The 72089-nt window shown below is 47.5% G+C and overlaps 1 long non-coding RNA gene across 1 annotated transcript; it reads right to left on the bottom strand.

Annotated features, from left to right (window-relative positions):
• Positions 1-45280: 45280 nt before the first annotated feature.
• Positions 45281-61404, bottom strand: LOC135503791 (uncharacterized). Its single transcript, XR_010450006.1, has 3 exons — positions 61318-61404; positions 47100-47180; positions 45281-45366 (listed from the first exon to the last, which is right to left on the bottom strand). It is a non-coding gene; the product is annotated as an uncharacterized LOC135503791 (long non-coding RNA).
• Between the last annotated feature and the right edge of the window lie 10685 nt (positions 61405-72089).

Raw genomic sequence — 72089 nt, 5'->3', positions numbered from 1 at the left:
TTCCTCTGATCTCCTCTCCTCTGCTCCCTCTACCTCTCCTCATCTCTCCTGTCCTCTCCTCTCTCTCCTCCTCTCCTCTCCTTTCCTCTCCTCAACCCTTATTTTCCTCTGATCTTCTCTCCTCTGCTCCCTCTACCTCTCCTCATCTCTCCTGCCCTCTCCTCTCCTTTCCTCTCCTCTCTCCTTAACCCTTATTTCCCTCTGATCTCCTCTCCTCTGCTCCCTCTACCTCTCCTAATCTCTCCTGCCTTCTACTCTCCTTTCCTCTCCTCTCTCCTCAACCCTTATTTTCCTCTGATCTCCTCTCCTCATCTCTCCTGCCCTCTCCTCTCCTTTCCTCTCCTCTCTCCTCAACCCTTATTTTCCTCTGATCTCCTATCCTCTGTGTCAGGATTTGGCCAGGGTTGTTCCGGGTTTTGGTCACTAGATGCCCCCATTGTGCTTTTTGACCTTGTGTTTTTTCCCTTGATTCCCATTATTATTTGCACCTGTGCCTCGTTTCCCCTGATTGTATTTAAACCCTTAGTTTCCCTCAGTTCTGTGCTCTGTGTTTGTATGTTAGCACCCAGCCCTAGTGTTCTGTGTATTCTTGTCGATTCCGGTGGACGCTCTTGTGGAATTCTGTTTTTGGTTTTTGAGTATCTCTTGAGGCTTTTTTGTGCTATACCTACCACCTTTTGGATTTGCCATTTTGTATTGAAGGACTTCTCCTTTTTACTTTATTAAATACACCGTCTTAAGTACTGCTGTGTCTGCCTCATCTTCTGGGTTCTGCTGACTATTCGTGGCTCAGTTGGTTAAGTGACTGTTTCTCACTCCGGAGACCCAGGTTCGTAACCGGGTCCTGACAGAAACACAGAGCCAAAAATGAACCCAGAGGCAGCCAGTTCCCAGGACCTTTTTGCCATGCTGTCCCACCACCAGGAGACTGTCCAACGCCACGAAGCCGCCCTGGTTCAGCAAGAGGCCTTAATGGCTAGACATTCTCATCTTCTGTCGGAGATGCTGACTTCCATTAAGCAAATATCTGATCGTCTTACCCCGGCAACAGTTCCCGTCCCAGTACCTCAGATTCACGTACCCATGGCAGTTAACCCCCTGGCTGAACCTCGTCTTCCACCTCCCCAACGGTTCTCAGGTGATCCAAGTGCTTGTAAAGGGTTTCTCACCCAATGTTCTCTCTCCTTTGAGCTACAACCCTCGTCGTTTCCCACCGACCGGTCTAAGATCGCTTATATCATCACCCTGCTGTCGGAAAAAGCCCTGGCCTGGGCTACTGCTGTGTGGGATGCCCATAGTTCCTGCTGTGCCAGCTACTCTGCCTTTGCTGAGGAATTCAAATGAGTGTTTCAAGGCCCAAGCAGTGGTTCTGACTCAGCCAAACAGCTCCTGACTCTCCACCAAGGTTGGCGCAGCGTGACGGACTATGCCATCCAGTTCCGCACGGTGGCAGCAGCGAGTGGTTGGAACAACGAGGCGCTCACGGTGTGCTTTCTGAAAGGCCTTTCCGACACTATCCAAGATGAACTGGCCACTCGGGAACCACCGGACAATCTCGAGTCCCTGATCAAGTTGGCCTCACGCATTGACCAGCGTCTGAGAGAGAGAGAACTCAACCGTAGACCTCTAGCCCCTATCAGTCCCAGCTCCGAGTCCCCACCTTTATCCTCGCTGGCTCCACCGGAACCCATGCAGATTGGACGCATCTCCCAGGCTGAGAGAGACCGCCGGATGAGGGAGCGACGCTGTCTATATTGCGGCAAACCGGGCCATTTCCGTTCCACGTGTCCCGGGCTCCAGGGAAACGCTCTGTCCCGTACAGACCGGGGGAACTGTAACGGGAAACATAACCTCCTCCCATCCGTCCAACTCCCGTCTGCTCATTCCAGTCACCCTCTCCTGGGACAACCACAAGCTTCACCTTCAAGCCTTGGTAGACTCTGGAGCCGCAGGTAACTTCATGGATGGTGTCTGGGCGAAGGAGAATGGCGTTCCCTCTGAACCTCTAAGTGACCCCATGAGGGTTACTACATTGGATGGAAGCCCTTTGGGATCTGGACTTGTCACTCATGTCACTACCTCCTTGCGACTTTCAGTTTCACAACACCAGGAATTGATGAACTTTCATTTGATCTCCTGTTCCGAGTTCCCTCTCGTCCTTGGATACCCCTGGCTTCACAGCCATAACCCTCACATCGACTGGTCTATGGGCACTATCAAGCAGTGGGGTCCTACGTGCCAAGCTACTTGTATTTTCCAGAATTCTCCGAGTTCTACTCCCGAGTCTTTAGAATCCATCGACCTGACCCGAGTTCCCGAGTGTTACCATGACCTCAAACTGGTGTTTAGCAACAGAGGGCCACCATGCTACCACCCCATAGACCTTACGATTGCCCCATCGACCTGTTTCCGGGCACTTGCCCCCCCAGGGGTCGGATCTTTTCCCTATCTCCATCCAAACGAGCTGCTATGGATACCTACATCAAGGACGCTCTGGAAGCAGGCCTCATGCGTCCATCCACCTCCCCGGCGGGAGCAGGGTTTTTCTTTGTGGCCAAGAAAGACGGTGGATTACGTCCTTGCATCGACTACCGGGGACTCAATGCCATAACCGTCCGTAACCGTTACCCGCTACCCCTTATGGCCACAGCCTTCGAGCTGCTCCAGGAAGCAGTTGTTTTCACTAAGCTTGACCTGCGGAACGCATACCATCTTGTGCGGATCAGACCTGGTGACGAGTGGAAGACCGCTTTCAACACGCCTACTGGTCACTATGAATACTTGGTGATGCCCTTCGCCCTGACCAACGCCCCAGCGGTGTTCCAAGCGCTCATAAACGATGTGCTTAGGGATATGCTTAACATATTTGTGTTCGTTTACCTGGATGACATCCTCATCTTTTCGAGCTCCCTTCAAGAACACACTAAGCATGTCAGACAAGTACTCAAACGCCTCCTAGACAGCCATCTGTACGTTAAGCCGGAAAAATGTGAATTCCATTCATCCCGAGTACAATTCCTGGGATTTGTAGTGGAACCCGGTCGAGTCCAAATGGACCCCAGGAAGGTAGGGGCGGTAGCGGATTGGCCCACCCCCAAATCCGTTAAGGAAGTTCAGCGTTTCCTGGGCTTCACAATTTTTACCGCAAGTTCATCAAGAACTTCAGCTTGGTGGCAGCCCCTCTCTCAGCTTTAACCAAGGGTGGCAATGCAAGGTTTTTGTGGGGAAGAGAAGCTGAGACGGCCTTCCAAGGACTCAAGCAGCGCGTTCTCTCTGCTCCCATCCTGATACTACCGACTACGGATGAACCATTTGTGGTGGAGGTAGACGCATCAGAGGTTGGTGTTGGAGCTGTCCTGTCTCAGAGGGGTGAAGACAAGAAGCTTCATCCGTGCGCTTTCTTCTCACACCGGCTTACCCCGACTGAGAGGAACTACGATGTGGGGGATCGTGAACTCCTAGCGGTTAAGATGGCATTGAAGGAATGGAGACACTGGCTCGAGGGGCTTCTCACCCGTTTCAAGTGCTTACGGACCACACAAATCTGGAGTATATCCAGCAGGCGAAGCGGTTGAACTCTAGACAAGCTAGATGGTCTCTTTTCTTCAATCGATTCCAGTTTATCCTCACCTATCGGCCCGGGTCGAAGAATCTCAAACCGGATGCCCTGTCCCGAGTCTACGCTCCTGCCATTCGAGATGACACGGACATGCCTGTCCTTCCTGCTGCTAAGATTGTGGCTCCGATCTCGTGGCAAGTTGAGGATACCGTGAGACGTGCTCAAGCTAGCGAACCGGACCCGAAAGGAGGTCCTGCCAATCGGTTGTTTGTCCCCAAGGCAGTGAGGACTCAGGTCCTTCTGTGGGGGCACTCCTCTCGCCTCACCTGTCATCCGGGCGTAGGTCGCACCTTGGAGTTCATCCAGCGTAAGTTCTGGTGGCCTACCATAAGAGAAGACGTTGCCACTTTCGTCAATGCCTGCCCCGTGTGCTGCCAGGGCAAATCTTCTCACCTCCGCCCTCAAGGACTCCTTCACCCTTTACCTGTTCCCCACAGACCCTGGTCCCATATCTCATTGGACTTTATTACTGGACTTCCTCCATCCCATGGCAATACTACTATCCTAGTCATAATCGACAGGTTTTCAAAGGCGGCCAGGTTTGTCCCTCTGACTAAGTTACCTTCTGCCAAGGAAACGGCTGAGTTGGTAATTAATCATGTGTTCCGAGTCTTCGGCATTCCTCAAGATATGGTTTCTGACAGAGGTCCCCAGTTCGCCTCAAGGTTTTGGAAGGCCTTCTGCCAACTCATGGGGGCTTCTGCCAGTCTATCTTCAGGGTACCATCCGGAGTCCAACGGCCAAACAGAGAGGATGAATCAAGAGATGGAAACCACCCTCCGATGTATGACTCGTGACAACCCGTCCACATGGTCATCCTTTATTGTTTGGGCCGAATACGCGCACAACACCTTGCGCTCCTCCTCCACTGGTATGTCCCCGCACGAGTGTCAGTTTGGCTATGCTCCTCCATTGTTCCCGGACCAGGAGGCAGAAGTCAGAGTGCCTTCAGCCTTGAAGTTCGTCAGACGCTGTCGGCTTATGTGGAGGAAGACCCGTCTTAATCTTATGCGTTCCTCACAGAGGTACCAACAACAAGCCAACAGACGTCGCCGTCCCGGGCCTACCCTGCGCCCCGGCCAGAGAGTCTTGCTCTCCACAAGAGACTTACCACTACGGGTGGAGTCTCGCAAGCTGTCCCAGAAATACATCGGTCCCTTCAAGGTTGCCAGGAGAGTTAACCCAGTTTCTTATCGCCAACACTTACCAAGATCCCTTAAGATTAATCCCACATTTCACATTTCATTGTTAAAACCTGTTGTTTTTCTCCCCTTGTCCCGGCAGACAGACCTCCCCTCCGCCTCGTGTCATTGGAGGCCAGCCGGCTTATACCGTCCATCGGATACTGGATTCCCGCCGGGTGCAGCGGTCCTGGCAGTATCTGGTGGACTGGGAAGGCTACGGTCCCGAGGAGCGCTCCTGTGTTCCTGCCAAAGACATCCTGGACCCTGACCTCATTCGTCAGTTCAGGGCCCTCCACCCTGAGAGAGCTGGTAGGAACGTCAGGAGCCGTTCCTAGGGGGATTCTGTCAGGATTTGGCCAGGGTTGTTCCGGGTTTTGGTCACTAGATGCCCCCATTGTGCTTTTTGACCTTATGTTTTTTCCCTTGATTCCCATTATTATTTGCACCTGTGCCTCGTTTCCCCTGATTGTATTTAAACCCTTAGTTTCCCTCAGTTCTGTGCTCTGTGTTTGTATGTTAGCACCCAGCCCTAGTGTTCTGTGTATTCTTGTCGATTCCGGTGGACGCTCTTGTGGAATTCTGTTTTTGTTTTTTGAGTATCTCTTGAGGCTTTTTTGTGCAATACCTACCACCTTTTGGATTTGCCATTTTGTATTGAAGGACTTCTCCTTTTTACTTTATTAAATACACCGTCTTAAGTACTGCTGTGTCTGCCTCATCTTCTGGGTTCTGCTGACTATTCGTGGCTCAGTTGGTTAAGTGACTGTTTCTCACTCCGGAGACCCAGGTTCGTAACCGGGTCCTGACAGAAACACAGAGCACAGAACTGAGGGAAACTAAGGGTTTAAATACAATCAGGGGAAACGAGGCACAGGTGCAAATAATAATGGGAATCAAGGGAAAAAACATAAGGTCAAAAAGCACAATGGGGGCATCTAGTGACCAAAACCCGGAACAACCCTGGCCAAATCCTGACACTCTGCTCCCTCTACCTCTCCTGCCCTCTCCTTTCCTCTCCTCTGCTTCCTCTACCTCTCCTCATCTCTCCTTTCCTCTCCTCTGCTCCCTCTCCTCTCTCAACCCTTCTTTTCCTCTGATCTCCGCTCCTCATCTCTCCCACCCTCTCCTTTCCTCTCCTCTGCTTCCTCTACCCCTCCTCATCTCTCCTGCCCTCTCCTCTCCTTTCCTCTCCTCCCTCCTTCTTTTCCTTTCCTCTCCTCTGCTCCCACTCCTCTCTTCTCAACCATTATTTTCCTCTGATCTCCTCTCCTCATCTCTCCTGCCCTCTCCTTTCCTCTCCTCTGCTCCCTCTACCTCTTGCCATGGCCATGGATTTTGGAGAGAGGACAACAGAGGGCTCATTTACAAGCCAGAGAATACTGAGAGGCGATGATGACAACCCCCATCACAAGAAACTATGGCGACAGCGACAGTAGCCATTTGCAATATCTCTTCTGTATCTTGTTGTGTGTCATATGAGAACTGTTCATACTGTATTGGTATTGGATAAGGTATGTGTTTAGGATACATGCCATGTCAACTATCATACTGTAGTACGCACGCACACACACACACACACACACATACGCACGCACACATACACACACACACTTTCCCTCCAGTGTTCCGATGTCCTTATTTAAGAGGGTGGGCATTCTATGTTCATTTTCTATGTTTTGTTTTTCTTTGCTGTTTGGCCGGGTGTGGTTCTCAATCAGAGGCAGCTGCCTATCGTTGTCTCTGATTGAGAACCATACTTAGGTAGCCTGTTCCCTGGTGGTTGTGGGTAGTTATTTTCTGTTTAGTGTTTTGCACCTGACGGAGCTGTTTCGGTTGTTCTTTTTGTTGCTTGTTTGATAGTGTTCAGCTTTACCATTAAAATGATGAACGCTTACCACGCTGCACCTTGGTCCTCACCTTCTTCCACAAAACGGCCGTTACAGAACTACCCACCACCAAAGGACCAAGCAGCGTGGTAAGGAGGAGCAGCGCTATCTGGAGAAATGGACATGGGAGGAGATACTGGAAGGCAAGGGACCCTGGGCACAGGCTGGGGAGTATCATCGTCCACAGGAGGAACTGGAGGCAGGGGAGTATCACCGTCCACAGGAGGAACTGGAGGCTGCGGAGTATCGCCGTCCACAGGAGGAACTGGAGGCTGGGGAGTATCATCGTCCACAGGAGGAACTGGAGGCAGGGGAGTATCACCGTCCACAGGAGGAACTGGAGGCTGGGGAGTATCTCCGTCCACAGGAGGAACTGGAGGCTGGGGAGTATCACCGTCCACGGGAGGAACTGGAGGCTGGGGAGTATCACCGTCCACGGGAGGAACTGGAGGCTGGGGAGTATAACCGTCCACGGGAGGAACTGGAGGCTGGGGAGTATCTCCGTCCACAGGAGGAACTGGAGGCTGGGGAGTATCTCCGTCCACAGGAGGAACTGGAGGCTGGGGAGTATCACCGTCCACAGGAGGAACTGGAGGCTGGGGAGTATCACCGTCCACGGGAGGAACTGGAGGCTGGGGAGTATCACCGTCCACGGGAGGAACTGGAGGCTGGGGAGTATCACCGTCCACGGGAGGAACTGGAGGCTGGGGAGTATCACCGTCCACAGGAGGAACTGGAGGCTGGGGAGTATCACCGTCCACAGGAGGAACTGGAGGCTGGGGAGTATCACCGTCCACAGGAGGAACTGGAGGCTGGGGAGTATCGCCGTCCACGGGAGGAACTGGAGGCTGGGGAGTATCACCGTCCACAGGAGGAACTGGAGGCTGGGGAGTATCACCGTCCACAGGAGGAACTGGAGGCTGGGGAGTATCACCGTCCACGGGAGGAACTGGAGGCTGGGGAGTATCACCGTCCACGGGAGGAACTGGAGGCTGGGGAGTATCACCGTCCACGGGAGGAACTGGAGGCTGGGGAGTATCACCGTCCACAGGAGGAACTGGAGGCTGGGGAGTATCACCGTCCACGGGAGGAACTGGAGGCTGGGGAGTATCACCGTCCACAGGAGGAACTGGAGGCTGGGGAGTATCACCGTCCACAGGAGGAACTGGAGGCTGGGGCGTATCACCGTCCACAGGGGGGAACTGGAGGCTGGGGAGTATCACCGTCCACAGGAGGAACTGGAGGCTGGGGAGTATCACCGTCCACAGGGGGAACTGGAGGCTGGGGAGTATCACCGTCCACAGGGGGAACTGGAGGCTGGGGAGTATCGCCGTCCACAGGAGGAACTGGAGGCTGGGGAGTATCACCGTCCACAGGAGGAACTGGAGGCTGGGGAGTATCACCGTCCACAGGGGGAACTGGAGGCTGGGGAGTATCACCGTCCACAGGGGGAACTGGAGGCTGGGGAGTATCGCCGTCCACAGGAGGAACTGGAGGCTGGGGAGTATCACCGTCCACAGGGGGAACTGGAGGCTGGGGAGTATCACCGTCCACAGGAGGAACTGGAGGCTGGGGAGTATCGCCGTCCACAGGGGGAACTGGAGGCTGGGGAGTATCACCGTCCACAGGGGGAACTGGAGGCTGGGGAGTTTCACCGTCCACAGGAGGAACTGGAGGCTGGGGAGTATCACCGTCCACAGGGGGAACTGGAGGCTGGGGAGTATCACCGTCCACAGGGGGAACTGGAGGCTGGGGAGTATCGCCGTCCACAGGAGGAACTGGAGGCTGGGGAGTATCACCGTCCACAGGGGGGAACTGGAGGCTGGGGAGTATCACCGTCCACAGGAGGAACTGGAGGCTGGGGAGTATCGCCGTCCACAGGGGGGAACTGGAGGCTGGGGAGTATCACCGTCCACAGGGGGGAACTGGAGGCTGGGGAGTATCACCGTCCACAGGGGGGAACTGGAGGCTGGGGAGTATCGCCGTCCACAGGAGGAACTGGAGGCTGGGGAGTATCACCGTCCACAGGAGGAACTGGAGGCTGGGGAGTATCACCGTCCACGGGAGGAACTGGAGGCTGGGGAGTATCTCCGTCCACAGGAGGAACTGGAGGCTGGGGAGTATCACCGTCCACGGGAGGAACTGGAGGCTGGGGAGTATCTCCGTCCACAGGAGGAACTGGAGGCTGGGGAGTATCACCGTCCACAGGAGGAACTGGAGGCTGGGGAGTATCTCCGTCCACAGGAGGAACTGGAGGCTGGGGAGTATCTCCGTCCACAGGAGGAACTGGAGGCTGGGGAGTATCACCGTCCACAGGAGGAACTGGAGGCTGGGGAGTATCACCGTCCACGGGAGGAACTGGAGGCTGGGGAGTATCACCGTCCATGGGAGGAACTGGAGGCTGGGGAGTATCACCGTCCACAGGAGGAACTGGAGGCTGGGGAGTATCACCATCCACAGGAGGAACTGGAGGCTGGGGAGTATCACCGTCCACAGGGGGGAACTGGAGGCTGGGGAGTATCACCGTCCACAGGGGGAACTGGAGGCTGGGGAGTATCGCCGTCCACAGGAGGAACTGGAGGCTGGGGAGTATCACCGTCCACAGGAGGAACTGGAGGCTGGGGAGTATCACCGTCCACAGGGGGGAACTGGAGGCTGGGGAGTATCACCGTCCACAGGGGGGAACTGGAGGCTGGGGAGTATCGCCGTCCACAGGAGGAACTGGAGGCTGGGGAGTATCACCGTCCACAGGGGGGAACTGGAGGCTGGGGAGTATCACCGTCCACAGGAGGAACTGGAGGCTGGGGAGTATCGCCGTCCACAGGGGGAACTGGAGGCTGGGGAGTATCACCGTCCACAGGGGGGAACTGGAGGCTGGGGAGTATCGCCGTCCACAGGAGGAACTGGAGGCTGGGGAGTATCACCGTCCACAGGGGGGAACTGGAGGCTGGGGAGTATCACCGTCCACAGGAGGAACTGGAGGCTGGGGAGTATCGCCGTCCACAGGGGGAACTGGAGGCTGGGGAGTATCACCGTCCACAGGGGGAACTGGAGGCTGGGGAGTATCACCGTCCACAGGGGGAACTGGAGGCTGGGGAGTATCGCCGTCCACAGGAGGAACTGGAGGCTGGGGAGTATCACCGTCCACAGGAGGAACTGGAGGCTGGGGAGTATCGCCGTCCACAGGAGGAACTGGAGGCTGGGGAGTATCACCGTCCACAGGAGGAACTGGAGGCTGGGGAGTATCACCGTCCACAGGGGGGAACTGGAGGCTGGGGAGTATCGCCGTCCACAGGAGGAACTGGAGGCTGGGGAGTATCACCGTCCACAGGAGGAACTGGAGGCTGGGGAGTATCGCCGTCCACAGGAGGAACTGGAGGCTGGGGAGTATCACCGTCCACAGGAGGAACTGGAGGCTGGGGAGTATAACCGTCCACAGGAGGAACTGGAGGCTGGGGAGTATAACCGTCCACAGGAGGAACTGGAGGCTGGGGAGTATCACCGTCCACAGGAGGAACTGGAGGCTGGGGAGTATCACCGTCCACAGGAGGAACTGGAGGCTGGGGAGTATCGCCGTCCACAGGAGGAACTGGAGGCTGGGGAGTATCGCCGTCCACGGGAGGAACTGGAGGCTGGGGAGTATAACCGTCCACAGGAGGAACTGGAGGCTGGGGAGTATCACCGTCCACAGGAGGAACTGGAGGCTGCGGAGTATCACCGTCCACAGGAGGAACTGGAGGCTGGGGAGTATCACCGTCCACAGGAGGAACTGGAGGCTGGGGAGTATCACCGTCCACAGGAGGAACTGGAGGCTGGGGAGTATCGCCGTCCACAGGAGGAACTGGAGGCTGGGGAGTATCGCCGTCCACGGGAGGAACTGGAGGCTGGGGAGTATAACCGTCCACAGGAGGAACTGGAGGCTGGGGAGTATCACCGTCCACAGGAGGAACTGGAGGCTGCGGAGTATCGCCGTCCACAGGAGGAACTGGAGGCTGGGGAGTATCGCCGTCCACGGGAGGAACTGGAGGCTGGGGAGTATAACCGTCCACAGGAGGAACTGGAGGCTGGGGAGTATCACCGTCCACAGGAGGAACTGGAGGCTGGGGAGTATCGCCGTCCACAGGAGGAACTGGAAGCTGGGGAGTATCGCCGTCCACAGGAGGAACTGGAGGCAGCTAAGGCTAAGCGGAGACACTACGAGGAGTTGGCACGGCTGGCAAGGAAGCCCGAGAGGCAGCCCCAAAACTTTTTGTTGGGGGGAGGCACACGGGAAGTGTGGCAGAGTCAGGATTCAGCCCTGAGCCAACTCCCTGTGCTTATGGAAGCAGAGCCAGTCGGGGTGGAAGTGGAGGTGAGAGAAGGGAGCGAAGCTGAGACAGTGAAGGGGTTAATGGGGAGATTGGAGGAGAGAGACGGAAGTAAGGCAGGGACAGTGAAGGGGTTAATGGGGAGATTGGAGGAGAGAGACGGAAGCAAGGCTGAGACAGTGAAGGGGTTAATGGGGAGATTGGCGGAGGGAGTTGCTGTGTTGGTGCATGAGGCACGACATCCGCCTGACGGAGCGTGTCCGGGATTTGACGTCACCTGAGTCAGCTCTCCATACTCGTCCTGAGGTGCGTGCTAGCTGTCTGGTGAAGACTGTGCCAGCCCCACGCACCAGGCCTCCTGTGTGCCTCCCTAGCCCTGCACGTCCTGTGCCAGCTCGGCGCTACAGCTCTCCAAGACATGCTTACCATGGCGGGCATCATACTGGTCAGGCACCGTGTTATGCGGTGGAGCGCACGGTGTCCCCAGTACGCGTTCTTAGCCCGGTGCGCTACATCTCAGCTCCCCTCATCTGCCGGGCTAGGGTGAGGATCCAGCCAGGGCGGATGGTGCCAGCCCTGCTCTCCAGACAGCCAGTACGTCTCTACGGCCCAGGATATCCTCCGTCGTCGCTGCGCACTGTGTTTGTCTGCACAGCCCAGTGCGTCCTGTATCTGGGGCTGTATCACAGCCCCGTACGTGCCGGGCTAAAATCACCATCCAGCCAGGATGGGTTGTGCAGGCTCCTTAGTTCGAGACCTCCAGTGAGCCTCCACAGCCCGGTCTATCCTGTGCCTCCTCCAAGGACCAGGCTGCCCCTCCGTCTCCTCCCTCCAGAGCCTCCCTCCTGTCCGGCGCTGCCAGAGTCTCCCTCCTGTCCGGCGCTGCCAGAGTCTCCCTCCTGTCCGGCGCTGCCAGAGTCTCCCGCCTGTCCGGCGCTGCCAGAGTCTCCCTCCTGTCCGCCGCTGCCAGAGTCTCCCTCCTGTCCGGCGCTGCCAGAGTCTCCCGCCTGTCCGGCGCTGCCAGAGTCTCCCGCCTGTCCGGCGCTGCCAGAGTCTCCCTCCTGTCCGGCGCTGCCAGAGCCGTCCGCCTGTCCGGCGCTGCCAGAGCCGCCCGCCTGTCCGAGGCCGGCGGCGAGGGTTTAAGTTGGTCTGGGCGTGAGTTGGGGTGGGCATTCTATGTTTGTATTTCTATGTGTTTGGCCTGGTGCGGTTCCCAATCAGAGGCAGCTGTCAAACGTTGTCTCTGATTGAGAACCATACTTAGGCAGCCTGGTTTCGCCCTTGAGTTGTGGGTAGATGTTTTCTGTCTCTGTCTCTGTACCAGACAAGACTATTTCGTTTGTTCTGTTTTTGTTATTTTTGTTCTAGTGTTCAGTGTAATTAAAAGATCATGAACACGTATCACGCTGCACCTTGGTCCTCTCCTTCTTCTACCTACGACGATCGTTACAAACTGACAATATAGTTTGAGTTTACTAACTGACAATATAGTTTGAGTTTACTAACTGACAATATAGTTTGAGTTTACTAACTGACAATATAGTTTGAGTTTACTAACTGACAATATAGTTTGAGTTTACTAACTGACAATATAGTTTGATATATGGTTTGACATTTTTAATAATACAGTCACAACACTGTAATATCAGAATTATAATTTAAGTGTAATTTTTTGCTATTACATGGCTATAACTCGCTTATTACAGGGTTCCGGCAGACATTCTATAATCACTCCATATATTATATTCTGTGAGGCCTGTGGACCTGGGTCTGTCTGAACAGTGATGACATTGCATTGGTATTAGATTCATTATGGTGGGAGGGGCTAGTTGGTAGTAGATGTTTGTTATGGTGGGAGGGGCTAGTTGGTAGTAGATGGCGTTTGTTATGGTGGAAGGGGCTGGTTGGTAGTAGATGTTTGTTATGATGGGAGGGGCGAGTTGGTAGTAGATGGTGTTTGTTATGGTGGGAGGGGCTGGTTGGTAGTAGATGTTTGTTATGATGGGAGGGGCGAGTTGGTAGTAGATGGTTTATTATGGTAGGAGGGGCTAGTTTGTAGTAGATGGTGTTTGTTATGGTGGGAGGGGCTAGAGCTGAAGACTAAGGCCCAATCCCAAATGGACCCCTACGCCCTAAACCCTGCACCCTATGCACTTGTGTAAGATGATTCGTATAGGTTTAAGCAATTTGGTAATAGCTCCACCTTGCCCTCTGATAGGCTAGGGGAACGGTTCACCATATTGCTTATACCAATAAAATCCTCTCAGATCTCTACAAGTTCATGCATAGGGCATAGGGTTTAGGGGATGGTTTAGGATTGGGCCAGAGAGTGTTCCCAGATGCCTCTGCTGTGTGGGGGAAGGAAGAACCTGGTTTCCCTCGGTTCCCCTTCCTATCCTCCGTTCTCCTAGCCAAACACCCTGTTCATTTGGCAACAAACAGAAGAAAAAGGACAGGGAGAGACTACTTGTTTTCGTTTTCTATTGCAAAATGTTTTGCTACGGTCTGCCATTGTGAAGTGTAAACAACTCCACAGGAGCTGTAGAGACAGCCTAGAGGGCAGATGGGTAGAGGCCAGCCTAGAGGGCAGCCTAGAGGCCAGCCTAGAGGGCAGCCTAGAGGCCAGCCTAGAGGGCAGCCTAGAGGGCAGATGGGTAGAGGCCAGCCTAGAGGGCAGATGGGTAGAGGCCAGCCTAGAGGCCAGCCTAGAGGGCAGATGGGTAGAGGCCAGCCTAGAGGGCAGATGGGTAGAGGCCAGCCTAGAGGGCAGATGGGTAGAGGCCAGCCTAGAGGGCAGATGGGTAGAGGCCAGCCTAGAGGGCAGATGGGTAGAGGCCAGCCTAGAGGGCAGCCTAGAGGCCAGCCTAGAGGGCAGATGGGTAGAGGCCAGCCTAGAGGGCAGCCTAGAGGCCAGCCTAGAGGGCAGATGGGTAGAGGCCAGCCTAGAGGCCAGCCTAGAGGGCAGATGGGTAGAGGCCAGCCTAGAGGGCAGCCTAGAGGCCAGCCTAGAGGGCAGCCTAGAGGCCAGCCTAGAGGGCAGATGGGTAGAGGCCAGCCTAGAGGGCAGATGGGTAGAGACCAGCCTAGAGGCCAGCCTAGAGGCCAGCCTAGAGGGCAGATGGGTAGAGACCAGCCTAGAGGGCAGATGGGTAGAGGCCAGCCTAGAGGGCAGATGGGTAGAGACCAGCCTAGAGGGCAGATGGGTAGAGGCCAGCCTAGAGGGCAGATGGGTAGAGGCCAGCCTAGAGGGCAGATGGGTAGAGGCCAGCCTAGAGGGCAGCCTAGAGGCCAGCCTAGAGGGCAGATGGGTAGAGGCCAGCCTAGAGGGCAGATGGGTAGAGGCCAGCCTAGAGGGCAGCCTAGAGGCCAGCCTAGAGGGCAGATGGGTAGAGGCCAGCCTAGAGGGCAGATGGGTAGAGGCCAGCCTTGAGGGCAGATGGGTAGAGGCCAGCCTTGAGGGCAGATGGGTAGAGGCCAGCCTAGAGGCCAGCCTAGAGGGCAGATGGGTAGAGGCCAGCCTAGAGGGCAGATGGGTAGAGGCCAGCCTAGAGGGCAGATGGGTAGAGGCCAGCCTAGAGGGCAGATGGGTAGAGGCCAGCCTAGAGGGCAGATGGGTAGAGGCCAGCCTAGAGGGCAGCCTAGAGGCCAGCCTAGAGGGCAGATGGGTAGAGGCCAGCCTAGAGAGCAGCCTAGAGGCCAGCCTAGAGGGCAGATGGGTAGAGGCCAGCCTAGAGGCCAGCCTAGAGGGCAGATGGGTAGAGGCCAGCCTAGAGGGCAGATGGGTAGAGTCCAGCCTAGAGAGCAGCCTAGAGGCCAGCCTAGAGGGCAGATGGGTAGAGGCCAGCCTAGAGGGCAGATGGGTAGAGACCAGCCTAGAGGCCAGCCTAGAGGCCAGCCTAGAGGGCAGATGGGTAGAGACCAGCCTAGAGGGCAGATGGGTAGAGACCAGCCTAGAGGGCAGATGGGTAGAGACCAGCCTAGAGGGCAGATGGGTAGAGACCAGCCTAGAGGGCAGATGGGTAGAGGCCAGCCTAGAGGGCAGATGGGTAGAGGCCAGCCTAGAGGGCAGCCTAGAGGCCAGCCTAGAGGGCAGATGGGTAGAGGCCAGCCTAGAGGGCAGATGGGTAGAGGCCAGCCTAGAGGGCAGCCTAGAGGCCAGCCTAGAGGGCAGATGGGTAGAGGCCAGCCTAGAGGGCAGATGGGTAGAGGCCAGCCTTGAGGGCAGATGGGTAGAGGCCAGCCTTGAGGGCAGATGGGTAGAGGCCAGCCTAGAGGGCAGCCTAGAGGGCAGATGGGTAGAGACCAGCCTAGAGGGCAGATGGGTAGAGACCAGCCTTGAGGGCAGATGGGTGGAGGAGAGTGGAGCATGTTCCTGCCAACCCAGTCAGTCCAGTTCAACTAATGAAAATAAATTAACGTTTTTTTGGGGTTATTAAGTTTCCCAAAGGTGATGGATATGAATAGACACCTGGCACTCAGCAAAGTTTCATTCAAGAGAAAGGGGGCAGAGAGAGAGAGTCTTGTTGCCACAAGAAAAGAGCAACCAGTGAAGCACAAACAACATTGTAAATACAAACTATATTTATCTGTTAATTTATTTTTCCTTTCATACCATTTGTACATTGTTACAACACTGTACATAGCCCATAATATAACATTTGAAATATCTCTATTCTTTAACAATGTTTGTGAGTGTAATGTTTACTGTTCATTTCTGATTGTTTATTTCACTTTTGTTTATTATATATTCCACTTGCTTTGGCAATGTTAACATGTTTCCAAAGCCAATAAACATCCCCACAGCATGATGCTGCCACCACCATGCTTCACTCTAGGGATGGTGCCAGGTTTCCGACAGACGTGACGCTTGGCATTCAGGCCAAAGAGTTTAATCTTGATTTCATTAGACCAGAGAATCTTGTTTCTCATGGTCTGAGAGTCTTTAGGTGACTTTTGACAAACTCCAAGTGGGCTGTTATGTGCCTTTTACTGAGGAGTGGCATTCCGTCTGGCTCTCTACCATAAAGGCCTGATTGGTGGAGTGCTGCAGAGATGGTTGTCCTTCTGGAAGATTCTCCCATCTCCGCAGAGGAACTCTGGAGCTCTGTCAGAGTGACCATTGGGTTCTTGGTCCCCTCCCTGACCAAGGCCCTTCTCCCCCGATTGCTCAGTTTGGCTGGGTGGCCAGCTCTAGGAAGAGTCTTGGTGGTTCCACACTTCTTCCATTTAAAAATTATGGTGGCTACTGTGTTCTTTGGGACCTTCAATGCTGCAGAAATATTTTGGTACTCTTCCCCAGATCTGTGCCTGGACACAATCCTGTCTCGGAGCTCTACGGAAAATTAATTCGACCTGATGACTTGGTTTTTGCTCTGACATGCACTGTCAACTGCGGGACCTTATATAGACTGCTGTGTGCCTTTCCAAATCATGTCCAATCAATTGAATTTACCACAGGTGGACTCCAATCACAGTTGTCGAAACATCTCAAGGACGATCAATGAAAACACGATGCACCTGACCTCAATTTTCAGTCTCATAGCAAATGGTCAGAATACTTATGTAAATAAGGTATTTCTGTTTTGTATTTTGTACAAATTTGCAAAAATTCTAAAAACCTGTTTTCTTCTTGTCATTATGGGGTATTGTGTGTAGATCGCTGAAGGCACTGTATTTCCAATTCCACGAAAGCACATTTGTCAAAGGGCGAGTTAGCACAGTTTTGCTGGTGGTTGTTTTCATTTTCAGACAGGCCTAAATCAGCTGAATTTTCAGACAGGCATGGTCAGCTGAGTTCTTTGCGAATTAGGCTAATAGAATCCAACTCTCAGCATCGTTGGCGCACGGATGACATCTAGAAATATCATAGTAGGGACTCCATACATTGAGGAGATCTGGAGAACAGCGAAACAACACTGTAAAGTCAACTGAGTTTTCACTCCCCCTCTCCACTCTTCTGTGTTGACACCAAAACACTAAGCACTGGAGCCTGCCGGGTGAGGCAGATCCTACACTGAGCTGCTCCAAGGGAGCCCGTTACCCAACCTTTAAAATTGGTAAGCTCTCACATCACTGTTTCTGCTCATGAGAGGCAGTGGGTGGCAGATGACAGGAACATCTGTGAGCAACCTGGACTCAGAGATAGACGTAACATAGTAAACGAAAATCCAGGACACTCAAATAAGGTATGCTATGTTACTTTAGGTATGGTATGTATTCATTTGAGGATGTCCATTATCCATTTTGTATGATATGTTATAAATTACAATTCATATGATACTGTATGTTACGAATTGCAATTTGTGCGAAATGTTCCCATGTATGATATGTCACGATTTCCAATTTTTTTGTGGCTAATGTTAGCTAGGTGGCTAATGCTAATATAATCTAGGTGGCTAACATTAGCAAAGCAATGGGTTATTATTATGGGTTAAGGTTAGGGTTAGGAGTTAGGTTAAAGGGTTAAGGTTAGAGATAGGGTTAGCTAACATGCTAAGTTGCAAAGAACGTGTAGTGGCACGGTTGCTAATTAGCTAAAATGCTAATGTTGTCCATGGTAAGATTTGAACAAGCAACCTTTGAGTTGCTAGACGTTCAATTATACGCTGACCTATCCACCATGACCAACCACCCTCCATTCATTTTTGCCTTAAGTAACCTTCTGTCTAATGTACCCATACCAAACGTAACATATCATACAAATTTCGGTATCCTGGATTTTCAGTCACTAAGTTATGTCTAGTCTATGAGACCAGGCTGCTGTGCATCTAGAGAGAATCTCCCATGATCACCCACTAGCACCCCCTAACGCCACATTAGTGTGCAGTGCCTTTCTTCTCAAACTGACATCATCACCAGTCCATCGGTGTGTGGAAATTGAAAACACCCTACTTGTTTTAGCTGATAATCCTCTCCAGCAAGGGGCCAAAGTTCGGGTCTCGAAGCACAGTTTTGACTGCTCCTACAGTCTTGCTTCAGTACTGCAGTTTAACTGACGCCCGGCCAATAAAGACAGTTTCCGCAGACAACCACATAGAGAAGTCAGACACTTTAGTCATCACTTTTGTGCACAAAACATCCATTGAATTATTCAAATAATTGTTGATGAGGTTGATTCCCCCCCCCCCCCCCACCCCCCTATCATTAACAGCCGAAGATGACGTCGTCGCTGCACGCACTGCTCACTTAGTGCTAGTGGACATGTGAAGTCTGGCTGTGTAAACTGGATGCAACACGGATATAGACGTTCCATGAATCGGCGTACGAGAACGTGAGTAGACTACGTTGAAAACAATGGTCGGACATCTTAGACGCAGTCTCCAATTCTTTATACCTCAGTGATCTCTGGGTAACGTTTTAGTCCAGTTGCTAGGGGAAACATAAATCGGTCAAATGGGCATGGTTCAGGCCAAAATTCTTCGGGCGACCAGATGTAACCTTTAATGCTGCGATGTTACTTTTTAAAATATATTTTTCTTTCACACTCTAGATAACCAGAGTCGAGAGATGTCTTTTCTGTCTACTTGCGGGAACAGTCACTAAGCTACTTAATTAAAACCTTTTGTGACTAGGGGGCAGTAATTTTCATTTTTGGAAAAATAACGTTCCCATAGTAAACGGGATATTTTGTCAGGACAAGATGCTAGAATATGCATATAATTGACAGCTTAGGATAGAAAACACTCTAAAGTTTCCAAAACTGTAAAAATATTGTCTGTGAGTATAACAGAACTGATATTGCAGGCGAAAGCCTGAGAAAAATCCAATCCGGAAGTGCCTCATGTTTTGAAAGCGCTGTGTTCCAATGTGTCTCTATTGAGCAGTGAATGGGCTATCAACCAGATTACTTTTTCTATGTATTCCCCAAGGTGTCTACAGCATTGTGACGTAGTTTTATGCATTTATGTTGAAGAATACCCGTAAGGGGCTACATTGTGTAAGTGGTCACCTGATGGCTCTCAGAGTGATTCTCGCGTAAAATACAAAGTTAGCCATATTCCCAATCGGTCCTACTGAAAAACCAATTGTCCCGGTGGATATATTATCGAATAGATATTTGAAAAACACATTGAAGATTGATTATAAACAACGTTTGCCATGTTTCTGTCGATATTATGGAGCTAATTTGGAATATTTTTCGGCTTTTTCGTGACCGTAATTTCCGGTCGATTTCTCAGCCAAACGTGAAGAACAAACGGAGCTTACAAAATATTTTTGAAAAAATGAACATTGGCTATCTAATTGGGAGTCTCATGAGTGAAAACATCCGAAGCTCATCAAAGGTAAACGATTTAATTTGATTGCTTTTCTGATTTCCGTGACCAAGTTACCTGCTGCTAGTTGGACAAAATGCTATGCTAGGCTATCGATAAATTTACACAAATGCTTGTCTAGCTTTGGCTGTAAAGCATATTTTGAAAATCTGAGATGACAGGGTGATTAACAAAAGGCTAAGCTGTGTCTCAGTATATTTCACTTGTGATTTTCATGAATAGGAATATTTTCTAGTAATATTTATGTCCGTTGTGTTGTGCTAATTAGTGTCAGTCGATGATTACGCTCCCGGACCCGGGATGGGGAGTCACTAGAGGTTTTAAGCATTTTCTGTAAAGTAGTAGGAGAGAAGAACACGTGCTGAAGGGCCCAATGATGTCAGTAGCTTCCCTCTCATACCGTAAAAAACAACAACATCTCTTACCTTTTCTAAAGGTGCCAAGGCTGCAATTCATTCAGATTGATATCACTGACTAATGCCAACCGACGCAAACCAAATGGACTTTAACATATTGCAGTCACTGCATAACCCAAACATTCCACCCTTTCTCTCTCACCTATAACACACACTTAGTTTGTGTATGTATATCGGTTTCTACCTTTTTAAAACGTAAATGTGCACATGTGCTCACACACAAATGAAGATAGGGTTATGTAACATATCAAACCACCATTTTAGGTGTAGCAGTATAACTTTGGACCGTCCCTTCGCCCATACCCGGGCGCGAACCAGGGACCCTCTGCACACATCAACAACAGTCACCCACGGAGCATTGTTACCCATCGCTCCACAAAAGCCGCGGCCCTTGCAGAGCAAAGGGGGAACTATTACTTCAAGGTCTCAGAGCAAGTGACGTCACCAATTGAAACACTATTTAGCGCGCACCACCGCTAACTAAGCTAGCGTTTCACATCCGTTACACGTCCACACGTTAATTCATGGGGTAGCCTTCCTTATTTGTTTAGTTCTTTAACGGTATCTACATTTCTTAACAGCAGTCAACCCTTCGACCAAGCAGTTAACTAATTCCAGGCCCATTTGGAGTCTCCAAGGTGGAGTCTTTGGCAATTTTTCGGGCCTTTCTCATACACCGCCTGGCTTGTTCCTTGTTGTCTCCCTTTGAAAGGCAGTGAAAACTCTTTCGCTGCATTCACACAGGCAGGCCAATTCTGATATTATTTTTTACTAGTTTGTCTTTGACCCTTTGACCAATCACATCAGATCTTTTTCACAGTAGATCTTTTCAGAGCTGATCTGTTTGGTCAAAATACCAGTTAATGAAAAACAATATCAGAATTGGGCTGCCTGTGTAAACGCAGCCTTTGTTTTATGTGTCTTTACATAAAACAAAGAGGTTTACAGCTCTAGGAAGCTTTCCACTTTCCACCAACACCCTCCCCCTCTCTCTCTCTCTCCTCCCCCCCTCCCTCCCTCCCTCACCTCGGCAGTGTGCAGTTTCATCTCTATACAGTCTCATTTATGCCAGTGACGCCCGTCCACTGTATTTTCTGAAGGCTAACCCGCTTCACGCGCTCCGCTGCCTCCCCCCCTTTCTCTCTTTCACTGCAGATAGTCTACTGACGTCAGAGAGCTGCTTGCGTCAATGCTCGCACTCTGACAGATTTGTCTTTTTTTTCTCAATGGATCATTACTACAGGGGAAACCTCTGCCTTTAAAAAAAATGAAAAAATATATAAAATCTCTATTATTGTGTTTTATAATTATTTAGAAATATAGATATATAATATAGAAGGAGGTTATTTTTGGTGACAAAAACGCCCTTATTTGCTGTATATTTTGGAAGTATTGGAATTCAGTCAAGACACTATCTAAAGGAAAGAGAAAAGGCGAACTTGAGCAACTGTCTTTGAAGGTGTTTGGCAGAAGGCTTTATTTTGCAGTGACATTTGCTGTATCTGACCGTTTCTGAAATACAAAAACAATTGCTTATTCTAATGGACCTGTAAACAGATCGTTTGAAATCAATAATTGTTTGTATAATTATGCTGCACTGCCTCTGAATCCTGAAACATTGTTTACTCAGAGAAACAATGAAAACTACAGTCGCCCTACATACCAAAAAAATGAGAGGTTCTCAAATGTTCTTTGGGAAGGGTGATGGTTCTTTAGGGCAGTGGTTCTCAACTGGTTTTGACTGGGGAACCCAAATTTGACAATGACAATTGAGTCTTGACCCAATATGATGGACTGTTGATGATTGCATTTTGTAATGTTGTATTGCAGCTGCCTTCTTGGGCAGGCTTCACTTGCAAAATAGACTCAATGGTCAACTATTATGGTATTAAAAGAAGACATCACACAGACATATTAACTGAGAAAACATTTATTATAGATTCAGAATAAGACATTTTAATTAGGAGACCAGTTCAGGGGTACCGTGTAATACATTAACAAACTCAGAACATGATATTTAAAACCAGTCCAATAATGTTAATGAACAGTAACACATGCCAGTTTTTTAAATCATTAGAAATTCTTAATAAAAAAAATACCATGTGAATAGTTTCACAACCTTTAAAGTTTTTGTTTTAAATGTGTAAGTTTTTAACCAGTTCAATAACATGTAATATGAATTAATTAACAATACTAATTAACCTAGTGAACATTAACTCGGGAACCTGTTTATTTATTTATTTTATTTGTCTCTGTGTTGTAGCCTATCAGTGGGAAAGCTGGGGGTGTTTCCTCAGTTTGATACGTTTCTTGAAGTCTAGGGTGATGGTTGACAGGTGAACTCGCAGGTCATGCTGGCTGCCCAGTTCGTCTCTGCTTTTAGTTTTCAGCCCGGCCATAGCAGAGAAGCCACTTTCACACAGATATGTAGTGCTGAACGGGCAGCATGATTCTGATTGCATGACAGGCGAGAGCAGGATACTCTCCCACTAAACTGCACCAGAACTGTGGCAGTGTCGTTTCTGCGATGCGCATGCTCAGTCCGCGATCAAACGACAGCTCCACCAGCTGATCCTCTTCAGTTGCTTGGCAACGTGACGCTTCCCATCTCCTCTCGAAAGAGGTCCCGTAATCCAGTCGTCTTGTCTCCTGTTCTCCTCCGGGAAAGTAGTGGCAAAACGTTCCCTGCAGCTTGACAAGATGCTGTTTAAAAACGTTTTTTTTTTCCAGTGTCGCCGTACGCTTTGTTGATCAGATTCTGAATCTCGAAATCGTCATTAGGAAACATGTCAATACTCCCATTCGAAACATGATTTTCCCAAATGGTAAGCTTCATCTTGAAGGCATCCACTTGCTCCCTCTGTTCAAATCGATTGTGCCTCCTCCCTTGAGTTGACACATTGAGCGAATTTAGATGTTCAAAAATATCTGCCAGGTAGGCAACCCGTGCGAGACATTCCTCACAATCGAAATGTTCGGGCAGAGATGACTTGTTTTGCGAAAGAAACGCAGCAATCTCCGCTCAAAGCTCATAAAAGCGACCCAAAACTTTACCCCCGGAAAGCTGGCGGACCTCTGCATGATAAAGCACCTACTGGTGCTCCTCATATCCCTACAGATGGCCTGGAAAGACCTTTTCTTTTTGATATACAGTCGGGCAAAAAAGTATTTAGTCTGCCACCAATTGTGCAAGTTCTCCCACTTAAAAAGATGAGAGAGGCCTGTATTTTCATCATAGGTACACTTCAACTATGACAGACAAAATAAGAAGAAGAAAAATCCAGAAAATCACATTGTAGGATTCTTAATGAATTTATTTGCAAATTATGGTGGAAAATAAGTATTTGGTCAATAACAAAAGTTTATCTCAATACTTTGTTATATACCCTTTGTTGGCAATGACAGAGGTCAAACGTTTTCTGTAAGGTACTGTATGTTTAGGTAGATCTCTAGGGTTAGCTATTCAACAGCCTTATTGGCCGGAAGTAGAAGCTGTCTCTTAACCTGCCTGGTAGTGGACAGAACAGTCCATGGCGTGAGTTGGGGTGGGCAGTCTGTTTGTGTTTCTATGTTTTTTCTATTTCTGTGTTTGGCCTGATATGGTTCTCATTCAGAGGCAGCTGTAGGACTCAGACCTATAGGCTAATGCATAAATACATATATTTCTGATGCTCAAGCTCTAATCAGATAGACAGAAGATATTTTAATTAAATTTGTAAAAATAAAAATAAACTTTCTTTGCAAAATAAATACTTGGAAGTTTTCCTCCAATAAAGCAGTTTATATTTTACCACATTATTTTTTTTTAAATCTGCTTTTCCTCGTCAATAATAGTCCTGACTGAAATAATTTACAAACCACTTCCCACGAAGGCCATGATTAAAGGCGAGGCCTAATTAAAGACGTTATTTTCGAGTCCTGGGATGTGGTCAGGTAGGTGACAAAACACAGGAAATGCAGTCCAGGCCTTAACGATTAAACAATAACCATAGCAACAGGTCCGTTAAAAAAACAACTTCTTAGCAAGTTTTATTATTAGATTAAATCATTCACAATCAGAATCAATCGAGTGAGTAGAAAGTGTCTTCTAAATACACATGGGTTATATTTCTCTTAAAAAAGAATTGGTAGTTAAAGAATTGCTTTTCTATTTGTTATTTGTTATTTGCCTTTAGTTCTTTACTCATAATGTTGATGATACATTCTATAAGTAAAACACATACTGCTAATAAATACATTTTATTTGTAAAAACATTTGTAATTTTACCATCTATATTGTTTTGTTGTTGATATAGTCGAAGACAAACACAATAGGAATCCAGAGTGAACTGGTATCTAAGTGAAATGGTATCTAAGTGAACTGGTCTCTCAGTGAACTGGTCTCTCAGTGAACTGGTCTCTCTGTGAACTGGTCTCTCAGTCAACTGGACTCTCAGTGAACTGGACTCTCAGTCAACTGGTCTCTCTGTGAACTGGTCTCTCTGTGAACTGGTCTCTCTGTGAACTGGTCTCTCAGTGAACTGGTCTCTCTGTGAACTGGTCTCTCTGTGAACTGGTCTCTAATTGAACTGGTCTCTAATTGAACTGGTCTCTCAGTGAACTGGACTCTCAGTGAACTGGTGTCAAAATAATACATAATCTCATAATCGTTTTATCTTATTCATGATATTGGTTTGGTGATTGGTGTAGCCTAGTGGCCTTCACATCAAAAGAAGATACTCAATAGGCTGTCTCCTCGTCATAATTCCTCCAAAGCTTATATCCACAATTTATCACCTAAACAAGAGAAATAGAACATGCATTGGTTAAACATGTTTTACGAGGCATTGTAACCTGCAGGCTTTAAGGGTTAAGGTTACTGATGTGTTAAACTCTGAAACATTCTCCAAATTGCAGTAACCCTATAGCCTGTCAAGAGAAATCTCTTACCCCTGAAGGGTTGCGTTGACACACATCTTCTATGGATAAAGGCTCAGGAGTCTTGCTACATATTTCTGTGTTTCTGAAGAAGAACAACATGACAATAACCACATGAGATGGAAAGACAGCACCAGCAGACCTGGGACCTGTGATAGATTAGTGGAGGTAGCCTAAACTACCTACCCAGCAGAGGGTATGGTCCTCAGCCCAAGCCCTTCCAGGCCCAGGCTAGGGACCTCGGAATCATCTGAGTCGATCCTGGTCCATTCCTGGTAGGACGGAGGAGGATGAGGAGGGAGAGGAAGGAGAGGAGGGAGGTTCCCAGCAAACCTCTTCTTATTCTCTTCGTCAGAGTGAACACTCGGAAATACATACTGCGTCTGTGGTAGGATACCAAGGAGAAAATTCAATTAAACTTTTCGAAGGTTAATTGCTGAAGTCAATGGTGAAGTCTATTATCTTTTGATTTGGTTCATTAATAAATGTAATATGATACCAAATATAAAAATGCTGTTCATTCGCATAAATGCTCAAATCAAATGACTGTGAAGTAATACTACAACTGTTTCCCCAAATAGCAGTTGCTATGGCAGCTTACGATTGAGGAACACAACTTGGAAATAGCAGATATAACGTATATATAACGTATAATGTATATTCTGTCCTTCATAGCGGAGGAGGGCTCTTGGATGCGTTGTGCAGAGGGATTGTGTTACCATATCTTGGACTGGGGTCTTAGGCAACACACAATGTATTTGATATGTACATTATACAAGCAAACAAATCAAAAAATGTTAGATTTTTTTTTAATGAATAGAAACCTTTTTTTATTCTCTCTGTTTAAGCAAGAAACAAACTCTCAAATAAAGAAACTGTCCTTTGTTTTTAAATGCAGTGGTTGTCATAGGTAGGACTTGTAATCTTATTGTCTGTTGTCAATCACCACACCTATTCCCACTCCACTAATTGTCAATCACCACACCTGTTCCCACTCCACTAATTGTCAATCAACACACCTGTTTCCACTCCACTAATTGTCAATCAACACACCTGTTCCCACTCCACTAATTGTAAATCAACACACCTGTTCCCACTCCACTAATTGTCAATCAACACACCTGTTCCCACATTCACTAATTGTCAATCAACACACCTGTTCCCACTTTACTAATTGTCAATCAACACACCTGTTCCCACTCCACTAATTGTCAATCAACACACCTGGTCCCACATTCACTAATTGTCAATCAACACACCTGTTCCCACATTCACTAATTGTCAATCAACACACCTGTCCACTAATTGTAAATCAACACACCTGTTCCCACTCCACTAATTGTCAATCAACACACCTGTTCCCACATTCACTAATTGTCAATCAACACACCTGTTCCCACTCCACTAATTGTCAATCAACACACCTGTTCCCACTCCACTAATTGTCAATCAACACACCTGTTCCCACATTCACTAATTGTCAATCAACACACCTGTTCCCACATTCACTAATTGTCAATCAACACACCTGTTCCCACTCCACTAATTGTCAATCAACACACCTGTTCCCACATTCACTAATTGTCAATCAACACACCTGTTCCCACATTCACTAATTGTCAATCAACACACCTGTTCCCACTCCACTAATTGTCAATCAACACACCTGTTCCCACTCCACTAATTGTCAATCAACACACCTGTTCCCACTCCACTAATTGTCAATCAACACACCTGTTCCCACTCCACTAATTGTCAATCAACACACCTGTTCCCACTCCACTAATTGTCAATCTACACACCTGTTCCCACTCCACTAATTGTCAATCAACACACCTGTTCCCACTCCACTAATTGTCAATCAATACACCTGTTTCCACTCCACTAATTGTCAATCAACACACCTGGTTCCCACTCCACTAATTGCCTCTTCTGCACCATATAGGCATTCATTCTCACTGGCAAGCAAGATGGACAGAAGGCACACTAGTGTGTACAACCTGGCACATTTAGTTATGCTGGAGAGTTTCCTTTGTCCGAGTGAGCAAGTGAGCCTTATCATTTATTGGAGAATGTTGATGAACGTTTATGTCTAAATCTTTCAGCTCAATGCATTTAGTTTGAATGCTGCTGTCATTGTGTTACACCTGGATCACACCGCTAGAGTCATTGTGTTACACCTGGATCACACCGATAGAGTCATTGTGTTACACCTGGATCACACCGATAGAGTCATTGTGTTACACCTGGATCACACCGACAGAGTCATTGTGTTACACCTGGGATCACACCGATCACGACAGAGTCATTGTGTTACACCTGGATCACACCGACAGAGTCATTGTGTTACACCTGATCACACCGATAGAGTCATTGTGTTACACCTGGATCACACCGATAGAGTCATTGTGTTACACCTGGATCACACCGACAGAGTCATTGTGTTACACCTGGATCACACCGACAGAGTCATTGTGTTACACCTGGATCACACCGACAGAGTCATTGTGTTACACCTGGATCACACCGATAGAGTCATTGTGTTACACCTGGATCACACCGACAGAGTCATTGTGTTACACCTGGATCACACCGACAGAGTCATTGTGTTACACCTGGATCACACCGACAGAGTCATTGTGTTACACCTGGATCACACCGATAGAGTCATTGTGTGGATACACCTTATCACCTGGATCACTGGCACCGACAGAGTCAATGTTACACCTGGATCACACCAATAGAGTCATTGTGTTACACCTGGATCACACTGACAGAGTCATTGTGTTACAACTGGATCACACCGACAGAGTCATTGTGTTACACCTGGATCACACTGCTAGAGTCATTGTGTTACACCTGGATCACACCGCTAGAGTCATTGTGTTACACCTGGATCACACCGATAGAGTCATTGTGTTACACCTGGATCACACCGATAGAGTCATTGTGTTACACCTGGATCACACCGACAGAGTCATTGTGTTACACCTGGATCACACCGACAGAGTCATTGTGTTACACCTGGATCACACCGACAGAGTCATTGTGTTACACCTGGATCACACCGACAGAGTCATTGTGTTACACCTGGATCACACCGATAGAGTCATTGTGTTACACCTGAATCACACCGATAGAGTCATTGTGTTACACCTGGATCACACCGATAGGGTCTTTGTGTTACACCTGGATCACACCGACAGAGTCATTGTGTTACACCTGGATCACACCAATAGAGTCATTGTGTTACACCTGGATCACACCGATAGAGTCATTGTGCAAAATAGTACGCTGCATCATCTAGATATGTGAGCAACAAAAGTTCAACATTCACCTCCTGCTACCATTTCTGTCAAGCCATCTACGCCTACAGTTGGACGCATTGCGTCCCATATATATCCAATGTACGCAGCACACAAACATACTGCCTCTGCAACGCTGCAAGATAAACGTTACGTTCCATTGGAAATGAATGTACTTCTGGTGTACTGAAAGCCGCAAAACCAACCTGTCGGTATGTTTGAGTCGTTAGTTCAGTTGTCCTCATTGTTAGTAGGTCATGTAGTATGCTTTGTTGGTTAGCTTGTACATTTTGAGTTTATTCTCCTTCAGCTATTGTTCTGTCAGTGGTGCTGTATGTTAACACACGTCTGTATTTCCTCTATTAAAAAAACACAACATCCACCTCCATTTTCTCATCCAATCCCCATCTGCTCTTGTGTATCTTTGTGTGCAATAAAAGCCCGTACTTCCGGACAAATGTACCATAGAGGTAGCTACAGTGTGATATGAATCTAGCCTCCTATAAGTCATTTTCTTTACACACACAGTACGATATGCCATGGCTTATCTCTCCAAGATGCATGTTGACTGGCTGTATCCCTACCTGGTACGGCAGGTATGCCCTTCACCACATAGATTCTACAGAGGGTATGGAACACTGCCCTTCACCGTAAGATTCTACAGAGGGTATGGAACACTGCCCTTCACCGTATAGATTCTACAGAGGGTATGGAACACTGCCCTTCACCGTAAGATTCTACAGAGGGTATGGAACACTGCCCTTCACCGTAAGATTCTACAGAGGGTATGGAACACTGCCCTTCACTCTAAGATTCTACAGAGGGTATGGAACACTGTCCTTCACCGTAAGATTCTACAGAGGGTTTGGAACACTGCCCTTCACCGTAAGATTCTACAGAGGGTATGGAACACTGCCCTTCACCGTAAGATTCTACAGAGGGTATGGAACACTGCCCTTCACCGTAAGATTCTACAGAGGGTATGGAACACTGCCCTTCACCGTAAGATTCTACAGAGGGTATGGAACACTGCCCTTCACCGTAAGACTCTACAGAGGGTATGGAACACTGCCCTTCACTGTAAGATTCTACAGAGAGTATGGAACACTGCCCTTCACTGTAAGATTCTACAGAGGGTATGGAACACTGCCCTTCACTGTAAGATTCTACAGAGGGTATGGAACACTGCCCTTCACTGTAAGATTCTACAGAGAGTATGGAACACTGCCCTTCACTGTAAGATTCTACAGAGATTATGGAACACTGCCCTTCACCGTAAGATTCTACAGAGAGTATGGAACACTGCCCTTCATCGTAAGATTCTACAGAGGGTATGGAACACTGCCCTTCACTGTAAGATTCTACAGAGGGTATGGAACACTGCCCTTCACTGTAAGATTCTACAGAGGGTATGGAACACTGCCCTTCACCGTAAGATTCTACAGAGAGTATGGAACACTGCCCTTCACCGTAAGATTCTACAGAGAGTATGGAACACTGCCCTTCACTCTAAGATTCTACAGAGGGTATGGAACACTGCCCTTCACTGTAAGATTCTACAGAGGGTATGGAACACTGCCCTTCACTGTAAGATTCTACAGAGGGTATGGAACACTGTCCTTCACTGTAAGATTCTACAGAGGGTATGGAACACTGCCCTTCACTCTAAGATTCTACAGAGGGTATGGAACACTGTCCTTCACCGTAAGATTCTACAGAGGGTATGGAACACTGCCCTTCACCGTAAGATTCTACAGAGGGTATGGAACACTGCCCTTCACCGTAAGATTCTACAGAGGGTATGGAACACTGCCCTTCACCGTAAGATTCTACAGAGGGTATGGAACACTGCCCTTCACCGTAAGATTCTACAGAGGGTATGGAACACTGCCCTTCACCGTAAGATTCTACAGAGATTATGGAACACTGCCCTTCACCTTAAGACTATTTGTACTGTGTTTTCTGCATAACCATTACAGACACACATACTCACACGCTCTCTCACACACACATACAGTTCATACATGCATAATACACACACATATACACATTGTTAAGGGCGATCCAGACAGGAAGTGGAAGCAGAGTTTCCCATTCATTGTCAATCCAGCTGCTCAGCCAAGGCAGATGAAATAGGAACCTGCTCTATTTTGGAAAACTCCGCTCTGGAGTTTTGCTTCCTGTTTCCTATTTAACCTTTGTTTAACTAGGCAATTCAGTGAAGAACAAGTTCTTATTTACAATGACGGCCTCGGAACAGTGGGTTAACTGCCTTGTTCAAAGGCAGAACAACGGATTTGTACCTTGTCAGCTCGGGGGATTCAATCTAGCAACTCACCAGATCTTGGAAACTCCTCTTCTGTTCCCAGCAGCAGCACAGTGAGTGTCTGTCTCTGTCCAGTAGCAGTCTGCTCCAGCCAAGTCAGAGTTAACCCCAAGCAGAGACAAACAAACTAGACTCAGTTTAAACTGAGATACCTTATTTTCTGTTTCCTTTCAAGCTTTTTAGACCTCACGAAAAGTCAGTATTGCTTTGTTTTGTAAGCTATACTTTCACATATTATATAATTGAAAATGTCAGGGGGGGGCAACCTTGGTTTTAGAAGTGGACATATATATTATAATACTCGAAACAGCCTACCTGACTGCTCAGAGCCATCCACATGGTCCTAAAGCACACCATTACCTCGCTTGTTTCACATTCCAATGATACAACTGGGGGGGGGTCAAAATTGCAATTTCAGAATGTGGGGGGGTGGGGTCATGTCCCCCCCGTCCCCAGTGAATGTTGCGCCCCTGGAAAACGTGGAGGAGGAGAAAGAGGAAGAACCAGAAGAAGAAGGAAAACAACATCATACCAACCTCTGAGAGATAGCCATGTTGGTAAGGGACATGGTTTGTTAGCTCGGTCATACCAACCACTGAGAGACTGCCATGTTGGTAAGGGACATGGTTTGTTAGCTCGGTCATACCAACCACTGAGAGACTGCCATGTTGGTAAGGGACATGGTTTGTTAGCTCGGTCATACCAACCACTGAGAGACTGCCATGTTGGTAAGGGACATGGTTTGTTAGCTAGGTCATACCAACCACTGAGAGACTGCCATGTTGGTAAGGGACAGGGTTTGTTAGCTAGGTCATACCAACCACTGAGAGACTGCCAGGTTGGTAAGGGACAGGGTTTGTTAGCTAGGTCATACCAACCTCCGAGAGACTGCCAGGTTGGTAAGGGAAAGGTTTGTTATCTAGGTCATATTAACCTCTAAGAGGCAGGCATATCGGTAAGGAACAGACTGTGTTAGCTAGCTAGGACATACCAACCTCAGAGACAGCCATGTTGGTAAGGGACTTAGTGTTAGCCAGCTACGCCAATCAAACTTTTAAGAGACAGCCATGTCAGTAAGGGACAAGGCCAGCTAGGCCATACCAAACTCAGAGAGACAGCCATGTTGGTAAGGGACAGGGTGTGTTAGCTAGCTAGGCCATCCTAACCTCTGAGAGACAGCCATGTCAGTAAGGGACAAGGCCAGCTAGGCCATACCAACCTCAGAGAGACAGCCATGTCGGTAAGGGACAGAGTTTTAGCTAGCTAGGCCATACCAACCTCAGAGACAGCCATGTTGGTAAGGTACAGGATATATTAGCTATCTAGGCCATCCTAATCTCTGAGAGACATCAATGTTGATAAGGGACAGAGTGTTAGCTAGCTAGGCCATTCACACTTCGGAGAGACAGCTATGCTGATAAGGGACAGGGTTTGTTAGCTAGGTCCTACCAACCTCTGAAAGAAAGCCATGTTGATAAGGGACATGATATGTTAGCTAGGTCGTATCAACCTCAGAGACAGCCATGTCGGTAAGGGACAGGGTGTGTTCGCTAGCTAGGCCATGCCAACAACTAAGAGACAGCCATGTTGGTAAGGAACAGGGTGTGTTCACTAGCTAGGCCATGCCAACAACTAAGAGAAAGCCATGTTGGTAAGGAACAGGGTGTGTTAGCCAGCTAGGCCATGCCAACAACTAAGAGACAGCCATGTTGGTAAGGGACAAGGTGTGTTAGCCAGCTAGGCCATGCCAACAACTAAGAGACAGCCATGTTGGTAAGGAGCAGGGTGTGTTAGCCAGCTCGGCCATACTAACCTCTGACAGACAGCCATGTCGGTAAGGGACAGAGTTTTAGCTAGCTAGGCCATACAAACTTCTGAGAGACAGCCATGTTGGTAAGGGACAGGGTGTGTTAGCTTGGTCAAACCAACAAATGAGAGACAGCCATGTTGGTGAGGGACAGGGTATGTTAGCCAACTAGGCCATACTAACCTCTGAGAGACAGCCATGTTGGTAAGGGACAGGGTGTGTTAGCTTGGTCAAACAACAAATGAGAGACACCCTGTCGCTCACCAACATGGCTGTCTCTCATTTGTTGGTTTGACCAAGCTTACACACCCTGTCCCTTACCAACATGGCTATGTTAGCCAACTAGGCCATACTAACCTCTGAGAGACAGCCATGTTGGTGAGGGACAGGGTATGTTAGCCAACTAGGCCATACTAACCTCTGAGAGACAGCCATGTTGGTAAGGGACAGGGTATGTTAGCCAACTAGGCCATACTAACCTCTGAGAGACAGCCATGTTGGTGAGGGACAGGGTATGTTAGCCAACTAGGCCATACTAACCTCTGAGAGACAGCCATGTTGGTGAGGGACAGGGTATGTTAGCCAACTAGGCCATACTAACCTCTGAGAGACAGCCATGTTGGTAAGGGACAGGGTATGTTAGCCAGCTAGGCCATACTAACCTCTGAGAGACAGCCATGTTGGTAAGGGACAGGGTATGTTAGCCAACTAGGCCATACTAACCTCTGAGAGACAGCCATGTTGGTAAGGGACAGGGTATGTTAGCCAACTAGGCCATACTAACCTCTGAGAGACAGCCATGTTGGTAAGGGACAGGGTATGTTAGCCAACTAGGCCATACTAACCTCTGAGAGACAGCCATGTTGGTAAGGGACAGGGTATGTTAGCCAACTAGGCCATACTAACCTCTGAGAGACAGCCATGTTGGTGAGGGACAGGGTATGTTAGCCAACTAGGTCATACTAACCTCTGAGAGACAGCCATGTTGGTAAGGGACAGAGTTTTAGCTAGCTAGGCCATACTAACCTCTGAGAGACAGCCATGTTGGTAAGGGACAGAGTTTTAGCTAGCTAGGCCATACTAACCTCTGAGAGACAGCCATGTTGGTAAGGGACTGGCTGTGCATGTGTCTCAGCATCCTCACAGTCATCTCTGCTCTCTTACTCTTCTCAGGTATCTCCTCAACTCCCTGCTCTCAATAAGGATATATGATTCAATTAAATATATATGATACATGTACAACACATGAACATATACAGGTATATTTAAATATACAGTACCAGTCAAAAGTTTGGACACACCTACTCATTCAAGGGTTTTTCTTTATTTTTTACCATTTTCTACATTTCAGAATAATAGCGAAGACATCAAAACTATGAAATTACACATATGAAATCATGTAGTAACCAAAAATGTGCTAAAGAAATGAAAATATATTTGAGATTCTTCAAAGTAGCCACCCTTTGCCTTGAAGACAGCTTTGCACACTCTTGGCATTCTCTCAACCAGCTTCACCTGGAATGCTTTTCCAACAGTCTTGAAGGAGTTCCCACATATGCTGAGCACTTGTTGGCTGATTTTCCTTCACTCTGCGGTCCAACTCATCCCAAACCATCTCAATTGAATTGAGATCGATTGATTGTGGAGGTCATCTGATGCAGCACTCAATCACTCTCCTTCTTGGTCAAATAGCCCTTACATAACCTGGAGGTGTGTTGGGTCATTGTCTTGTTGAAAAACAAATGATAGTCCCACCAAGCACAACCAGATGGGATGGCGTATCAAGGCAGAATGCTGTGGTAGCCATGCTGGTGAAGTGTGCCTTGAATTATAAATAAATCACTGACAGGGTCACCAGCAAAGCACCCCCACACCATCGCACCTCCTCCTCCATGCTTCACGGTGGGAACCACACATGTGGAGATCATCCGTTCACCTACTCTGCGTCTCAAATTTAGACTCGTCAGATCAAAGGACAGATTTCCACCAGTCTAATGTCTTGGCCCATGTAAGTCTCTTCTTATTGGTGTTCTTTAGTAGTGGTTTACTTGCAGGCAATTCGACCATGAAGGCCTGATTCACGCAGTCTCCTCTGAATAGTTGATGTTGATGTGTTTGAATAGTTGATGTGTCTGTTACTTGAACTCTGTGAAGCATTTATTTGGGCTGCAATTTCTGAGGCTGGTAACTCTAATGAATTTATCCTCTGCAGCAGAGGTAACTCTGGGTTTCCTGTGGTGGTCCTCGTGAGAGCCAGTTTTATCGTAGCGCTTGATGGTTTTTTCAACTGCAGTTGAAGAAGCTTTCAAAGTTCTTGAAATTTTCCGGATTGACTGACCTTCATGTCTTAAGGCAATGATGGGCTGTTGTTTCTCTTTGCTTATTTGAGCTGTTCTTGCCATAATATGGCTTGGTCTTTTACCAAACAGGGCTGTCTTCTGTATACCACAGATACCTTGTCACAACACAACTGATGGGCTCAAATGCATTAAGAAGGAAAGAAATTCAACAAATTAACTTTTAACAAGGAACGCCTGTCAATTGAAATGCATTCCAGGTGACTACCTCGTGAAGCTGGTTGAGAGAATCCCAAGCGTGTGCAAAGCTGTCATCAAGGCAAAGGGTGGCTACTTTGAAGAATCTCAAAAATAATAAATATATTTTGATATATTTTACACTTTTTTGATGACTACATGATTCCAAATGTGTTATTTCATAGTTTTGATGTCGTCACGATTATTATACAATGTAGAAAATAGCAAAAATAAAGAAAAACCCTGGAATGAGTAGGTGTGTCCAAACTTTTGACTGGTACTGCATATGATACAATACACACTGAGTGTATAAAACATTAAGAACACCAGCTCTTTCCATGACATAGACTGACCAGGTGAATCCAGGTGAAAGCTATGATCCCTTATTGATGTTATATGGGAGGAGGGAGGAGGGGTTCAAGTCATTATTAGGTCGGTGTTCTTAATGTTTTGTATACTCAGTGTATATGATGCATGACATCTCACTGGACACAAACAGTTATGAAACAGCTAACATACTACAGGGTTAGGGTGAACAAACCACAGGGTTAGGGTTAACATACCACAGGGTTAGGGTTAACATACCACAGGGTTAGGGTTAACATACCACAGGGTTAGGGTTAACATACCACAGGGTTAGGGTTAACATACCACAGAGTTAGGGTTAACATACCACAGGGTTAGGGTTAACATACCACAGAGTTAGGGTTAACATACCACAGGGTTAGGGTTAACATACCACAGGGTTAGGGTTAACATAATACAGGGTTAGGGTTAACATACCACAGGGTTAGGGTTAACATACCACAGGGTTAGGGTTAACATACCACAGGGTTAGGGTTAGGGTTAACATACCACAGGGTTAGGGTTAACATACCACAGGGTTAGGGTTAACATACCACAGAGTTAAGGTTAACATACCACAGAGTTAAGGTTAACATACCACAGGGTTAGGGTTAACATACCACAGGGTTAACATACCACAGGGTTAGGGTTAACATACCACAGGGTTAGGGTTAACATACCACAGGGTTAGGGTTAACATACCACAGGGTTAGGGTTAACATACCACAGGGTTAGGGTTAACATACCACAGGGTTAGGGTTAACATACCACAGGGTTAGGGTTAACATACCACAGAGTTAGGGTTAACATACCACAGGGTTAGGGTTAACATACCACAGGTTTAGGGTAAACATACCACAGGGTTAGGGTTAGGGTTAACATACCACAGGGTTAGGGTTAACATACCACAGGGTTAGGGTTAACATACCACAGGGTTAGGGTTAACATACCACAGGGTTAGGGTTAACATACCACAGGGTTAGGGTTAACATACCACAGGGTTAGGGTTAACATACCACAGGGTTAGGGTTAACATACCACAGAGTTAGGGTTAACATACCACAGAGTTAGGGTTAACATACCACCGGGTTAGGGTTAACATACCACAGAGTTAGGGTTAACATACCACAGAGTTAGGGTTAACATACCACAGAGTTAGGGTTAACATACCACAGGGTTAGGGTTAACATACCACAGGGTTAGGGTTAGGGTTAACATACCACAGGGTTAGGGTTAACATACCACAGAGTTAAGGTTAACATACCACAGAGTTAAGGTTAACATACCACAGGGTTAGGGTTAACATACCACAGGGTTAACATACCACAGGGTTAGGGTTAACATACCACAGGGTTAGGGTTAACATACCACAGGGTTAGGGTTAACATACCACAGGGTTAGGGTTAACATACCACAGGGTTAGGGTTAACATACCACAGGGTTAGGGTTAACATACCACAGGGCTAGGGTTAACATACCACAGGGCTAGGGTTAACATACCACAGGGTTAGGGTTAACATACCACAGGGTTAGGGTTAACATACCACAGGGTTAGGGTTAACATACCACAGGGTTAGGGTTAACATACCACAGGTTTAGGGTTAACATACCACAGGGTTAGGGTTAACATACCACAGGGGTAGGGTTAACATACCACAGGGTTAGGGTTAACATACCACAGGGTTAGGGTTAACATACCACAGGGTTAGGGTTAACATACCACAGGGTTAGGGTTAACATACCACCGGGTTAGGGTTAACATACCACAGAGTTAGGGTTAACATACCACAGAGTTAGGGTTAACATACCACAGAGTTAGGGTTAACATACCACAGAGTTAGGGTTAACATACCACAGAGTTAGGGTTAACATACCACAGAGTTAGGGTTAACATACCACAGAGTTAGGGTTAACATACCACAGGGTTAGGGTTAACATACCACAGGGTTAGGGTTAGGGTTAACATACCACAGGGTTAGGGTTAACATACCACAGGGTTAGGGTTAACATACCACAGGGGTAGGGTTAACATACCACAGGGTTAGGGTTAACATACCACAGGGTTAGGGTTAACATACCACAGGGTTAGGGTTAACATACCACAGGGTTAGGGTTAACATACCACAGGGTTAGGGTTAACATACCACAGGGTTAGGGTTAACATACCACAGGGTTAGGGTTAACATACCACAGGGTTAGGGTTAACATACCACAGGGTTAGGGTTAACATACCACAGGGTTAGGGTTAACATACCACAGGGTTAGGGTTAACATACCACAGGGTTAGGGTTAACATACCACAGGGTTAGGGTTAGGGTTAGGGTTAACATACCACAGGGTTAGGGTTAACATACCACAGGGTTAGGGTTAACATACCACAGGGTTAGGGTTAACATACCACAGGGTTAGGGTTAGGGTTAACATACCACAGGGTTAGGGTTAACATACCACAGGGTTAGGGTTAACATACCACAGGGTTAGGGTTAACATACCACAGGGTTAGGGTTAACATACCACAGGGTTAGGGTTAACATACCACAGGGTTAGGGTTAACATACCACAGGGTTAGGGTTAACATACCACAGGGTTAGGGTTAACATACCACAGGGTTAGGGTTAACATACCACAGGGTTAGGGTTAACATACCACAGGGTTAGGGTTAACATACCACAGGGTTAGGGTTAACATACCACAGGGTTAGGGTTAACATACCACAGGGTTAGGGTTAACATACCACAGGGTTAGGGTTAACATACCACAGGGTTAGGGTTAACATACCACAGGGTTAGGGTTAACATACCACAGGGTTAGGGTTAACATACCACAGGGTTAGGGTTAACATACCACAGGGTTAGGGTTAACATACCACAGGGTTAGGGTTAACATACCACAGGGTTAGGGTTAACATACCACAGGGTTAGGGTTAACATACCACAGGGTTAGGGTTAACATACCACAGGGTTAGGGTTAACATACCACAGGGTTAGGGTTAACATACCACAGGGTTAGGGTTAACATACCACAGGGTTAGGGTTAACATACCACAGGGTTAGGGTTAACATACCACAGGGTTAGGGTTAACATACCACAGGGTTAGGGTTAACATACCACAGGGTTAGTTAGGGTTAACATACCACAGGGTTAGGGTTAACATACCACAGGGTTAGGGTTAACATACCACAGGGTTAGGGTTAACATACCACAGGGTTAGGGTTAACATACCACAGGGTTAGGGTTAACATACCACAGGGTTAGGGTTAACATACCACAGGGTTAGGGTTAACATACCACAGGGTTAGGGTTAACATACCACAGGGTTAGGGTTAACATACCACAGGGTTAGGGTTAACATACCACAGGGTTAGGGTTAACATACCACAGGGTTAGGGTTAACATACCACAGGGTTAGGGTTAACATACCACAGGGTTAGGGTTAACATACCACAGGGTTAGGGTTAACATACCACAGGGGTAGGGGGTTAGGGTTAACATACCACAGGGTTAGGGTTAACATACCACAGGGTTAGGGTTAACATACCACAGGGTTAGGGTTAACATACCACAGGGTTAGGGTTAACATACCACATAGTTAGGGTTAACATACCACAGGGTTAGGGTTAACATACCACAGGGTTAGGGTTAACATACCACAGGGTTAGGGTTAACATACCACAGGGTTAGGGTTAACATACCACAGGGTTAGGGTTAGGGTTAACATACCACATAGTTAGGGTTAACATACCACAGGGTTAGGGTTAACATACCACAGGGTTAGGGTTAACATACCACAGGGTTAGGGTTAACATACCACAGGGTTAGGGTTAACATACCACAGGGTTAGGTTAGGGTTAACATACCACATAGTTAGGGTTAACATACCACAGGGTTAGGGTTAACATACCACAGGGTTAGGGTTAACATACCACAGGGTTAGGGTTAACATACCACAGGGTTAGGGTTAACATACCACAGGGTTAGGGTTAACATACCACAGGGTTAGGGTTAACATACCACAGGGTTAGGGTTAACATACCACAGGGTTAGGGTTAACATACCACAGGGTTAGGGTTAACATACCACAGGGTTAGGGTTAGGGTTAACATACCACAGAGTTAAGGTTAACATACCACAGGGTTAGGGTTAACATACCACAGGGTTAGGGTTAACATACCACAGGGTTAGGGCTAACATACCACAGGGTTAGGGTTAACATACCACATGGTTAGGGTTAACATACCACAGGGTTAGGGTTAACATACCACAGGGTTAGGGTTAACATACCACAGGGTTAGGGTTAATATACCTTAGGGTTAGGGTTAACATACCACAGGGTTAGGGTTAGGGTTAACATACCACAGAGTTAGGGTTAACATACCACAGAGTTAGGGTTAACATACCACAGGGTTAGGGTTAATATACCACAGGGTTAGGGTTAACATACCACAGGGTTAGGGTTAACATACCACAGTTGGCATCATCGTCTTCAAGTTCTTCAGAAAACTCGGCTGAAGGGTTGCAAACTTGGGAACCTTCACCTGTCAGTAGCGCATACATGACATTCAAGTCAAAACATGAACCGTTTTATTCATTTATATTGATTTAATCAAATAAGTCTCCTGTGGTTTATTGAGAAGAGAAAACCAGAGTGTCACCGAGTGCCAGAGTTGTCATGAGGGCAGAGGACACTTCCCACAATCCCCTGTGTCCCATGTGGCTCTCACTTTCCTCTCCTCTTCTTACACCCCATCCCTCACTGTCCTTTCTTCTCATACGCCATCCCTCACTTTCCTCTCCTCCTCTCACACCCATCCCTCACTGTCCTGTCCTCTCACACCCATCCCTCACGTTCCTGTCCTCTTACACCCCATCCCTCACTGTCCTGTCCTCTTACACCCCATCCCTCACTTTCCTCTCCTCCTCTCACACCCATCCCTCACGTTCCTGTCCTCTCACACCCCATCCCTCACGTTCCTGTCCTCTTTCACCCCACCCCTCACTGTCCTGTCCTCTTACACCCCATCCCTCACGTTCCTGTCCTCTCACACCCCATCCCTCACGTTCCTGTCCTCTCACACCCCATCCCTCACTGTCCTGTCCTCTCACACCCCATCCCTCACGTTCCTGTCCTCTCACACCCCATCCCTCACGTTCCTGTCCTCTCACACCCCATCCCTCACGTTCCTGTCCTCTTACACCCCACCCGTCACGTTCCTGTCCTCTTACACCCCATCCCTCACGTTCCTGTCCTCTCACACCCCTACCACCTGTATGCCTGCGGCAGCACTAACCCTCACCCTATATGCCACATCCTGGTTGTTTGGGCCGTCATCCTGATTGGGATGACACTATCTCTCCTGCAGGTGTGTTTGTCTCTCAGTGCCCCATTAAGTGTGGGTGGTTTGACACGTACCTTGGGAAACATTTGCTCAGTGTAGTCCTGTTCCTGCCGTGAGAGGAGGAAGGCTGCAGAGTTGTCCCCAGCCCCTCTTTCTGGAAGTCTCTTCCCAGCCCCTCTTTCTGGAAGTCTCTCTCCAGCCCCTCTTTCTGGAAGTCTCTCCCCAGCCCCTCTTTCTGGAAGTCTCTCTCCAGCGCCTCTTTCTGGAAGTCTCTCTCCAGCCCCTCTTTCTGGAAGTCTCTCTCCAGCCCCTCTTTCTGGAAGTCTCTCCCCAGCCCCTCTTTCTGGAAGTCTCTCCCCAGCCCCTCTTTCTGGAAGTCTCTTCCCAGCCCCTCTTTCTGGAAGTCTCTCCCCAGCCCCTCTTTCTGGAAGTCTCTCCCCAGCCCCTCTTTCTGGAAGTCTCTCTCCAGCCCCTCTTTCTGGAAGTCTCTCCCCAGCCCCTCTTTCTGGAAGTCTCTCTCCAGCCCCTCTTTCTGGAAGTCTCTTCCCAGCCCCTCTTTCTGGAAGTCTCTTCCCAGCCCCTCTTTCTGGAAGTCTCTCCCCAGCCCCTCTTTCTGGAAGTCTCTCTCCAGCCCCTCTTTCTGGAAGTCTCTTCCCAGCCCCTCTTTCTGGAAGTCTCTCTCCAGCCCCTCTTTCTGGAAGTCTCTTCCCAGCCCCTCTTTCTGGAAGTCTCTCTCCCGGCATAAGCCTTCTCCCTGTCTCTGAATGGACAATCTGTGAGGAAACATCAGATTACACACTGATATAGGCCTCACAGTCAGTTAGCTCAGGTTTGAAGCCAGAAGAGGACTGGCCACCCCACATAGCCTGGTTCCTCTCTAGGTTTCTTCCTAGGTTTTGGCCTTTCTAGGGAGTTTTTCCTAGCCACCGTGCTTCTACACCTGCATTGCTTGCTGTTTGGTGTTTTAGGCTGGGTTTCTGTACAGCACTTTAAGATATCAGCATTGTTAATATATTCCTAATGATGTGCTGCTTCTCAAGGGTACCCTCGTGGCGACGACACTCACACCCGATAACACTGATCTCTGGGGTGAAGACACACTTTGTCTGGTGGTTGATGACTGGCACCACAGAGGAGCTAGAGGAGAGAGGAGCAGGGTGGGGTTTACTCACAGAGGAGAGAGGAGCAGGGTGGGGTTTACTCACAGAGGAGAGAGGAGCAGGGTGGTGTTTGGAGAAAGAGAGAGAACAGAGGATAGAAGTGATGAGAAAGGGGGGATTCCTAGTCAGTTGTACAACTGAATGCCTTCAACTGAAATGTGTCTTCTGCTTTTAAACCAAACCCCTCTGAATCAGAGAATTCCAGAACCACATCACCAAATCACATTTGTGCACGAGTCAGGTACTCAAGTAAATGAGTCAGGTACTCAAGTAAATGAGTCAGGTACTCAAGTAAATGAGTCAGGTACTCATGAGTACCGCATAAAAAGTACCGCACGAGTCAGGTACTCAAGTAAACAAGTCAGGTACTCAAGTAAATGAGACGTTTATGACTTAACGTCGAAAGTTCATTTCCAGTGAGTCGACACATAGCACATACCTCATAACCGTAAATCCTGACATTGACTAAGATTCTGTCTGCTGACAAGGAGTCTTTGCCTCATGAACGTTTTCCATTTAGTGAGGTCAAAATACCTCTGTGTGTTATGTACAGTACTGACGCATCTAATACTCCATGCGGATCATACACAGACAGCTGTGAAATCACAACTAGAGGTCCATAAAAATACAGAGGAAACGTAACTAGAATAATACATCATACACATAAATGATAAAACAGATGGTTTCATACTAACAGTAAACGAGCAAGGCACTAGGTTCCCTAGTTTGGGTTCGGCTCTCATTGCTTTATTTTTGAGAGACGGGGAGGGGAACGGAGGGGGGTATTTCTTGGGGATGTGGGGAACGCCGTCTTTCCCACCCTGCTCCTCTCTCCACCATTATTTCAACGCGAAGGTTTACTATCATTCGTCCACAGTTGATTATATCTTTAGAAGTTGAGAAGTAGTTACCGTTGGCCCTGTAAATAGGATGTTTAAATTCTCTGTACGCCGAAACATCTCCTGCCCAGCCTTGTCTTCATGAGGGCATCCTGAATTGAAATCAGAATTGAGTTTGGGGACATTCAGGTCGACTTAATTGAGCAGCGATGACTCACCCGGTCCAGGAGTCTTGTCTCCGTGGTGACGTGAATTCTAGGGGTCTGTCCTGACATCTCCTGCTGACTCCAACCCCATCCCGCTGACATCACATCAGGTGCGGAACGGCTGCCAATCACTGTCAAGACCATATAGAACATCAAGATCACAGTCCCAAATGTCACCCTATTCCCTATATAGTGCACTACTTTTGACCAAAGCCCTATGGCACCCTATTCCCTATATAGTGCACTACTTTTGACCAAAGCCCTATGGCACCCTATTCCCTATATAGTGCACTACTTTTGACCAAAGCCCTATGGCACCCTATTCCCTATATAGTGCACTACTTTTGACCAAAGCCCTATGGCACCCTATTCCCTATATAGTGCACTACTTTTGACCAAAGCCCTATCGCACCCTATTCCCTATATAGTGCACTACTTTTGACCAAAGCCCTATGGCACCCTATTCCCTATATAGTGCACTACTTTTGACCAGAGCCCTATGGCACCCTATTCCCTATATAGTGCACTACTTTTGACCAAGCCCTATGGCACCTATTCCCTATATAGTGCACTACTTTTGACCAAAGCCCTATGGCACCCTATTCCCTATATAGTGCACTACTTTTGACCAAAGCCCTATGGCACCCTATTCCCTATAAAATATATGCACTACTTTTGACCAAAGCCCTATCGCACCCTATTCCCTATATAGTGCACTACTTTTGACCAAAGCCCTATGGCACCCTATTCCCTATATAGTGCACTACTTTTGACCAAAGTTGGCACCCTATTCCCTATATAGTGGACAACAAAGCCCTTTTATTCCCTATATAGTGCACTACTTTTGACCAAAGCCCTATGGCACCCTATTCCCTATATAACTGACAAAGCCCTATCGCACCCTATTCCCTATATAGTGCACTACTTTTGACAAGAAAGCCCTGAGAGCACCCTATTCCCTATATAGTACACTACTATTGACCAGAGCCCTATGGCACCCTATTCCCTATATAGTACACTACTTTTGACTCAAAGCCCTACTGGCACCCTATTCCCTATATAGTACACTACTATTGACCAGAGCCCTATGGCACCCTATTCCCTATATAGTGCACTACTTTTGACCAAAGCCCTATCGCACCCTATTCCCTATATAGTACACTACTATTGACCAGAGCCCTATGGCACCCTATTCCCTATATAGTACACTACTTTTGACCAGAGCCCTATGGCACCCTATTCCCTATATAGTGCACTACTTTTGACCAAAGCCCTATCGCACCCTATTCCCTATATAGTACACTACTATTGACCAGAGCCCTATGGCACCCTACCCTATATAGTACACTACTATTGACAGACCCAGACCTATTCCCTATATAGTGCACTACTTTTGACCAGAGCCCTATGGCACCTTATTCCCTATATCAGGTGTTCTCAAACTGGGGTGCGCGCAAATGCCGTCAGGGGGGTACACCAAATAAAAATGTGATTCACATTAAAAAATATATATAATAATGTTTCTTCACATTTTCAAACAGTCCATTTAGTAAGGCCCACACTCAAATTGAGGCTATGATTAAGAAGTTGGAGCTCCTCACTGTCTGCATTAATAAGGACAACACACAGGTATTTTCATCGTTGTATGATTTTTTTGTGTGCAAATGAACTCAAGCTTACGGACAAGAGAAGCACCTGAGAGACTTGGGTGAGCAATTACGCAGGTACTTTCCCGAAACGGACGACTCAAACAACAGGATTCGTTATCCCTTTCATGCCCTGCCTCCAGTCCACATACCGATATCTGAACAAGAGAGCCTCATTGAAATTGCAATAAGCGGTTCTGTGAAAACTGAATTTAATGTGAAGCCAATGCCAGATTTCTGGATGGGGCTGCGCTCAGAGTATCCTGCCTTGGCAAATCACGCTGTTAAGACACTGATGCCCTTTGCAACCACGGACCTATGTGAGAGAGGATTCTCGGCCCTCACTAGCATGAAAACTAAATACAGCCACAGACTGTGTGGAAATGATTTAAGACTGAGACTCTCTCCAATACAACCCAACATTGCAGAGTTATGAGCATCCTTTCAAACACACCCTTCTCATTAACCTGTGGTGAGTTATTCACCATTATAGATGAACAAATAAGGTTTTACATGTAAGATGGTTAAATACATAGCAAAATTATTTCTTATTATTATATTATTTTTTGTGCCCTGGTCCTATAAGAGCTATTTGTCATGGGGTACAGCTGACCCTGGGGCTAGAGGGGGTACAGGTGGCCCTGGAGCTAGATGGGGTACAGCTGACCCTGGAGCTAGATGGGGTACAGCTGACCCTGGGGCGAGATGGGGCACAGCTGACCCTGGGGCTAGATGGTGTACAGCTGACCCTGGGGCTAGATGGGGTACAGCTGACCCTGGGGCTAGATGGGGTACAGCTGACCCTGGAGCTAGATGGGCTACAGCTGACCCTGGGGCGAGAGGGGGTACAGCTGACCCTGGTGCTAGAGGGGGTACACAGGTGGAGGTTGAATGTTTGAAGGGGTACGGGACTATAAAAGTTTGGGAACCACTGCCCTATATAGTGTACTACTTTTGACCAGAGCCCTATGGCAACCGATTCCCTATATCATACACTACTTTTGACTAATAGCACACAATATAATCTTTCATCCATTGCCCAAGCTTTTCGAGAAACGAACCACTTTTCCCGTTACAATGTTGACAACGAAGATAACAAGATGAGAACTCAACTCCTCTGCCTAATCTCCTGTCCTGTAGTGTTCTCTGCAGCTGGACTGGACCACGGTTGTGGTGGTTAACCATAAAACAGAAGTCCTCTTGGTCCTGGAGGGTCTTCAAACAACCATGCCGAGACAACTGGTTCCGAAGGCCCAAGATCTCAGAGTGGAGATAGAGATATAGAAGAGACAGAGATAGAAAAGAGATAAATAACTTCTGTATATTATCTACTCCACTTGCTTTGGCAATGTTAACATGTGTTTCCCATGCCAATAAAGCCCCTTTATTTGAATTGAATTGATTGAGAAGAGATAGAGATAAAGATATATATAGATAAGTGATAGAGATAGAGAGGAGAAATAGGAGAGATAGAGAAGATATAGGGATGGAGATATAAATCAATACAGAGATAAAGATAGCGATAGAGATAGAGAAGAGCTATAGATAAAGAAAGAGATTGAGATAGAGAAGAGATATAGATAGAGAATAGATATTGAAGATATAGAGATATAAATAAATATAGACATAAAGATAGAGAAGAGATAAAGATGGAGATAGAGAAGAGATAGATATAGAGAAGTGATATAGATAGAGAAGAGATATCAAAGCGATAGAGAAGATGTAGAGATAGAGGCAGAGATTGAGAAGAGACAGAAATATATAATAGATATAGAAATAGAGATAGAAATATAGAGATAGAGGTAGGGATATAGAAAAGATAGAGAAGAGATTTGGAAGAGATAGAGAAGAGGTATAGATATAGAAGAGATAGAAATATAGCAGAGCTAGAGAAGATAAAAGAAGTGAAGAGATAGAGAATAGGTAGATAGCGAAGAGAGAGATGGAGAAGAGATAGTGATAGAGAAGAGATATAGAATAGGTAGATAGCAAAGAGATAGAGATGAGATAGAGAAGAGATGTAGATAGCGAGGAGATAGAGAAGAGAGTGATATAGAAGAGATAAATATAGAGGTAGAGATGTAGAAGAGATAGAAATATAGAAGAGATAGAGAAGAGATAGAGAAAATATAGAGATAGAGATGAGAATAGATATATAATATGTAGATTTTTATTTTTTTTTACCTTTATTTTACTAGGCAAGTCAGTTAAGAACAAATTCTTATTTTCAATGACGGCCTAGGAACAGTGGGTTAACTGCCTGTTCAGGGGCAGAATGACAGATTTGTACCTTGTCAGCTCTGGGATTTGAACTTGCAACCTTCTGGTTACTAGTCCAATGCTCTAACCACTAGGCCACCCTGCCGCCCCAGAGAAGAGATAGTGATATAAAAGAGATAGAGGTAGAGATATAGAAGAGATAGAGAAGGGATAGAAATAGAGAAAAGATAGATAGATAGATAGATAGATAGATAGATAGATAGATAGATAGATAGATAGATAGATAGATAGATAGATAGATAGATAGATAGATAGATAGATATAGAGAAAAGATAGAGATAGAGAAGAGATAGAGAAGAGATGGAGAAGAGATGGAGATATAGAAGTGAAAGAGAAGAGATAGATAGATAGATAGATAGATAGATAGATAGAGATAGATAGATAGAGAAGAGAGAGATAGAGAAAAGATAGAGATAGAGAAGAGATGGAGAAGAGATGGAGATATAGAAGTGAAAGAGAAGAGATAGCTAGAGATAAAGATAGAGAAGAGATACAGAAGTGATAGGGGTAGAGGTAGAAAATTGGGACAATGTGATGGCATTGTTGGAGGGCTACGCTAAGCAATTCAGCTAGTACTCTATGCTAGCTATATAAACTGCCAAAGAGCATCAATATCTTATAAACATTACATTATTTAACTTGTTTTTAAACTAGTCTTATTATCTAATAACTAATGATCATCACAGGCATCATACTGTATGTGTGAGGCTTACCAGGTAGTAGCTGGTTTGAGGAAGAGACCTCAGGTATGTGTTGTCATGGGAGAGAGTAGAACAGGTCAGCTTCCTCAGTTTCTGAGAAAATATACAGATGTAGAACCTTAATTTGAACCAGTTTTCTATAGAAAGAAAATGATCCTGCAGCAAAAGGAAATGTGAATTATTATGTGGTTTATCATTAATGGACATTTTTATAGGAGTTTATACATTCTTCGTAACTGGAAATATTAAACGTCAGAGTTATTTCCTACAGGAGGGTAGCTTTCCAGGTACAGGCTTGGAGTTGAAACCTACAGGAGGGTATCTCTCCAGGAACAGGGTTGGAGTTGAAACCTACAGGAGGGTCTCTCTCCAGGAACAGGGTTGGAGTTAAAACCTACAGGAGGGTACCTCTCCAGGAACATGGTTGGAGTTAAAACCTACAGGAGGGTATCTCTCCAGGAACAGGGTTGGAGTTAAAACCTACAGGAGGGTTTCTCTCCAGGAACAGGGTTGGAGTTAAAACCTACAGGAGGGTTTCTCTCCAGGAACAGGGTTGGAGTTAAAACCTACAGGAGGGTATCTCTCCAGGAACAGGGTTGGAGTTAAAACCTACAGGAGGGTATCTCTCCAGGAACAGGGTTGGAGTTAAGACCTACAGGAGGGTGACTCTCCAGGAACAGGGTAGAGTTAAAACCTACAGGAGGGTGACTCTCCAGGAACAGGGTTGGAGTTCAAACCTACAGGAGGGTGGCTCTCCAGGAACAGGGTTGGAGTTAAAACCTACAGGAGGGTGACTCTCCAGGAACAGGGTTGGAGTTAAAACCTACAGGAGGGTCTCTCTCCAGGAACAGGGTTGGAGTTAAAACCTACAGGAGGGTGGCTCTCCAGGAACAGGGTTGGAGTTGAAACCTACAGGAGGGTGACTCTCCAGGAACAGGGTTGGAGTTCAAACCTACAGGATGCAGGGTTTGATACCGCAACCAAAAGAGTTGCATTTGCAACCGTTTGACTTGGCAGTGCATCCCACATTTTTTATTGGGATGCACTGGTCTTTTTAACTGGTCACGTTAGATTTTGGTTCATAATTTCTTTTTTTTAACCATGATTTATTCAAACAGTAATGTGCAATTGACCAAAAATAAACCACCTTTCTGAAGGGAAATCTATGTGTGTGATTGATGCGCATAAGGCCAACAGTACAGTGCCTTGCAAAAAGTATTCATCCCCCTTGGCGTTTTTCCTATTTTGTTGCATTACAACCTGTAATTGAAATAGATTTTGTATTTGGATCTCATGTAACGGACAGACACAAAACAGTCTAAACTGGTGAAGTGAAATGAAAAAAAATACTTGTTTGAAAAAATTATAATAAATAAAAAACGGAAAAGTGGTGCGTGCATATGTATTCACCTGCTTTGCATATGTATTTACCCCTTTGCATATGCACTGAACAAAAATATAAACGCGATATGCAACAATTTCAAAGATTTACAGTTCATATAAGGAAATTAGTCAATTGAAATAGATGAATTTGGCCCTAATCTATGGATTTCACATGACTGGGAATACAGATATGAATGTGTTAGTCACAGATACCTTCAAAAAGGTAGTGGATAAAAGAAATGGTCAGTATCTGGTGACCATCTGCCTCATGCAGAAAGACACTTCTCCTTCACATAGAGTTGATCAGGCTGTTGATTGTGGCCTGTGGAATGTTGTCCCAATCCTCTTCAATGGCTGTGTGAAGTTGTTGGATATTGGCAGGAACTGGAACAAGCTGTCGTACACGTCGATCCAGAGCATCCCAAACATGCTCAATGGGTGACATGTCTGGTGAGTATGGAGGCCATGGAAGAACTGGGACATTTTCAGGTTCCAGGAATTGTGTAGAGATCCTTGCGACATTGTCATGCATAGGTGTAATAGGTGGCAGGGAAGTCAGGCGCAGGAGAGTCAAATGGAGTGTAAAATGTAGTCTTTTAATAAAGTCCACGGAGTATGCTCCATAACACTAAATGTACGTAAACAAACAAACATGGGTACGAGGACCCGCCGCGCACCTATACAACATCACACTACACTACACTGACAATAAAACAATCTCTGACAAAGACATGAGGGGAAACAGAGGGTTAAATACACAACAGGTAATGAATGGGATTGAAAACAGGTGTGCGGGAAGACAAGACAAAACCAATGGAACATGAAAAAAGGATCAATGATGGCTGGAAGACCGGTGACGTCGAACGCCGAGCACCGCCCGAACAAGGAGAGGCAACGACTTCGGCAGAAGACGCTCTGGATAAGAGCGTCTGCTAAATGACTTAAATGTAAATGTAATGTAAAAGTCGTGACAGACATGGGACCGTGCATTATCATGCTGAAACATGAGGTGATGAAGGCAGATGAATGGCACGACAATTGGCTTCAGGATCTCATCACAGTATCTCTGTGTATTCAAATTGCCATCGATAAAATTAAATTGTGTTCGTTGTCCTTAGCTTATGCCTGCCCGTACCATAACTCCACCTCCACCATGGAGCACTCTGTTCACAACGTTGACATCAACAAAGCGCATGCCCACACGATGCCATGCACTCTGTTTGCCATCTGCCCGGTACAGTTGAAACTGGGAATGGTCCGTGAAGAGCACACTTCTCCAGCGTGCCAGTGGCCATGGAAGGTGAATATGCCCACTGAAGTCAGTTACGACGCCGAACTGCAGTCAAGTCAAGACCCCGTTGAGGATGACGAGCCTGCAGATGAGCTTCCCTGATACGGTTTCTGACAGTTTATGCAGAAATTCTCAGGTTGTGCAAATCCAAATTGTCTATACAATGTTGGAGACGGCTCATGGTAGATAAATTAACATACAGTTCTCTGGCATCAGCTCTGGTGGACATTCCTGCAATCACCATGCCAATCGCATACTGACTCAAAACTTGAGCTGTCTATTGCATTGTGTTGTGTGGCAAAACTGAACATTTTAAGGTGGCCTTTTATTGTCCCCAGCACAAGGTGCACCTGTGTAATGATCATGCTGTTTAATCAGCTTCTTGATATGCCACACTTGCCAGGTGGATGGATTATCTTGGCAAAGGAGAAATGCTCACCAACAGTGATGTAAACACATTTGTGAACAGAATTTGAGAGAAATAAGCTTTTTGTGCATAATGGAAAATGTCTGTGAGCTCATGAAACATTGAACCTTCTCCCGGCTGCCAATCGTCGTTCTCCGAAGCACCTCTCACTCACATGGCTCTCTCGGAAATATAAATTATTATTAGCAAATACCCGTCATGTGATTGGGTCCTTCTCACAGGCCTTGCAGCTCCGAAGTAGGTCAACAAGTAATGAAGACAGACACATAGGGGAATCAACAGCGTGCTTCCCTTGTGGAATTCCGAGGCACACTGAATTCCGAGGCACACTGAATTCCGAGGCACACTTTGAATTCCGAGGCACACTGAATTCCGAGGCACACTTTGAATTCCGAGGCACACTGAATTCCGAGGCACACTGAATTCCGAGGCACACTTTGAATTCCGAGGCACACTTTGAATTCCGAGGCACACTTTGAATTCCGAGGCAAACTTTGAATTCCGAGGCACACTTTGAATTCCGAGGCACTCTTTGAATTCCGAGGCACACTTTGAATTCCGAGGCACACTTTGAATTCTGAGGCAGACTTTGAATTCCGAGGCACACTTTGAATTCCGAGGCACTCTTTGAATTCCGAGGCACACTTTGAATTCCGAGGCACACTTTGAATTCTGAGGCAGACTTTGAATTCCGAGGCACACTGAATTCCGAGGCACACTGAATTCTGAGGCACACTTTGAATTCCGAGGCACACTGAATTCCGAGGCACACTGAATTCCGAGGCACACTTTGAATTCCGAGGCACACTGAATTCCGAGGCACACTTTGAATTCCGAGGCACACTTTGAATTCCGAGGCAGACTTTGAATTCAGAGGCAGACTTTGAATTCCGAGGCACACTTTGAATTCCGAGGCACACTTTGAATTCCGAGGCACACAAGACCAGTAACGAACAGCAAAATCACTAAACTGTGTCAATCTACTATCCCCTCATAGTGGATACGTTTACCTATTCTACTGGTCAGATTGTTGTTCTGTCCGATAAATAAATATTCCAAACAGACTCTGGGACAGTTGTGGGATGATAGATCCCAAAAATTCATACAATCAAATCAAAAAACTTGAAAAACCAATGAGTCTGATGCAACAGATCAGAATGTTTAACTTAAAATGTTGATAAACTATTATTTACTCATATTATAAGCACAGCAATGCACACATGGCAGTAGGCTATACCCGCGAATGTTCCAAAATGCAATTAGCTGAAAATATAATTCTCAAAAGCTCACTACACATCACATGCAAAAGGTGTCATGTGACAGAGATGAAAATCCACCCTACCTGACACCCTAGACCCACTCCAATTTGCTTACCGCCCAAATAGGTCCACAGATGACGCAATCTCAACCACACTGCACACTGCTCTAACCCATCTGGACAAGACCTATGTGAGAATGCTGTTCATCGACTACAGCTCGGCATTTAACACCATAGTACCCTCCAAGCTCGTCATCAAGCTCGAGACCCTGGGTCTCGACCCCGCCCTGTGCAACTGGGTACTGGACTTCCTGATGGGCCGCCCCCAGGTGGTGAGGTTAGGCAACAACATCTCCACCCCGCTGATCCTCAACACTGGGGCCCCACAAGGGTGCGTTCTGAGCCCTCTCCTGTACTCCCTGTTCACCCACGACTGCGCGGCAACGCACGCCTCCAACTCAATCATCAAGTTTGCGGACGACACGACAGTGGTAGGCTTGATTACCAACAACGACGAGACGGCCTACAGGGAGGAGGTGAGGGCCCTCGGAGTGTGGTGTCAGGACAATAACCTCACACTCAATGTCAACAAAACTAAGGAGATGATTGTGGACTTCAGAAAACAGCAGAGGGAACACCCCCCTATCCACATCGATGGAACAGTAGTGGAGAGGGTAGTAAGTTTTAAGTTCCTCGGCATACACATCACAGACAAACTAAATTGGTCCACTCACACAGACAGCATCGTGAAGAAGGCGCAGCAGCGCCTCTTCAACCTCAGGAGGCTGAAGAAATGCGGCTTGTCACCAAAAACACTCACAAACTTCTACAGATGCACAATCGAGAGCATCCTGGCGGGCTGTATCACCGCCTGGTACGGCAACTGCTCCGCCCACAACCGTAAGGCTCTCCAGAGGGTAGTGAGGTCTGCACAACGTATCACCGGGGGCAAACTACCTGCCCTCCAGGACACCTACACCACCCGATGTTACAGGAAGGCCATAAAGATCATTAAGGACAACAGCCACCCGAGCCACTGCCTGTTCACCCCGCTATCATCCAGAAGGCTAGGTCAGTACAGGTGCATCAAAGCTGGGACCGAGAGACTGAAAAACAGCTTCTATCTCAAGGCCATCAGACTGTTAAACAACAACCACTAACATTGAGTGGCTGCTGCCAACACACTACTCAACTCCAGCCACTTCAATAATGGGAATTGATAGGAAAGGATATAAAATATATCACTAGCCACTATCACCACAAACAATGCTACCTAATATAATGTTTACATACCCTACATTATTCATCTCATATGTATACGTATATACTGTACTCTATCATCTACTGTATCCTTATGTAATACATGTATCACTAGCCACTTTAACTATGCCACTTTGTTTACATACTCATCTCATATGTATATACTGTACTCGATGCCATCTACTGTATCTTGCCTATGCTGCTCTGCAACATCACTCATTCATATCTTTATGTACATATTCTTTATCCCCTTACACTGTGTATAAGATATTAGTTTTGGAATTGTTAGTTAGATTACTTGTTGGTTATTACAGCATTGTCGGAACTGGAAGCACAAGCATTTCGCTACACTTGCATTAACATCTGCTAACCATGTGTATGTGACAAATAAAATTTGATTTTTTTTTATTTTTTTATATCAACATAGTCGGATATGGTAAGATATCAACATAGTCGGATATGGTCGGATATCAACATAGTCGGATATGGTCGGATATCAACATAGTCGGATATGGGCGGATATCAACATAGTAGGATATGGTCGGATATCAACATAGTCGGATATGGGCGGATATCAACATAGTCGGATATGGTAAGATATCAACATAGTCGTAGTAGTAGGATATGATCGGATATCAACATAGTCGGATATGGTAAGATATCAACATAGTCGTAGTAGTAGGATATGGTCGGATATCAACATAGTCGGATATGGGCGGATATCAACATAGTAGGATATGATCGGATATCAACATAGTCGTAGTAGTAGGATATGGTCGGATATCAACATAGTCGGATATGGGCGGATATCAACATAGTAGGATATGATCGGATATCAACATAGTAGGATATGGACGGATATCAACATAGTCGGATATGGGCGGATATCAACATAGTCGTAGTAGTAGGATATGGTCGGATATCAACATAGTTGGATATGGGCGGATATCAACATAGTAGGATATGATCGGATATCAACATAGTAGGATATGGACGGATATCAACATAGTCGGATATGGTCGGATATCAACATAGTCGTAGTAGTAGGATATGATCGGATATCAACATAATCGGATATGGGCGGATATCAACATAGTCGTAGTAGTAGGATATGGTCGGATATCAACATAGTCGGATATGGGCGGATATCAACATAGTAGGATATGGACGGATATCAACATAGTAGGATATGGTCGGATATCAACATAGTCGGATATGGGCGGATATCAACATAGTAGGATATGGACGGATATCAACATAGTCGGATATGGACGGATATCAACATAGTCGGATATGGACGGATATCAACATAGTCGGATATGGACGGATATCAACATAGTCGTAGTAGTAGGATATGGTCGGATATCAACATAGTCGGATATGGACGGATATCAACATAGTCGGATATGGGCGGATATCAACATAGTAGGATATGGACGGATATCAACATAGTCGGATATGGTCGGATATCAACATAGTTGGATATGGTCGGATATCAACATAGTTGGATATGGGCGGATATCAACATAGTCGGATATGGTCGGATATCAACATAGTCGGATATGGGCGGATATCAACATAGTCGGATATGGTCGGATATCAACATAGTTGGATATGGTCGGATATCAACATAGTCGGATATGGACGGATATCAACATAATCGGATATGGTTGGATATCAACATTTACATTTACATTTAAGTCATTTGGCAGACGCTCTTATCCAGAGCGACTTACAAATTGGTGAATTCACCTTATGACATCCAGTGGAACAGCCACTTTACAATAGTGCATCTAAATCATTTAAGGGGGGGTGAGAAGGATTACTTTATCCTATCCTAGGTATTCCTTAACGAGGTGGGGTTTCAGGTGTCTCCGGAAGGTGGTGATTGACTCCGCTGTCCTGGCGTCGTGAGGGAGTTTGTTCCACCATTGGGGGGCCAGAGCAGCGAACAGTTTTGACTGGGCTGAGCGGGAACTGTACTTCCTCAGTGGTAGGGAGGCGAGCAGGCCAGAGGTGGATGAACGCAGTGTCCTTGTTTGGGTGTAGGGCCTGATCAGAGCCTGGAGGTACTGCGGTGCCGTTCCCCTCACAGCTCCGTAGGCAAGCACCATGGTCTTGTAGCGGATGCGAGCTTCAACTGGAAGCCAGTGGAGAGAGCGGAGGAGCGGGGTGACGTGAGAGAACTTGGGAAGGTTGAACACCAGACGGGCTGCATATTCGGATATGGTCGGATTTTGGCTATAGGCTCATTTTAAACAGGGTGGACAAAATGATGTCCAGGTTTTAAACAATTAACATTGATGGTTAAATAGTTTCAAAATGCTGACTGCCTTCGCTCAGATTGCAAGGTGGGTGATGTTGTGGTGCCCAACAGGCCTTTCTCTCCTATCTGAATGAACCTACAATCCACAGAATCAAGTTTTTAGATGGTAATGTTAATGACCCTATTGAAAAAAATATATATTTATATATATATTTCAATTTAACCTTTATTTACCTTGTCAAGTCAGTTAAGAACAAATTCTTATTTACAATGACGGCCTACCCTACATTATATTTGTCAAACATGACTGGCTTTTGGTCTACACCGAGTGTACAAAACATTAAGAACACCTGCTCTTTCCATGACACAGACTGACCAGGTGAATCCAGGTAACAGCTATGATCCCTTATTAATGTCACATGTTTAAATCCACTTCAATCAGTGTGGATGAAGGGGAGGAGGCGGGCTAAAGAAGGATGTTTAAGCCTTGAGACAGTTGAGACATGGATTGTGTATGTGTGTCGTTCAGAGAGTGACTGAGCAAGGCAAAAGGCCTTATTACCCTGACAGATGGCCTTATTACCCTGACAGATGGCCTTATTACCCTGACAGATGGCCTTATTACCCTGACAGATGTCCTTATTACCCTGACAGATGGCCTTATTACCCTGACAGATGGCCTTGGTGTCCTGACAGATGGCCTTGGTACCCTAACAGATGTCCTTATTACCTTGACAGATGTCCTTATTACCCTGACAGATGTCCTTATTACCCTGACAGATGGCCTTATTACCCTGACATATGTCCTTAGTACCCTGACAGATGGCCTTATTACCCTGACAGATGGCCTTGGTGTCCTGACAGATGGCCTTATTACCCTGACAGATGGCCTTAGTACCCTGACAGATGGCCTTATTACCCTGACAGATGGCATTATTACCCTGGCAGATGGCCTTATTACCCTGACAGATGGCATTATTACCCTGACAGATGTCCTTATTACCTTGACAGATGGCCTTATTACCCTGACAGATGTCCTTATTACCCTGACAGATGGCCTTAGTACCCTGACAGATGGCCTTATTACCCTGACAGATGGCCTTATTACCCTGACATATGTCCTTAGTACCCTGACAGATGGCCTTATTACCCTGACAGACGGCCTTGGTGTCCTGACAGATGGCCTTATTACCCTGACAGATGTCCTTAGTACCCTGACAGATGGCCTTATTACCCTGACAGATGGCCTTATTACCCTGACATATGTCCTTATTACCCTGACAGATGGCCTTATTACCCTGACAGACGGCCTTGGTGTCCTGACAGATGGCCTTATTACCCTGACAGATGTCCTTATTACCCTGACAGATGTCCTTATTACCCTGACAGATGGCCTTGGTGTCCTGACAGATGGCCTTAGTACCCTGACAGATGGCCTTATTACCCTGACAGATGGCCTTATTACCCTGGCAGATGGCCTTATTACCCTGACAGATGTCCTTATTACCTTGACAGATGGCCTTATTACCCTGACAGATGTCCTTATTACCCTGACAGATGGCCTTAGTACCCTGACAGATGGCCTTATTACCCTGACAGATGGCCTTATTACCCTGACATATGTCCTTAGTACCCTGACAGATGTCCTTATTACCCTGACAGATGGTCTTATTACCCTGACAGATGTCCTTATTACCCTGACAGATGTCCTTAGTACCCTGACAGATGGCCTTAGTACCCTGACAGATGACCTTATTACCCTGACAGATGGCCTTATTACCCTGACATATGTCCTTAGTACCCTGACAGATGTCCTTATTACCCTGACAGATGGTCTTATTACCCTGACAGATGTCCTTATTACCCTGACAGATGTCCTTATTACCCTGACAGATGGCCTTATTACCCTGACAGATGGCCTTATTACCCTGACAGATCTCTTTATTACCCTGACAGATGTCCTTAGTACCCTGACAGATGGCCTTATTACCCTGACAGATGGCCTTATTACCCTGACAGATGTCCTTAGTACCCTGACAGATGGCCTTATTACCCTGACAGATGGCCTTATTACCCTGACAGATGTCCTTAGTACCCTGACAGATGGCCTTATTACCCTGACAGATGTCCTTATTACCCTGACAGATGGCCTCGGTACCCTGACAGATGGCCTTGGTACCCTGACAGATGGCCTTGGTACCCTGACAGATGTCTTTCATACCCTGACAGATGGCCTTAGTACAGATGGCATTGGTACAGATGGCCATGGTGCCCTGAGAGATGGCCTTGGTACAGATGGCCTTGGTGCCCTGACAGATGGCCTTAGTACAGATGGCCTTGGTGCCCTGAGAGATGGCCTTGGTACAGATGGCCTTGGTGCCCAGACAGATGGCCGTAGAACAGATGGCCTTAGTACAGATGGCCTTAGTACAGATGGCCTTGGTGCCCTGACAGATGGCCTTAGTACAGATGGCCTTGGTGCCCTGACAGATGGCCTTGGTACAGATGGCCTTGGTGCCCTGACAGATGGCCTTGGTACAGATGGCCTTAGTACAGATGGCCTTGGTGCAGATGGCCTTGGTGCCCTGACAGATAGCCTTGGTACAGATGGCCTTAGTACAGATGGCCTTGGTGCCCTGACAGATGGCCTTGGTACAGATGGCCTTAGTACAGATGGCCTTGGTGCAGATGGCCTTAGTACAGATGGCCTTGGTGCCCTGACAGATGGCCTTCGTACAGATGGCCTTAGTACAGATGGCCTTGGTGCCCTGACAGATGGCCTTAAAACCTGTTGTTTTTTCTCCCCTTGTCCCGGCAGACAGACCTCCCCTCCGCCTCGTGGTACAGATGGCCTGAGGATTGTTCCGGGTTTGGTCAGTAGATGTCCCCATTGGTGCCCTGACAGATGGCCTTAGTACAGATGGCCTTAGTACAGATGGCCTTAAAAACAGATGGCCTTGGTGCCCTAACAGATGGCCTTAGTACAGATGGCCTTGGTGCCCTAACAGATAGCCTTGGTACAGATGGCCTTGGTGCCCTGACAGATGGGCTTAGTACAGATGGCCTTAGTACAGATGGCCTTGGTGCCCTGACAGATGGCCTTGGTAGAGATGGTCTTAGTACAGATGGCCTTGGTGCCCTAACAGATTGCCTTAGTTCCCTGACAGATGGCCTTAGTACCCTGACAGATATCCTTGGTACCCTGACAGATGTCCTTATTACCCTGACAGATGGCCTTATTACCCTGACAGATGGCCTTATTACCCTGACATATGTCCTTGGTACCCTGACAGATGGCCTTGGTAGAGATGGTCTTATTACAGATGGCCTTGGTGCCCTGACAGATTGCCTTAGTACTCTGACAGATGGCCTTATTACCCTGACAGATGGCCTTATTACCCTGACAGATGTCCTTATTACCCTGACAGATGGCCTTGGTACAGATGGCCTTAGTACAGATGGCCTTGGTACAGATGGCCTTGGTGCCCTGACAGATGGCCTTGGTACCCTGACAGATGGCCTTAGTACCCTGACAGATATCCTTGGTACCCTGACAGATGTCCTTATTACCCTGACAGATGGCCTTGGTACAGATGGCCTAAGTACAGATGGCCTTGGTACAGATGGCCTTGGTGCCCTGACAGATGGCCTTAGTACCCTGACAGATGGCCTTATTACCCTGACAGATATCCTTGGTACCCTGACAGATGGCCTTAGTACCCTGACAGATATCCTTGGTACCCTGACAGATGGCCTTGGTGTCCTGACAGATGGCTTTAGTACCCTGACAGATGGCCTTGGTGTCCTGACAGATGGCCTTAGTACCCTGACAGATGGCCTTAGTACCCTGACAGATGGCCTTAGTACCCTGACAGATGGCCTTATTACCCTGACAGATGGCCTTGGTGTCCTGACAGATGGCTTTTGTACCCTGACAGATGGCCTTATTACCCTGACAGATGGCCTTAGTACCCTGACAGATGGCCTTGGTGTCCTGACAGATGGCTTTAGTACCCTGACAGATGGCCTTATTACCCTGACAGATGGCCTTAGTACCCTGACAGATGGCCTTAGTACCCTAACAGATGTCCTTATTACCCTGACAGATGGCCTTATTACCCTGACAGATGGCCTTATTACCCTGACAGATGGCCTTGGTGCCCTGACAGATGTCCTTATTACCCTGACAGATGGCCTTATTACCCTGACAGATATGGTACCCTAACAGATGTCCTTATTACCCTGACAGATGGCCTTAGTACCCTGACAGATATCCTTGGTACCCTAACAGATGTCCTTATTACCCTGACAGATGGCCTTATTACCCTGACAGATGGCCTTATTACCCTGACAGATGTCCTTATTACCCTGACAGATGGCCTTATTACCCTGACAGATGGCCTTATTACCCTGACAGATGGCCTTGGTACCCTGACAGATGGCCTTAGTACCCTGACAGATATCCTTGGTACCCTGACAGATGGCCTTGGTGTCCTGACAGATGGCTTTAGTACCCTGACAGATGGCCTTGGTGTCCTGACAGATGGCTTTAGTACCCTGACAGATGGCCTTAGTACCCTGACAGATGGCCTTAGTACCCTGACAGATGGCCTTATTACCCTGACAGATGGCCTTGGTGTCCTGACAGATGGCTTTAGTACCCTGACAGATGGCCTTATTACCCTGACAGATGGCCTTAGTACCCTGACAGATGGCCTTGGTGTCCTGACAGATGGCTTTAGTACCCTGACAGATGGCCTTATTACCCTGACAGATGGCCTTAGTACCCTGACAGATATCCTTGGTACCCTAACAGATGTCCTTATTACCCTGACAGATGGCCTTATTACCCTGACAGATGGCCTTATTACCCTGACAGATGTCCTTGGTACCCTGACAGATGTCCTTATTACCCTGACAGATGGCCTTATTACCCTGACAGATATCCTTGGTACCCTAACAGATGTCCTTATTACCCTGACAGATGGCCTTAGTACCCTGACAGATATCCTTGGTACCCTAACAGATGTCCTTATTACCCTGACAGATGGCCTTATTACCCTGACAGATGGCCTTATTACCCTGACAGATGTCCTTATTACCCTGACAGATGGCCTTATTACCCTGACAGATGGCCTTATTACCCTGACAGATGTCCTTGGTACCCTGACAGATGGCCTTGGTAGAGATGATGGCCTTGGTGCCCTGACAGATTGCCTTAGTACTCTGACAGATGGCCTTATTACCCTGACAGATGGCCTTATTACCCTGACAGATGGCCTTGGTACAGATGGCCTAAGTACAGATGGCCTTGGTACAGATGGCCTTATTACCCTGGGATGGTAGTGCTCCAGGGACTGGGGGGGAGAGCCCTGGGATGGTAGTGCTCCAGGGACTGGGGGGAGAGCCCTGGGATGGTAGTGCTCCAGGGACTGGGGGGGAGAGCCCTGGGATGGTAGTGCTCCAGGGACTGGGATGGAGAGCCCTGGGATGGTAGTGCTCCAGGGACTGGGGGGGACAGCACTGGGATGGTAGTGCTCCAGGGACTGGGGGGAGAGCCCTGGGATGGTAGTGCTCCAGGGACTGGGTTGGAGAGCCCTGGGATGGTAGTGCTCCAGGGACTGGGGGGAGAGCCCTGGGATGGTAGTGCTCCAGGGACTGGGATGGAGAGCCCTGGGATGGTAGTGCTCCAGGGACTGGGGGGCAGCACTGGGATAGTAGTGCTCCAGGGACTGGGTTGGAGAGCCCTGGGATGTTAGTGCTCCAGGGACTGGGGGGAGAGCCCTGGGATGGTAGTGCTCCAGGGACTGGGGGGACAGCACTGGGATGGTCGTGCTCCAGGGACTGGGTTGGAGAGCCCTGGGATGTTAGTGCTCCAGGGACTGTGGGGGACAGCACTGGGATGGTAGTGCTCCAGGGACTGTGGGGGACAGCACTGGGATGGTAGTGCTCCAGGGACTGTGGGGGAGAGCCCTGGTAGACCAGTAAGTAGCATGACACTGACCCCTGCTGGCGACGACTGGTATTACATAACTTCTCTTACCTACATCTCAGTGTAAAATACTGAATGAAAGTCTTGAAAGCAAGAAACAGAATTACCATGTTTGTAAGTTTGTTTTATTAGTGTTTCATAGGGTGTGTTATCAGTCCACTGGGTCATACATAGGGTTGTACATTTGTCTAAATTCTCCAGAAATCCTGGTTGGAGGCTTTGGGATTTCCTATTTATTCCATCCTGATCCTGGGAATCTTCCAACCAGGATTTCTGGAAAACCATGGAATTTTGGGAAGGTTATGTAATTTGCGTGCCTAATCCTACATGAATAAGATTTGAAGGTGTTTTACCGGTATGTGTTTATCCTCGGTGACTGCTCCAGCTGCCTCAGCACGTCGTTGTATCTCCTGTCTCTGTGTGTGTATCTTATCTCGGAGCATGGCAGAGTATCGATGGTACAGGATGTCTCTGAGACGGTGCATGTTTCTGTACGCCTCTAGATGGCGCTGATGTCCGAGAAAACAAAATAATAATATCAGAATCAACACCTACAATACTACTGTGTAGATGAATAGAGAAAATGAAACTTTGTGAGACAAGAGACAGAAAGACAACCTCATGGGTTTCGGTTACATTTATTTTCCAGTAACATATTTGTACATCATTCATCGTATTGGTATCCTAGAGACAAATGTATTTAAATGTATACAAACGTATGTATTGATTTATCTATGTGGTATATATGAATGGTATCCACCAAGGTTGTAATTGTTGGGGTGCCACCAACCTGATCTAGCAGAGCCTGGCGACTGACGCTGTCTGGGTCACTAGCAGCACTCCCAGGGTGATTCTGACCCCCAGGCCCAGTCTCTCTGCTCTGGGTCAGCTTCTTCCTCCAACGCTGAGGCCTGTCTTCATTCTCTGCCTGTCTCAAGTCAAAACACACAGAAGTTTGGATGGAAACAGGGAGACCGAGGGGGACTGTCTGTCTCAAGTCAAAACACACAGAGGTTTGGATGGAAACAGGGAGACTGACGGGGACTGTCTGTCTCAAGTCAAAACACACAGAGGTTTGGATGGAAACAGGGAGACTGAGGGGGACTGTCTGTCTCAAGTCAAAACACACAGAGGTTTGGATGGAAACAGGGAGACTGAGGGGGACTGTCTGTCTCAAGTCAAAACACACAGAGGTTTGGATGGAAACAGGGAGACTGTCGGTCTCAAGTCAAAACACACAGAGGTTTGGATGGAAACAGGGAGACTGAGGGGGACTGTCTGTCTCAAGTCAAAACACACAGAGGTTTGGATGGAAACAGGGAAACTGAGGGGGACTGTCTGTCTCAAGTCAAAACACACAGAGGTTTGGATGGAAACAGGGAGACCGAGGGGGACTGTCTGTCTCAAGTCAAAACACACAGAGGTTTGGATGGAAACAGGGAAACTGAGGGGGACTGTCTGTCTCAAGTCAAAACACACAGAGGTTTGGTTGGAAACAGGGAGACTGAGGGGGACTGTCTGTCTCAAGTCAAAACACACAGAGGTTTGGTTGGAAACAGGGGACTGAGGGGGACTGTCTGTCTCAAGTCAAAACACACAGAGGTTTGGATGGAAACAGGGAAACTGAGGGGGACTGTCTGTCTCAGGACAAAACACACAGAGGTTTGGATGGAAACAGGGAGACTGAGGGGGACTGTCTGTCTCAAGTCAAAACACACAGAGGTTTGGATGGAAACAGGGAGACTGAGGGGGACTGTCTGTCTCAAGTCAAAACACACAGAGGTTTGATTGGAAACAGGGAGACTGAGGGGGACTGTCTGTCTCAAGTCAAAACACACAGAGGTTTGGATGGAAACAGGGAAACTGAGGGGGACTGTCTGTCTCAAGTCAAAACACACAGAGGTTTGGATGGAAACAGGGAAACTGAGGGGGACTGTCTGTCTCAAGTCAAAACACACAGAGGTTTGGATGGAAACAGGGAGACTGAGGGGGACTGTCTGTCTCAAGTCAAAACACACAGAGGTTTGATTGGAAACAGGGAGACTGAGGGGGACTGTCTGTCTCAAGTCAAAACACACAGAGGTTTGGATGGAAACAGGGAGACTGAGGGGGACTGTCTGTCTCAAGTCAAAACACACAGAGGTTTGGATGGAAACAGGGAGACTGAGGGGGACTGTCTGTCTCAAGTCAAAACACACAGAGGTTTGATTGGAAACAGGGAGACTGAGGGGGACTGTCTGTCTCAAGTCAAAACACACAGAGGTTTGGATGGAAACAGGGAGACTGAGGGGGACTGTCTGTCTCAAGTCAAAACACACAGAGGTTTGGATGGAAACAGGGAGATTGAGGGCGACCGTCTGAAAGAGTCTGGACATATTTTCTGTCTAACAACAAGTCCAAACGTATGTTGATGACTTTGTTAATATCCTTTAGGATGTTCTTTCTATGGCAGACAGACGTAGACAGACAGCACATCAGACACATTACGGACATACAGCTGGATGGAAATCAGGGGACTGTCTGTAGCAAACACAGAAGGAAATAGAACAGTCTATGGTGTGTTTATGGAATCTCTATAGTCCCAATGATGCTGGACATATTTAGTCATCAGTTCTGTCTTCCAGTGTAGCTCCCACATAATAACCTTCAGACATTGTGTTCTTCTTCCGGCAATTTCCTGTCAAAACTAATTATCCCTCCTTACCCAACCTCGGAGGATTTGCCAGATTGCCCACCACTGTGTGTGTGTGTGTGTGTGTGTGTGTGTGTGTGTGTGTGTGTGTGTGTGCGTGCGTGCGTGACGTGCGTGCGTGCGTGCGTGCGCGACGTGCGTGGCGTGCGTGCGTGCGCGACGTGCGTGGCGTGCGTGCGTGCGTGCGTGCGTGCGTGCGTGCGTGCGTGCGTGGCGTGCGTGCGTGCGTGACGTGCGTGCGTGCGTGCGTGCGTGCGTGCGTGCGTGCGTGCGTGTGTGTGTGCGTGCTGCAGCACAGTAGGATGCTATGTGGAACACAGTCATATCTTATGTAATTTATCAGATCAAATGTTATTTGTCACACGCTTTGTAAAACAACAGCTGTAGACTAACAGTGAAACGTTTACTTACGGGTCCTTTTCCAACCAATATAGAATGAAAAAAAAGAAATAAAGACAAAAATAGAAAATAATAATATAAATAGCAACATTAGATTTTGGTGGATGTTTTATTGTCATATATACCAGATAGGTGCGGTGGTGAGCCATAGATTAGCCATGGATTAGGTGCAGTGGTCAGCCATAGATTAGCTATAGAATAGGTGCAGTGGTCAGCCATAGATTAGCCATAGATTAGGTGCAGTGGTCAGCCATAGATTAGCCATAGATTAGGTGCAGTGGTCAGCCATAGATTAGCCATAGATTAGGTGCGGTGGTCAGCCATAGATTAGCCATAGATTAGGTGCAGTGGTCAGCCATAGATTAGCCATAGATTAGGTGCGGTGGTCAGCCATAGATTAGCCATAGATTAGGTGCAGTGGTCAGCCATAGATCAGCCATAGATTAGGTGCAGTGGTCAGCCATAGATTAGCCATAGATTAGGTGCAGTGGTCAGCCATAGATTAGCCATAGATTAGGTGCAGTGGTCAGCCATAGATCAGCCATAGATTAGGTGCAGTGGTCAGCCATAGATTAGCCATAGATTAGGTGCAGTGGTCAGCCATAGATTAGCCATAGATTAGGTGCGGTGGTCAGCCATAGATTAGCCATAGATTAGGTGCAGTGGTCAGCCATAGATCAGCCATAGATTAGGTGCAGTGGTCAGCCATAGATTAGCCATAGATTAGGTGCAGTGGTCAGCCATAGATTAGCCATAGATTAGGTGCAGTAGTCAGCCATAGATTAGCCATAGATTAGGTGCAGTGGTCAGCAATAGATTAGGTGCAGTGGTCAGCCATAGATTAGGTGCAGTGGTCAGCCATAGATTAGCCATAGAGTAGGTGCAGTGGTCAGCCATAGATTAGGTGCAGTGGTCAGCCATAGATTAGGTGCAGTGGTCAGCCATAGATTAGCCATAGAGTAGGTGCAGTGGTCAGCCATAGATTAGCCATAGATTAGGTGCGGTGGTCAGCCATAGATTAGCCATAGATTAGGTGCAGTGGTCAGCCATAGATTAGCCATAGATTAGGTGCGGTGGTCAGCCATAGATTAGCCATAGATTAGGTGCAGTGGTCAGCCATAGATCAGCCATAGATTAGGTGCAGTGGTCAGCCATAGATTAGCCATAGATTAGGTGCAGTGGTCAGCCATAGATTAGCCATAGATTAGGTGCAGTGGTCAGCCATAGATCAGCCATAGATTAGGTGCAGTGGTCAGCCATAGATTAGCCATAGATTAGGTGCAGTGGTCAGCCATAGATTAGCCATGGATTAGGTGCGGTGGTCAGCCATAGATTAGCCATAGATTAGGTGCAGTGGTCAGCCATAGATCAGCCATAGATTAGGTGCAGTGGTCAGCCATAGATTATCCATAGATTAGGTGCAGTGGTCAGCCATAGATTAGCCATAGATTAGGTGCAGTAGTCAGCCATAGATTAGCCATAGATTAGGTGCAGTGGTCAGCAATAGATTAGGTGCAGTGGTCAGCCATAGATTAGGTGCAGTGGTCAGCCATAGATTAGCCATAGAGTAGGTGCAGTGGTCAGCCATAGATTAGGTGCAGTGGTCAGCCATAGATTAGGTGCAGTGGTCAGCCATAGATTAGCCATAGAGTAGGTGCAGTGGTCAGCCATAGATCAGCCATAGATTAGGTGCAGTGGTCAGCCATAGATTAGCCATAGATTAGGTGCAGTGGTCAGCCATAGATTAGCCATAGATTAGGTGCAGTGGTCAGCCATAGATCAGCCATAGATTAGGTGCAGTGGTCAGCCATAGATTAGCCATAGATTAGGTGCAGTGGTCAGCCATAGATTAGCCATGGATTAGGTGCGGTGATCAGCCATAGATTAGCCATAGATTAGGTGCAGTGGTCAGCCATAGATCAGCCATAGATTAGGTGCAGTGGTCAGCCATAGATTAGCCATAGATTAGGTGCAGTGGTCAGCCATAGATTAGCCATAGATTAGGTGCAGTAGTCAGCCATAGATTAGCCATAGATTAGGTGCAGTGGTCAGCAATAGATTAGGTGCAGTGGTCAGCCATAGATTAGGTGCAGTGGTCAGCCATAGATTAGCCATAGAGTAGGTGCAGTGGTCAGCCATAGATTAGGTGCAGTGGTCAGCCATAGATTAGGTGCAGTGGTCAGCCATAGATTAGCCATAGAGTAGGTGCAGTGGTCAGCCATAGATTAGGTGCAGTGGTCAGCCAGAGTAGTACATTGCCCCTGGAGCCAAACTGGGGTGAAGTGCCTTACTGAAACACATTTTCACCTTGTCGGCTCGGGTATTAGAACCAGCGACCTTTCAGTTAATGTCCCTCTAACCAGGAGTCTATCTGTCGCCTATAAATACACAGGGAATAACCAACAACAATATGAACTAAAAAATAACATTGGCTATATACAGCGAGTACCAGATAATAACATGACTATATACAGGGAGTACCAGGATATAACATGGCTATATACAGGGAGTACCAGGATATAACATGGTAATATACAGGGAGTACCAGGTAATAACATGGCTATATACAGGGAGGTAATAACATGGCTATATACAGGGAGTACCAGGTAATAACATGGATATATATACAGGGAGTACCAGGATATAACATGGCTATATACAGGGAGTACCAGGATATAACATGGTAATATACAGGGAGTACCAGGTAATAACATGGCTATATACAGGGAGTACCAGGTAATAACATGGTAATATACAGGGAGTACCAGGTAATAACATGGCTATATACAGGGAGTACCAGGTAATAACATGGCTATATACAGGGAGGTAATAACATGGCTATATACAGGAAGTACCAGGTAATAACATGGCTATATACAGGGAGTACCAGGTAATAACATGGATATATATACAGGGAGTACCAGGTAATAACATGGATATATATACAGGGAGTACCAGGTAATAACATGGTTATATACAGGGAGTACCAGGTAATAACATGGTTATATACAGGGAGGTAATAACATGGCTATATACAGGGAGTACCAGGTAATAGCATGGCTATATACAGGGAATACCAGGTAATTACATGGATATATATACAGGGAGTACCAGGTAATAACATGGTAATATACAGGGAGTACCAGGTAATAACATGGTTATATACAGGGAGTACCAGGTAATAACATGGATATATACAGGAAGTATAGTTCTCATTTACAATTGCGACCTGGCCAAGATAAAGCAAAGCAGTTCGACACATACAACGACACAGAGTTACACATGGAGTAAATCAAACATACAGTCAATAATACAGTATAAACAAGTCTATATACGATGTGAGCAAATGAGGTGAGATAAGGGAGGTAAAGGCAAAAACAGGCCATGGTGGCAAAGTAAATACAATATAGCAAGTAAAACACTGGAATGGTAGATTTGCAATGGAAGAATGTGCCAAGTAGAAATAAAAATAATGGGGTGCAAAGGAGCAAAATAATTAAATAAATTAAATACAGTAGGGAAAGAGGTAGTTGTTTGGGCTAAATTATAGGTGCGCTATGTACAGGTGCAGTAATCTGTGAGCTGCTCTGACAGTTGGTGCTTAAAGCTAGTGAGGGAGATAAGTGTTTCCAGTTTCAGAGATTTTTGTAGTTCGTTCCAGTCATTGGCAGCAGAGAACTGGAAGGAGAGGCGGCCAAAGAAAGAATTGGTTTTGGGGGTGACCAGAGAGATATACCTGCTGGAGCGTGTGCTACAGGTGGGAGATGCTATGGTGACCAGCGAGCTGAGAAAAGGGGGGACTTTACCTAGCAGGGTCTTGTAGATGACATGGAGCCAGTGGGTTTGGCGACGAGTATGAAGCGAGGGCCAGCCAACGAGAGCGTACAGGTCGCAATGGCGGGTAGTATATGGGGCTTTGGTGACAAAACGGATTGCACTGTGATAGACTGCATCCAATTTGTTGAGTAGGGTATTGGAGGCTATTTTGTAAATGACATCGCCAAAGTCGAGGATTGGTAGGATGGTCAGTTTTACAAGGGTATGTTTGGCAGCATGAGTGAAGGATGCTTTGTTGCGAAATAGGAAGCCAATTCTAGATTTAACTTTGGATTGGATATGTTTGATATGGGTCTGGAAGGAGAGTTTACAGTCTAACCAGACACCTAGGTATTTGTAGTTGTCCACGTATTCTAAGTCAGAACCGTCCAGAGTAGTGATGTTGGACAGGCGGGTAGGTGCAGGCAGCGATCGGTTGAAGAGCATGCATTTAGTTTTACTTGTATTTAAGAGCAATTGGAGGCCACGGAAGGAGAGTTGTATGGCATTGAAGCTCATCTGGAGGTTAGTTAACACAGTGTCCAAAGAAGGGCCAGAAGTATACAGAATGGTGTCGTCTGCGTAGAGGTGGATCAGAGACTCACCAGCAGCAAGCGCGACCTCATTGATGTATACAGAGAAGAGAGTCGGTCCAAGAATTTAACCCTGTGGCACCCCCATAGAGACTGCCAGAGGTCCCGACAGCAGACCCTCCGATTTGACACACTGAACTCTATCAGAGAAGTAGTTGGTGAACCAGGCGAGGCAATCATTTGAGAAACCAAGGCTGTCGAGTCTGCCGATGAGGATGTGGTGATTGACAGAGTCAAAAGCCTTGGCCAGATCAATGAATACAGCTGCACAGTAATGTTTCTTATCGATGGCGGTTAAGATATCATTTAGGACCTTGAGCGTGGCTGAGGTGCACCCATGACCAGCTCTGAAACCAGATTGCATAGCAGAGAAGGTATGGTGAGATTCGAAATGGTCGGTAATCTGTTTGTTTACTTGGCTTTCGAAGACCATAGAAAGGCATGGTAGGATAGATATAGGTCATGGCTATATACAGGGAGGCAATAACATGGCTATATACAGGGAGTACCAGTACAGAGTCGATGTGCAGGGAGGGGTACGAGGTAATTGAGGTAAAGTGACAGGGAAACAGGATGGATAATAGACTGAGCTGGTGCAGTAGCATATGTGGTGAGTGTTAAAGTGTGTGTGTGTGTGTGTGTGTGTGTGTGTGTGTGTGTGTGTGTGTGTGTGTGTGTGTGTGTGTGTGTGTGTGTGTGTGTGTGTGTGGTGAATGATGGGGACACTGCAAGGCGAGGGCATCATCCATCTGCATAGCTTGTCACTATGAATCAGACATAGACAATATGGCCGTCCAACACCACCCACTCAGATTCCAACCACCGTACATTGATTGCGTGTGTGTGTGTGTGTTGGGGTGTATTGGGGTGTCAGTGTAGTATGTGTGAGTGGGCGGGTAGAGTCCAGTGGGTAGAGTCCAGTGGGTGGGTAGAGTCCAGTGGGTAGAGTCCAGTGGGTGGGTAGAGTCCAGTGGGTGGGTAGAGTCCAGTGGGTAGAGTCCAGTGGGTGGGTAGAGTCCAGTGGGTAGAGTCCAGTGGGTAGAGTCCAGTGTGATGGTAGAGTCCAGTGGGTAGAGTCCAGTGTGATGGTAGAGTCCAGTGGGTAGAGTCCAATAGGTAGAGTCCAGTGTGATGGTAGAGTCCAGTGTGATGGTAGAGTCCAGTGGGTAGAGTCCAGTAGGTAGAGTCCAGTGTGATGGTAGAGTCCAGTGGGTAGAGTCCAGTAGGTAGAGTCCAGTGGGTAGAGTCCAGTGGGTAGAGTCCAGTGTGATGTTAGAGTCCAGTGGGTAGAGTCCAGTGGGTAGAGTCCAGTGGGTAGAGTCCAGTGTGATGGTAGAGTCCAGTGGGTAGAGTCCAGTGTGATGGTAGAGTCCAGTGTGATGTTAGAGTCCAGTGGGTAGAGTCCAGTGGGTAGAGTCCAGTAGGTAGAGTCCAGTGTGATGGTAGAGTCCAGTGGGTAGAGTCCAGTGGGTAGAGTCCAGTGGGTAGAGTCCAGTGTGATGGTAGAGTCCAGTGGGTAGAGTCCAGTGGGTAGAGTCCAGTGTGATGGTAGAGTCCAGTGGGTAGAGTCCAGTGTGATGGTAGAGTCCAGTGGGTAGAGTCCAGTGGGTAGAGTCCAGTGGGTACAGTCCAGTAGGTAGAGTCCAGTGTGATGGTAGAGTCCAGTGGGTAGAGTCCAGTAGGTGGGTAGAGTCCAGTGTGATGGTAGAGTCCAGTGGGTGGGTAGAGTCCAGTGGGTAGAGTCCAGTGGGTAGAGTCCAGTGTGATGGTAGAGTCCAGTGGGTAGAGTCCAGTAGGTGGGTAGAGTCCAGTGTGATGGTAGAGTCCAGTGGGTGGGTAGAGTCCAGTGGGTAGAGTCCAGTGGGTAGAGTCCAGTGGGTAGAGTCCAGCGTGATGGTAGAGTCCAGTGGGTGGGTAGAGTCCAGTGGGTGTGCATGGAGTCAATGCAAGAAAGTTAGTTTAAAATAAGAATCAATGCAGGTATTCTGGGTAGCCATCTGATTAGCTATTGTTGTTTATCAGTCTTATGGCTGTTGGGTAGAAGTTGTTAAGGGTCCTGCTGGTTACAGACTTGTTGCATTCGTACCACTTGCCGTACGGTAACAGAGAGAACAGTCTATGACTTGGGTGGCTGGAGTCTTTGACCATATTTTGGCCTTCTTCTGACACCGCCTGGTATAGAGGTCCTTGAGGGCAGGGAGTTCGGCCTCAGTGATGGTCTAGGCCGACCTCACCACCCTCTGTGGCGCCAGTTGCCTTACCGAGCCGTGATACAGCCATTCAAGATGCTCTCAATGTGCAGCTGTAGAACTTTCTGAGGATCTGAGGGCCCATGCCAAATATCTTCTGCCTCCTGAGAGGGAAGAGACGCTTCGTGATGTGGACACCGAGAAATTTGAAGCTCTCGACCTGCTCGATTACAGCCCCATCGATGTGGATGGGAGTGTGCTTGTCCCTCTGTTTCCTGTAGTCCACAGTCAGCTCATTTGTCTTGCTGATGTTGAGGGAGAGTTTGTTGTCCTGGTACTCCACTGCAAGGTCTCTGACCTCCTCCCTATAGGCTGCCTCATCGTCATCAGTGATCAGTCCTACTACAGTAAAGTTGTCAGCAAACTTAATGATTGTGTTGGAGTCATGGGTGTCCATGTGGTCGTGGGCGAACAGGGAGTACAGGAGGGGACTGAGCACACACCCCTAGGGGACCCCCGTGTTGATGGTCAGCGTGGCGGATGTGTTGTTGCTACCCTTAGACCCGTCAGGAAGTCCAGGTTGCTACCCTACCGCTGAGACCCGTCAGGAAGTCCAGGTTGCTACCCTACCGCTGAGGCCCGTCAGGAAGTCCAGGTTGCTACCCTACCGCTGAGGCCCGTCAGGAAGTCCAGGTTGCTACCCTACCGCTGAGACCCGTCAGGAAGTCCAGGTTGCTACCCTACCGCTGAGGCCCGTCAGGAAGTCCAGGTTGCTACCCTACCGCTGAGGCCCGTCAGGAAGTCCAGGTTGCTACCCTACCGCTGAGGCCCGTCAGGAAGTCCAGGTTGCTACCCTACCGCTGAGGCCCGTCAGGAAGTCCAGGTTGCTACCCTACCGCTGAGACCCGTCAGGAAGTCCAGGCTGCTACCCTACCGCTGAGACCCGTCAGGAAGTCCAGGTTGCTACCCTACCGCTGAGGCCCGTCAGGAAGTCCAGGTTGCTACCCTACCGCTGAGACCCGTCAGGAAGTCCAGGTTGCTACCCTACCGCTGAGGCCCGTCAGGAAGTCCAGGTTGCTACCCTACCGCTGAGACCCGTCAGGAAGTCCAGGTTGCTACCCTACCGCTGAGGCCCGTCAGGAAGTCCAGGTTGCTACCCTACCGCTGAGGCCCGTCAGGAAGTCCAGGTTGCTACCCTACCGCTGAGACCCGTCAGGAAGTCCAGGTTGCTACCCTACCGCTGAGACCCGTCAGGAAGTCCAGGTTGCTACCCTACCGCTGAGACCCGTCAGGAAGTCCAGGTTGCTACCCTACCGCTGAGGCCCGTCAGGAAGTCCAGGTTGCTACCCTACCGCTGAGGCCCGTCAGGAAGTCCAGGTTGCTACCCTACCGCTGAGACCCGTCAGGAAGTCCAGGTTGCTACCCTACCGCTGAGG

This window comes from Oncorhynchus masou, chromosome 18 (genome assembly GCF_036934945.1).
Source record: "Oncorhynchus masou masou isolate Uvic2021 chromosome 18, UVic_Omas_1.1, whole genome shotgun sequence".
NCBI classification, from domain to species: Eukaryota; Metazoa; Chordata; class Actinopteri; order Salmoniformes; family Salmonidae; genus Oncorhynchus; species Oncorhynchus masou.
The sequence above is the reverse complement of the archived record's forward strand: the minus strand, read 5'-3'. Positions and strand labels throughout refer to the sequence as shown.